Genomic DNA, 60000 nt, shown 5'->3' with positions numbered 1-60000 from the left:
GTGGTGAGTTCGTGGGTCCTCGAGTATCGTGTATGATTTGAATGGTCGCGGGGACAGAAGAACAGTACTTTTACGACTCCCAGCGGTGCAAACAGACCGCGGCCATGTTTTCTCTGTCGGCCGCGATCACGTTCAAAAAATCGATGACGCAATGCATGCGCAGAGGCCTGCGCAGTGCGTTCGCTGACATCCCTAATACCATACTGATAAGAACTTGTGCAGAGGAGGGGGAGGGGGGGGGGGGAGTGGTTTCAGAGCAAAGGTTTTCACAGTAACTGAACATATATTCTCAAACAGAACTAGTTAACCTATTCATAACATGGCATAGTTTTCACAACTCTTACCTCAGCATATGCAAGCTTGGTCCAGGTGACTTCCAGCAAGTATGGTACACAGCCTGCTTTCTCTGCGTACACTGCTTCACCAAGAGGAGTTCTCCCACACTAAACAAAGCCATAGCAGCAACAACCAAACCGACATTTTGATATCACGAGTACCTGTACTCTACTGGAATTGACGACAATTGCCATATCGTGGACTGGATGGATCCTGTGCGGTAAAAAATAAGCATTCTTTTCCCATATCTCTGAAAGCAATACTGTCATCTATAATCAGAACGATTGTGAATAAATATATATTATCGTGCTCCACAGTAATGTTCACTATGTTGTGCTGTGCTTTCTAAAAGAAACCATTCTAAACGTGTTTAGAACAGAGATATACTTGGGAGTCTTGGCCAGTATAATAATTCCTCTGCCTGTATAACTCCCACCCGAAGAACTCTTCCCTCGTGAGGCGTTGTTAACTTGATGGAGTTTTTTGCTTGGACACTCTTATTTCAAAGAACGGGAGAAGTTATATGTACTGCGTTCACGTACAGGTGTGTTCAATGTGTGCCCCACGCATGCGCATGTGACATCATGTGTGGATTGCGTTTTGGCTCCTTCTGGCGTTTCAGACTTTCGCTACTTAATCTGCTCTTACGCTTCTGGCAACTGGTGTCTTTTGCCATTGCTCTGTTCTGTTCGTACTACTCCCCGCTATTACTCTAAGTGCCATTCACACGGCTGTAGCATTGTTGGCTTATAGCTAAGACTGGTCACGTAACAACAGCTACTTTTGCAGCAAATGATTGGTGGGGTTGCTGTTGTATCAGCTTGATATTCTCCCACCAATAGACATACAGCTAGCACAGTGATCCTAAAGAGTGCTGTAAGAGTGACTGACTACAGTAAAGGGAGTCTACGATACAGATTTCTCAACTTACTTTGTTCTTTACAGAGATCGTGTCTGGTTGGAGATCTAGTAGATACTTGATGACTTCCAGATGTCCATTGGCGACAGCACGATGAACAGGAAGGTCGCCGTTCTGTGTACAGGTAAGACACATGACCAGGCATTCCTATGTGTTATCCATCAGAAAAGTACGCATCTTGGATATGATGTACAACTCATTGCCAGGTGAGGCAACCTGATGTAGACTACTCGGAGTCAGTTGACAAAACTGTTTGCCAGCAAGTACTGGAAAACCCCAACGCATGTTTCAACACCAGGCAGGGGATTGGTCCATAGAAAAGAGGTTTTCCCGGATCCAATGGCCTCCCAGGATGCAGGGCAAGGCTACAAGCCTGCATCTCTTGGTAGCATTTGTCCATGTCTCTGCTTTTACGACAGTTGTGATTATATAGTTGTTTACTAGTCAGTACATGCACGGGGGGGGGGGGGGGGGGGGGGCTAGTAAGAAACACTTACCCACTTTACAGTTAACAGGTACAGTCAGTAGCAGTTACTGACAAAGTTACGAACTTTGTACGTCAGCGTATGGAGCGGACCACAATATGGAGAAATTCAGGCGGTAAGAGCTCCGAGACCACTATTTAGAATTGTTTTTTTAAGGCAGCCACAGTTGCTTGCCGATATTGCTTTGTTAGCCAGCAGGCATTTAATCATTTCCAGACCAGTGTGCAGTTAAGATGCCGAGTAAGATTGTAACTGGGTCCACGCGGGTTTCTGATGATCGTGTACATACATGCCTCTGAATGAACAATATTAAAGTCGTCATAAGCAGAATAAGCAAGGCGCACATAACTCGTATCAAAACGAAATAGAACATTATTTTGGAGTTCTAGATTTCCTCAACCCACCGTCCAGAGCGTACAGTTTGCAACATTCCTGCAGCAGTATGGCACACATCACCACACCAGCAGTCCGCTGCATCTGCAGGGCAACGACCTCGCTGAGCGTACGGTCAGAGTCGGTCGAGCCTGCACTAGTGAAAGGGTCTGACCCTTATGACACGCTGCTAAGCTATTGCTCAACACCCCTCGAATGCGGGTTCAGCCCAGCCCAGCTTCTCATGAGCCACCGTCTACTGTCTCAGACAACACTCAGCTTCTCTCAGCGGGATAAATTGCAATTGAGGAACACGTTTTTCGTCCTTTTTGCTTCAACATGACACTGGACAACGGTCGAACCTCCACACCGTGATGGCATAGATTGCCGCACGTGTGGCTAGCAGGTTACTGGGGCCCTAGCTACGCCCTACCCCGGACATGGACAGACAGTAGAGCCGTGAGTATGCCTATGATTGTAAGGACTATACCGTGAAGTCGCGACTCTCGAGTGAAAGCCATGACTACGTGGTCTACACTATACTAGCACTATGACTCGTTGATCGTCGAGATTACAACATGCAGTGAGTACTGCTACATACATGTACATGTACTAGCGTTGCGTGCGCACCAGTGCACTCACAAAACTGCATTGAAACCATCATAGCAGAGAGGGGCGTTTAGTACAGTAAAGGGGTTTCCGGGGCGACATGAACCTGCCCCATGCGTACGCGCCTGCACTCATTTGCCAAAGATGCACACTCTTTGCTCATGGATTCATTCCCATTTCAGTTCCACAGATTTCTTAGATCACTGTGTTCTTTACGGAGACCATGTCAGGCTAGACATCTAGTAGATACTTGACGACTTCCAGACGACCAGTCTGAGCAGCGTTATGAAGAGGAAGGCTACCCTGCTGTGTGCAGGTAAAGACAAGGCCAGACATTCATATGTGTAAAAACCACTGCAGCACATTAGCGTCTGGCAATACATTACAGTGGCTTCTAAACACACACACACACACACACACACACACACACACACACACACACACACACGCACACGCACACGCATGCGCGCACACCACCATTGGACCATTGGACGCCCATCGCCGGAGGCAATGATAGCGATGCTACAGCAGAAGCCATAGCAGCTTGTGCTGGGATTGCACCATTCAACAGCTTGCAAGGCTGAAGAATTGACCGCCACTATTCAGCCTGGTCTACACCACACAGCTATGAAGTGGATTTTTCTGGCCAGTGAATCCCTACTTTTTGGTCTCTTTTTTTTCTTTTTTCTTTTTTCCCGCACACACATCCCACCACATACTCCGGCATGCACTGGCTACACACACACGCACGCACGCACGCACGCACGCACGCACGCACGCGCACACACACACACACACACACACACACACAAACACACACACACACACACACACACACACTCACTCAGTCAAACATCCTGCAATGGAAAAATGGCACGAAAAGAATGTACCTTACTACTACCAAAATAATGCCATTACCTTCTGGCACTGAGAATGGTCTATCACACTACAGAAGGCATAGATAGTCTACGTACATAACTCCTTTAAACTGCAATGTACCGGTACACATGAGCAATATCAAGTAGCATTTCGCGAAGTTCAAACTCTTGCATGTGCACCGCAGCCCAGACAACAGCAAATCTAATCGTGCTGCTGAGGCTGCAGTCAAAGATTCGAAGAAGTTCATGAAAAAGTGCAACGAGGAGAAGTCCGACCCATACTTCGGGTTACTGAATGTCCGCAACACACCCACTGAAGGTCTCAGCACCAGTCCCGTGCAACGGCTTTTTGGTCGCCGAACCAGAACTGTGTTGCCAACCCTGAATGATCGACTCATCCCTGCAGCAGATATGTCAGCCAACATTCAGAAGAAGGAGATCAGAAGACAGAAGGCAGCTGAGCATCTCGACCACCGAAGGAAAGACCTTCCGCCACGCACGTCTGGCACAAAGGTTTTCTTTCAACTGATCAACGGCAAGTCGAGAGAATGGGAGCCTGCAGTAATCACCGACAAGACGTCAAGCCGCGGTTATGAAGTCTACTGCAACGAAAGAGTTCTGAAGCCGAATCGACAGTTTAACCGACACCCACCGCCGACTGCAGCTGATGGCCAAGACCAGGCATGATCCCCACCACTGAGCCCGAAGCTACCTGGACCGTCATCGACTGTCCCCAAAACCACACACTCAAAGATCCCGGTGATGGTGCAACGGTCGCCACAGTCCCAAGGTGCCCGCACTGACAGCCAGACAATGCGATCTGGAAGACTGGTCAGGGACTCTAAGCGACTCATCATGCACTCCTGTTGATCTGTAGTGGCTGTTTATAAGTCGGTTCATTACAATAGCGAAAGTTCCCAGATTGCCTAGAGTGCTCAACACCACAAGGATGGAGCATTACCACAAAAGGCAGAAGAGAACAGAGACAGCCGGCTAGGTCACTGTTGTAATGCTGTGTTTCATGCAAATAGCAAAGCTAAGGCAATCCTCAGACAACTGATAACCTGTACATCATCTGGGTCCAAATTTATACCCAGGCAGGTAGCTAAAACCGGGCGCGCAAAGTGAGTGAAGCGCGAAAAAGCACGAAAAAGCAGGTGGCATAGCGCGCAAAGGTGGCAAAAGCGCGACATTAGTGTGACATTTCAAGTGATACATTAGTTAGAGAGATATGGTGCGGATGGTGTCGGTTATTACTTGGGAGGTGATAAAAGGAGGGAGAGGTGGAGGGGTGACAGTCAAATAACACGTTAGTCATAGTCACGGAGGGCAGGCAGGCAGGCCCTGGCCTGTACCTGGTGGCGGCAGGAAGGTGCCGGCGGCGGCATGCAGGTGACTAAGTGACACCAGTGCAGTAGCGCGAGAGGTAGAACTTATTCTGGTGTCGACATTTTGATACTAATTCTGAGTTTTTGTTGAGGAGCGTGGCTGCGTCAGCGCGGATGATTTTGACCTTCTCCGCTAAGCACAGGCCGCATGTTTTTGAGATGTTGCTGTAGGTCTTTGCTCTGTCGACGATGGACCATCTGATGTCGTACTCTTCTCTTCACAAGGTATGGGCCAAGAAGGACAGAGTAGGCTTATTAGCCATCACCATGGGGAGCTATGATGGCGCGGAAGTGTGCCAACTTGTAGGGGCGTTCCTGCTGAAGCGTCTTGCAGATATGTTCGGCCCCGCCAGCATAGGCCTGTACCGCGACGCTTGCCTCGCAGTATTCAAGAACATGACGGCACACGAGGCAGACTCCATCCGCAAAGCCATCACGAAGCTGTTCAGAGACTCCGGGTTGAGAATCACAATCAGCACAAACCAGAGAACGGTCAACTTCCTTGACGTTACCTTCAACCTCGCAAGTGGTCGCTACGAGCCGTACCGAAAACCGAAGGACGCACCGAGATACATCAACACCGATTCGAACCACCCTCCGAAAAATCATATAGAAATTGCCGGCAATGATCCAAAAGCGAGTGTCGAGCATTTCGTGCGACCAAGAGGCCTTCAGCAATGCTGCACCGGCCTACAGGGAAGCACTATCAGCCACCAGATTCCTGGCCGCACTAACATTCAACAACGGCGGCCAGGCAAAGAAGAGCCGAGAAAGAAAGAGAAATATAATTTGGTACAACCCGCCATTCAACAAATCCGTGTCTATCAGTATCGGCCAGAGGTTCCTGACGCTGGTTCGAAAGCACTTCCAGGCATCGTCACCTCTTTGTAAAATTTTCAACAAAAATACGGTCAAGGTCAGCTACTCGTGTATGCCCAACATGGCCTGCATAATCAAGGGGCACAACCAGAAAGTGACGGCCCCAGCCGACGTGCGAAAACCAGCAGAGGAATGCAACTGCCGAGCTAAACCCTCTTGCCCAGGTGACGAGAGGCGGTTATTCGGGCTTTGCGAGACACCGTTCAAGACACGCTATAGCAACCACCTCACGACTATGAGATACGAAAAGTACCGCAAAAGCACGCAGCTGCGGGACCAGGGTGAAGAGTACGACATCAGATGGTCCATCGTCGACAGAGCAAAGACCTACAGCAACATCTCAAAAACATGCGGCCTGTGCTAAGCGGAGAAGGTCAAAATCATCCGCGCTGACACAGCCACGCTCCTCAACAAAAAATCAGAATTAGTATCAAAATGTCGATACCAGAATAAGTTCTACCTCTCGCGCAACTGCACTGGCGTCACTTAGTCACCTGCATGCCGCCGCCGGCACCTGCCTGCCGCCACCAGGCCCAGGCCGGGGCCTGCCTGCCTACCCACCGTCACTATAACTATTGCGTTACTTGACTGTCACCCCTCCTTTTATCACCTCCCATGTAATAACCGACACCATCCGCATCATATCTCCCTAACTAACGTATCACTTGAAATGTCACACTAATGTCGCGCTTTTGCCACCTTTGCACGCTATGCCACCTGCTTTTTCGTGCTTTTTCGCGCTTCACTCACTTTGGAGGCCCGGTTTTAGCTACCTGCCTGGGTATAAATTTGGACCCAGATGATGTGCAGGGTATCAGTTGTTTGAGGATTGTCTTAGCTTTGCTATGTGCATGAAACGCAGTGTTACAACAATGACCTAGCCGGCTGTCTCTATTCTCTTCTGCCTTGTTGAGTCGTTTCATTATGTATGTGCGTGCTGCATTACATACGCTCAAGCCAGCTCTTATTAGATAGAGCTATTTCATTTGAATCTTATTATGCCGCCATATACATGTATTTGATTGGCCCGGACACTCTCTTATTATAAAGAAAGGGAGATGTCACGTGTACTGCGTTCACGTACACGTGTGTTCAATGTGTGCCCCACGCATGCGCATGTGACATCATGTGTGGATTGCGTTTTGGCTCCTTCTGGAGTTTCAGACTTTCGCTACTCAGTCTGCTATTACGCTTCTGGCAACTGGCGCTTTTTGCCATTGCTCTGTTCTTACTACTCCCGGCTATTACTCTAAGTGCCATTCACGCGACTGTAGCATTGTTGGTTAAAAGACAGGTCAGATAACAACAGCTACTTTTGCAGCAAACGATCGGTGAGGTTGCTGTTGTATCAGCTTGATATTCTCCCACCAATAGACATTCAGCTAGCACAATGATCCTCAAAAGTGCTGTAAGAGTGACTGACTACAGTAAAGGGAGTCTACGATACAGATTTCTCAACTTACGTTGTTCTTTACAGAGATCGTGTCTGGTTGGAGATCTAGTAGATACTTGATGACTTCCAGATGTCCATTGGCGACAGCACGATGAACAGGAAGGTCGCCGTACTGTGTACAGGTAAGACACATGACCAGGCATTCCTATGTGTTATCCATCAGAAAAGTATTATGATGTACAACTCACTGTCAGGTGAGGCAACCTGATATAGACTACTCGGAGTCAGTTGACAAAACTGTTTGCCAGCAAGTACTGGAAAACCCCAACGCATGTTTCAACACCAGGCAGGGGATTGGTCCATAGAAAAGAGGTTTTCCCGGATCTAATGGCCTCCCAGGAAGCAGGGCTGGTCCTTGGCACGTTTGACACTGACATCGACATTGAAGAGGAACCACAACCGGACGCTACGGCACCCGAGGCTATTTGTGGTCAGGTAAATGCTTCTACTGCTCCGCATCAACTATTCAACTTTGACAATGTTAGTCCGTCACACCATTCTTCTTTGCAGTCATTGCTCGATAATAATGCTGACTATGCATGCTCGTTGGATATTGAGAGCATTCCACTTAACTTTTATTTGCTGTTATTTATGTGTTCTCTTGTTGTCTCTGGTTGTCATAATCTTGACGGCCATGTCTGCATGGCCTCTTCAATGGAGGGGGAGGTGTAACATGTATGACATGTTTATTTATGCTGTTTATTCACTGTGTTTTATAATGGTAGTTTAGAGAGATTGGTACATATCCGGAATACACTCTTTTTGGCATTATGCCCACGCGGGTTCTAATCCCGTCATATTCTCTTTTTTTTCTCTTTTTCTTTGGTTGCCTTTTTGCGCCTGCGCGCGAGAGAGAGAGGGTTCTTCGAGAGAGAAGAGAATGTTTTCAGTTTGGGTTGTTCTTGTCCAGGAACTAAAATAATCTAAATGTTATATTGTGAGCCAGTAGTTTTGTGAGTGGTACTTCTTGATTATGTTGTAACCTGCTAACATACCAGCAGTTCACACACGCACGCACGCACGCACGCACGCACGCACGCACGCACGCACGCACGCACGCTCGCACGCACGCACGCACGCACGCACGCACGCACGCACGCACGCACGCACGCACGCACGCAAGCACGCACGCACGCACGCACACACACACACACACACACACACACAAACACACACACACACACACACACACTCACTCAGTCAAACATCCTGCAATGGAAAAATGGCACCAAGAGAATGTACCTTGCTACTACCAAATAATGCCATTACCTTCTGGCACTGAGAATGGTCTATCACACTACAGAAGGCATAGATAGTCTACGTACATAACTCCTTTAAACTGCAATGTACCGGTACACATGAGCAATATCAAGTAGCATTTCGCGAAGTGCGTATTCTTGCATGTGCACCGCAGCCCAGACAGCAGCAAATCTAATCGTGCTGCTGATGCTGCAGTCAAAGATTCGAAGAAGTTCATGAAAAAGTGCAACGAGGAGAAGTCCGACCCATACTTCGGGTTACTGAATGTCCGCAACACACCCACTGAAGGTCTCAGCACCAGTCCCGTGCAACGGCTTTTTGGTCGCCGAACCAGAACTGTGTTGCCAACCCTGAATGATCGACTCATCCCTGCAGCAGATATGTCAGCCAACATTCAGAAGAAGGAGATCAGAAGACAGAAGGCAGCTGAGCATCTCGACCACCGAAGGAAAGACCTTCCGCCACGCACGTCTGGCACAAAGGTTTTCTTTCAACTGATCAACGGCAAGTCGAGAGAATGGGAGCCTGCAGTAATCACCGACAAGACGTCAAGCCGCGGTTATGAAGTCTACTGCAACGAAAGAGTTCTGAAGCCGAATCGACAGTTTAACCGACACCCACCGCCGACTGCAGCTGATGGCCAAGACCAGGCATGATCCCGACCACCGAGCCCGAAGCTACCTGGACCGTCATCGACTGTCCCCAAAACCACACCATCAAAGATCCCGGTGATGGTGCAACGGTCGCCACAGTCCCAAGGTGCCCGCACTGACAGCCAGACAATGCGATCTGGAAGACTGGTCAGGGACTCTAAGCGACTCATCATGCACTCCTGTTGATCTGTAGTGGCTGTTTATAAGTCGGTTCATTACAATAGCGAAAGTTCCCAGATTGCCTAGAGTGCTCAACACCACAAGGATGGAGCATTACCACAAAAGGCAGAAGAGAACAGAGACAGCCGGCTAGGTCACTGTTGTAATGCTGTGTTTCATGCAAATAGCAAAGCTAAGGCAATCCTCAGACAACTGATAACCTGTACATCATCTGGGTCCAAATTTATACCCAGGCAGGTAGCTAAAACCGGGCGCGCAAAGTGAGTGAAGCGCGAAAAAGCACGAAAAAACAGGTGGCATAGCGCGCAAAGGTGGCAAAAGCGCGACATTAGTGTGACATTTCAAGTGATACATTAGTTAGAGAGATATGGTGCGGATGGTGTCGGTTATTACTTGGGAGGTGATAAAAGGAGGGAGAGGTGGAGGGGTGACAGTCAAATAACACGTTAGTCATAGTCACGGAGGGCAGGCAGGCAGGCCCTGGCCTGTACCTGGTGGCGGCAGGAAGGTGCCGGCGGCGGCATGCAGGTGACTAAGTGACACCAGTGCAGTAGCGCGAGAGGTAGAACTTATTCTGGTGTCGACATTTTGATACTAATTCTGAGTTTTTGTTGAGGAGCGTGGCTGCGTCAGCGCGGATGATTTTGACCTTCTCCGCTAAGCACAGGCCGCATGTTTTTGAGATGTTGCTGTAGGTCTTTGCTCTGTCGACGATGGACCATCTGATGTCGTACTCTTCTCTTCACAAGGTATGGGCCAAGAAGGACAGAGTAGGCTTATTAGCCGTCACCATGGGGAGCTATGATGGCGCGGAAGTGTGCCAACTTGTAGGGGCGTTCCTGCTGAAGCGTCTTGCAGATATGTTCGGCCCCGCCAGCATAGGCCTGTACCGCGACGCTTGCCTCGCAGTATTCAAGAACATGACGGCACACGAGGCAGACTCCATCCGCAAAGCCATCACGAAGCTGTTCAGAGACTCCGGGTTGAGAATCACAATCAGCACAAACCAGAGAACGGTCAACTTCCTTGACGTTACCTTCAACCTCGCAAGTGGCCGCTACGAGCCGTACCGAAAACCGAACGACGCACCGAGATACATCAACACCGAGTCGAACCACCCTCCGACAATCATACAGAAATTGCCGGCAATGATCCAAAAGCGAATGTCGAGCATTTCGTGCGACCAAGAGGCCTTCAGCAATGCTGCACTGGCCTACAGGGAAGCACTATCAGCCACCAGATTCCTGGCCGCACTAACATTCAACAACGGTGGCCAGGCAAAGAAGAGCCGAGAAAGAAAGAGAAACATAATTTGGTACAACCCGCCATTCAACAAATCCGTGTCTATCAGTATCGGCCAGAGGTTCCTGACGCTGGTTCGAAAGCACTTCCCGGCATCGTCACCTCTTTGTAAAATTTTCAACAAAAATACGGTCAAGGTCAGCTACTCGTGTATGCCCAAAATGGCCTGCATAATCAAGGGGCACAACCAGAAAGTGACGGCCCCAGCCGACGTGCGAAAACCAGCAGAGGAATGCAACTGCCGAGCTAAACCCTCTTGCCCAGGTGACGAGAGGCGGTTATTCGGGCTTTGCGAGACACCGTTCAAGACACGCTATAGCAACCACCTCACGACTATGAGATACGAAAAGTACCGCAAAAGCACGCAGCTGCGGGACCAGGGTGAAGAGTACGACATCAGATGGTCCATCGTCGACAGAGCAAAGACCTACAGCAACATCTCAAAAACATGCGGCCTGTGCTAAGCGGAGAAGGTCAAAATCATCCGCGCTGACACAGCCACGCTCCTCAACAAAAAATCAGAATTAGTATCAAAATGTCGATACCAGAATAAGTTCTACCTCTCGCGCAACTGCACTGGCGTCACTTAGTCACCTGCATGCCGCCGCCGGCACCTGCCTGCCGCCACCAGGCCCAGGCCGGGGCCTGCCTGCCTACCCACCGTCACTATAACTATTGCGTTACTTGACTGTCACCCCTCCTTTTATCACCTCCCATGTAATAACCGACACCATCCGCATCATATCTCCCTAACTAACGTATCACTTGAAATGTCACACTAATGTCGCGCTTTTGCCACCTTTGCACGCTATGCCACCTGCTTTTTCGTGCTTTTTCGCGCTTCACTCACTTTGGAGGCCCGGTTTTAGCTACCTGCCTGGGTATAAATTTGGACCCAGATGATGTGCAGGGTATCAGTTGTTTGAGGATTGTCTTAGCTTTGCTATGTGCATGAAACGCAGTGTTACAACAATGACCTAGCCGGCTGTCTCTATTCTCTTCTGCCTTGTTGAGTCGTTTCATTATGTATGTGCGTGCTGCATTACATACGCTCAAGCCAGCTCTTATTAGATAGAGCTATTTCATTTGAATCTTATTATGCCGCCATATACATGTATTTGATTGGCCCGGACACTCTCTTATTATAAAGAAAGGGAGATGTCACGTGTACTGCGTTCACGTACACGTGTGTTCAATGTGTGCCCCACGCATGCGCATGTGACATCATGTGTGGATTGCGTTTTGGCTCCTTCTGGAGTTTCAGACTTTCGCTACTCAGTCTGCTATTACGCTTCACGCAACTGGCGCTTTTTGCCATTGCTCTGTTCTTACTACTCCCTGCTATTACTCTAAGTGCCATTCACGCGACTGTAGCATTGTTGGTTATAAGACTGGTCACGTAACAACAGCTACTTTTGCAGCAAACGATCGGTGAGGTTGCTGTTGTATCAGCTTGATATTCTCCCACCAATAGACATACAGCTAGCACAGTGATCCTCAAGAGTGCTGTAAGAGTGACTGACTACAGTAAAGGGAGTCTACGATACAGATTTCTCAACTTACGTTGTTCTTTACAGAGATCGTGTCTGGTTGGAGATCTAGTAGATACTTGATGACTTCCAGATGTCCATTGGCGACAGCACGATGAACAGGAAGGTCGCCATTCTGTGTACAGGTAAGAGACATGACCAGGCATTCCTATGTGTTATCCATCAGAAAAGTACATATCTTGGATATGATGTACAACTCACTGTCAGGTGAGGCAACCTGATATAGACTACTCGGAGTCAGTTGACAAAACTGTTTGCCAGCAAGTACTGGAAAACCCCAACGCATGTTTCAACATGCATGTGCAGGGTATCAGTTATCTGAGGATTGCCGTAGCTTTGCTATGTGCATGAAACGCAGTGTTACAACAATGACCTAGCCGGCTGTCTCTATTCTCTTCTGCCTTTGTGAGTCGTTTCATTATGTATGTGCGTGCTGCATTACATTCGCTCAAGCCAGCTCTTATTAGATAGAGCTATTTCATTTGACTCATAATTATTATGCCGCCATATACATGTATTTGATTGGCCCGGACACTCTCTTATTGTAAAGAAAGGGAGACGTCACGTGTACTGCGTTCACGTACACGTGTGTTCAATGTGTGCCCCACGCATGCGCATGTGACATCATGTGTGGATTGCGATTTGGCTCCTTCTGGTGTTTCAGACTTTCGCTACTCAGTCTGATCTTACGCTTCTGGCAACTGGTGCCTTTTGCCATTGCTCTGTTCTTACTACTCCCTGTTAATTACTCTAAGTGCCATTCACGCGACTGTAGCATTGTTGGTTATAAGACTGGTCAGGTAACAACAGCTACTTTTGCAGCAAACGATCGGTGAGGTTGCTGTTGTATCAGCTTGATATTCTCCCACCAATAGACATACAGCTAGCACAGTGATCCTCAAGAGTGCTGTAAGAGTGACTGACTACAGTAAAGGGAGTCTACGATACAGATTTCTCAACTTACGTGGCACTTTACCGAGATCATGTCTGGTTGGAGATCTAGTAGATACTTGAGGACTTCCAGATGTCTACTCCTGGCAGCACGATGAACAGGAAGTTCACCTCTCTGTGTACAGGTAAGACACATGACCAGGCATTCCTATGTGTTATCCATAAGAAAAGTACGTATCTTGGATATGATGTACAACTCAGTGTCAGGTGAGACAACCTGATGTAGACTACTCGGACTCTGTTGACAAAACTGTTTGCCAGCAAGTACTGGAAAACCCCGACGCATGTTTCAACACCAGGCAGGGGATTGGTCCATAGAAAAGAGGTTTTCCCGGATCTAATGGCCTCCCAGGATGCAGGGCTGGTCCTTAGTCGGTCGGTAAAAGGCTACAAGCCTGCATCTCTTGGTAGCATTTGTCCATGTCTCTGCTTTTACGACAGTTGTGACTATATAGTTGTTTACTAGTCAGTACATGTGTGGGGGGGGGGGGAGCCTAGTCAGTAACAGTTACTCACTTTACAGTTAACAGTTACAGTCAGAAACAGTTACTGACAAAGTTACGAACTTTGTATGCCAGCTTATGGAGCCGACCAGAATATAATATGAGAAATTCAGGCGCTAAGAGCTCCGGGACCACTATTTAGAATTGTTTTTTTTTAAGGCAGCCATAGTTGCTTGTCGATATTGCTTTGTTAGCCAGTAGGCATTTACTCATTTCCAGACCAGTGTGCAGTTTTGATGCCGAGTAAGATTGTAACTGGGTCCACGCGGGTTCCTGATGATCGTGTACGTACATGCCTCTGTATGAGCATTTTTAAAGTCGTCATAAGCAGAATATGCAAGGCGGACATTACACGTATCAAAATGAAATAGAACATTATTTTGGAGTTCTAGATTTCCTCCATCCACCGTCCAGAGCGTACAGTATGCAACTTTCCTGCAGCAGTATGGCACACATCCCTACACCAGCAGTCCGCTGCATCCACAGGGCAACGACCTTGCCGAGCATACGGTCAGAGTCGGTCAAGTCTGTACTAGTGAAAGGGTCTGACCCTTATCACCCTCTGCTAAGCTATCGCTCAACACCCTTCGAATGCGGATTCAGCCCAGCACAGCTTCTCAAGGGGCACCGTCTACTGTCCCAGACTACACTCAGCTCCTCTCAGCGGGAAAAATTGCAATTGCGGAACATGCTTTTCGTCTTTTTTGCTTCAACACGACACTGGACAACGGTCAAAACTCCACACCACAATGGCATAAATTGCCGCATGTGTGGCTGGCAGGTTCCCGGGTCCCTAGCTTCGCCATACCACGGACATGGACAGACAGTAGAGCCATGAGTTTGCCTATGATTGTAAGGACTACACCGTGAAATGCGACTCTCGAGTGAAAGCCATGACTACGTGGTCTACACTATACTAGCACAATGACTCGTTTATCGTCGAGATTACAACATGCAGGGAGTACTGCTACATACATGTACATGTACTAGCGTTGCGTGCTCACCAGTGCACTCACAAAACTGCATTGAAACCATCATTCCAAAGAGGGGCGTTTAGTACATTAGAGGGGTTTACGGGGCAACATGAACCTACCCAATGCGTACACGTCTGCACTCATTTGCCAAAAGTGCACACTCTTTGCTCATGGACTCATGACCATTTCAGTTCCACAGATTTCTTAACTCACTGTGTTCTTTACGGAGACCATGTCCGGCTGGACATCTAGTAGATACTTGACGACTTCCAGACAACCCGCATCAGCAGCGCTATGAACAGGAAGGTCACCAGCCTGTGTGCAGGTAAAGACAAGGTCAGACATTCATATGTGTAAAAACCACTGCAGCCCATTAGCGTCTGGCAGGACATTACAGTGGCTTCTAAACACACACACACACACACACACACACACACACACACACACACGCACACACACACGCACGCGCACACACACACACACACACACACACACACACACACACACACACACACATACACACTCAGTCAAACATCCTGCAATGGAAAAATGGCACCAAGAGAATGTACCTTGCTACTACCAAATAATGCCATTACCTTCTGGCACTGAGAATGGTCTAACACACTACATAAGGCATGGATAGTCTACGTACATAACTCCTTTAAACTGCAATGTACGGGTACACATGAGCAATATCATGTAGCATTTCGAGAAGTGTGAATTCTTGCATGTGCACCGCAGCCCAGACAGCAGCAAATCTAATCGTGCTGCTGAGGCTGCAGTCAAAGATTCGAAGAAGTTCATGAAAAAGTGCAACGAGAAGAAGTCCGACCCATACTTCGGGTTACTGAATGTCCGCAACACACCCACTGAAGGTTTCAGCACCAGTCCCGTGCAACGGCTTTTTGGTCGCCGAACCAGAACTGTGTTGCCAACCCTGAATGATCGACTCATCCCTGCATCAGATATGTCAGCCGACATTCAGAAGAAGGAGATCAGAAGACAGAAGGCAGCTGAGCATCTCGACCACCGAAGGAAAGACCTTCCGCCACGTACGTCTGGCACAAAGGTTTTCTTTCAACTGATCAACGGCAAGTCGAGAGAATGGGAGCCTGCAGTAATCACCGACAAGACGTCAAGCCGCGGTTATGAAGTCTACTGCAACGAAAGAGTTCTGCAGCCGAATCGACAGTTTAACCGACACCCACCGCCGACTGCAGCTGATGAACAAGACCAGGCATGATCCCCACCACCGAGCCCGACGCTACCTGGACCGTCATCGACTGTCCCCAAGACCACACCATCAAAGATCCCGGTGTTGGTGCAACGGTCGCCACAGTCCCAACATGCCCGCACTGACAGCCAGACAATGCGATCTGGAAGACTGTTCAGGGACCCGAAGCGACTCATCATGCACTCCTGATTGATCTGTAGTGGCTGTTTATAAGTCATTTCATAACAATAGCAAGAGTTCCCAGATTGCCTAGAGTGCTCAACACCACAAGGATGGAGCATTACCACAAAAGGCAGAAGAGAACAGAGACAGCCGGCTAGGTCATTGTTGTAACGCTGCGTTTCATGCAAATAGCAAAGCTAAGGCAATCCTAAGACAACTGATAACCTGAACTTCACCTGGGTCCAAATTTATACCCAGGCAGGTAGCTAAAAAACGGCGCGCAAAGTGAGTGAAGCGCGAAAAAGCACGAAAAAGCAGGTGGCATAGCGCGCAAAGGTGGCAAAAGTGCGACATTAGTGTGACATTTCAAGTGATACATTAGTTAGGGAGATATGGTGCGGATGGTGTCGGTTATTACTTGGGAGGTGATAAAAGGAGGGAGAGATGGAGGGGTGACAGTCAAGTAACACGTTAGTTATAGTGACGGCGGGCAGGCAGGCAGGCCCTGGCCTGGGCCTGGTGGCGGCAGGAAGGTGCCGGCGGCGGCATGCAGGTGACTAAGTGACGCCAGTGCCGTAGCGCGAGAGGTAGAACTTATTCTGGTGTCGACATTTTGATACTAATTCTGATTTTTGTTGAGGAGCGTGGCTGCATCAGCGCGGATGATTTTGACCTTCTCCGCTAAGCACAGGCCGCATGTTTTTGAGATGATGCTGTAGGTCTTGGCTCTGTCGACGATGGACCATCTGATGTCGTACTCTTCTCTTCACAAGGTATGGGCCAAGCAGGACAGAGTAGGCTTATTCGACGTCACCATAGGGAGCTATGATGGTGCGGAAGTGTGCCAACTGGTAGGGGCGTTCCTGCTGAAGCGTCTTGCAGATATGTTCGGCCCCGCCAGCATAGGCCTGTACCGCGACGATGGCCTCGCAGTTTTCAAAAACATGACGGACACGAGGCAGACTCCATCCGCAAAGCCATCACGAAGCTGTTCAGAGACTCCGGGTTGAGAATCACGATCAGCACAAACCAGAGAACGGTCAACTTCCTTGACGTTACCTTCAACCTCGCAAGTGGCCGCTACGAGCCGTACCGAAAACCGAACGACGCACCGAGATACATCAACACCGAGTCGAACCACCCTCCGACAATCATATAGAAATTGCCGGCAATGATCCACAAGCGAGTGTCGAGCATTTCGTGCGACCAAGAGGCCTTCAGCAATGCTGCACCGGCCTACAGGGAAGCACTATCAGCCAGCAGATTCCCGGCCGCACTAACATTCAACAACGGTGGCCACGCAAAGAAGAGCCGAGAAAGAAAGAGAAACATAATTTGGTACACCCCGCCATTCAACAAATCCGTGTCTATCAGTATCGGCCAGAGGTTCCTGACGCTGGTTCGAAAGCACTTCCCAGCATCGTCACCTCTTTGCAAAATTTTCAACAAAAATACGGTCAAGGTCAGCTACTCGTGTATGCCCAACATGGCCTGCCTAATCAAGGGGCACAACTAGAAAGTGACGGCCCCGGCCGACATGCGAAAACCAGCAGAGGAATGCAACTGCCGAGCTAAACCCTCTTGCCCTCTGGACGGCCCGTGTTTGCAGGAAAGGGCGGTCTATCAACCGAACGTCACGGCCTGGAGCTCAGGTGACGAGAGGCGGTTATTCGGGCTTTGCGAGATACCGTTCAAGACGCGCTATAGCAACCAGATCACGACTATGAGATACGAAAAGTACCGCAAAAGCACGCAGCTGCAGGACCAGGGTGAAGAGTACGACATAAGATGGTCCATCGTCGACAGAGCAAAGACCTACAGCAACATCTCAAAAACATGCAGCCTGTGCTTAGCAGAAAAGGTCAAAATCATCCGCGCTGACGCAGCCACGTTCCTCAACAAAAATCAGAATTAGTATCAAAATGTCGAAACCAGAATAAGTTCTACCTCTCGCGCTACTGCACTGGCGTCACTTAGCCACCTGCATGCCGCCGCCGGCACCTGCCTGCCTACCCGCCGTCACTATAACTAACGTGTTACTTGACTGTCACCCCTCCTTTTACGGGCCCGGTTTTAGCTACCTGCCTGGGTATTAATTTGGACCCAGATGATGTGCAGGGTATCGGTTTTCTGAGGATTGCCTTAGCTTTGCTATGTGCATGAAACGCAGTGTTACAACAATGACCTAGCCGGCTGTCTCTATTCTCTTCTGCCTTTGTGAGTGGTTTCATTATGTATGTGCGTGCTGCATTACATACGCTCAAGCCAGCTCTTACTAGATAGAGTTATTTCATTTGACTCATATTATGCCGTCATATACATGTATTTGATTGGCCCGGACACTCTCTTATTTTAAAGAAAGGGAGACGTCACGTGTACTGCGTGCACGTACACGTGTGTTCAATGTGTGCCCCACGCATGCGCATGTGACATCATGTGTGGATTGCGATTTGGCTCCTTCTGGAGTTTCAGACTTTCGCTACTCAGTCTGCTCTTACGCTTCTGGCAACTGGTGCCTTTTGCCATTGCTCTGTTCTTACTACTCCCTGCTATTACTCTAAGTGCCATTCACGCGACTGTAGCATTGTTGGTTATAAGACTGGTCAGGTAACAACAGCTACTTTTGCAGCAAACGATCGGTGAGGTTGCTGTTGTATCAGCTTGATATTCTCCCACCAATAGACATACAGCTAGCACAGTGATCCTCAAGAGTGCTGTAAGAGTGACTGACTACAGTAAAGGAAGTCTACAATACAGATTTCTCAACTTACGTTGTTCTTTACAGAGATCGTGTCTGGTTGGAGATCTAGTAGATACTTGATGACTTCCAGATGTCCATTGGCGACAGCACGATGAACAGGAAGGTCGCCGTTCTGTGTACAGGTAAGACACATGACCAGGCATTCCTATGTGTTATCCATCAGAAAAGTATGTATCTTGGATATGATGTACAACTCACTGTCAGGTGAGGCAACCTGATATAGACTACTCGGAGTCAGTTGACAAAACTGTTTGCCAGCAAGTACTGGAAACCCCCAACGCATGTTTCAACACCAGGCACGGGATTGGTCCATAGAAAAGAGGTTTTCCCGGATCTAATGGCCTCCCAGGAAGCAGGGCTGGTCCTTAGTCGGTTGGTAAAAGGCTGAAAGGCTGCATCTCTTGGTAGCATTTGTACATGTCTCCGCTTTTACGACAGTTGTGATGATATAGTTGTTTGCTAGTCAGTACATGCACGGGGGGGGGGGGGGGGGGGGCTAGTAAGAAACAGTTACTGACTTTACAGTTAACAGTCACAGTCAGTAGCAGTTACTGACAAAGTTACGAACTTTGTATGCCAGCATATGGAGCGGACCAGAATATGGAGAAATACAGGCGCTAAGAGCTCCGAGACCACTATTTAGAATTGTTCTTTTTAAGGCAGCCATAGTTGCTTGCCAATATTGCTTTGTTAGCCAGTAGGCATTTACTCATTTCCAGACCAGTGTGCAGTTTTGATGCCGAGTAAGATTGTAACTGGGTCCACGCGGGTTTCTGATGATCGTGTACGTACATGCCTCTGAATGAGCATTTTTAAAGTCGTCATAAGCAGAATATGCAAGGTGGACATTACACGTATTAAAATGAAATAGAACATTATTTTGGAGTTCTAGATTTCCTCAAACCCACTGTCCAGAGCGTACAGTATGCAACTTTCCTGCAGCAGTATGGCACACATCACTACACCAGCAGTCCGCTGCATCCACAGGGCAACGACCTCGCCGAGCGTACCATGTCCGGCTGGACATCTAGTAGATACTTGACGACTTCCAGACAACCAGCATCAGCAGCGCTATGAACAGGAAGGTCACCAGCCTGTGTGCAGGTAAAGACAAGGTCAGACATTCATATGTGTAAAAACCACTGCAGCACATTAGCGTCTGGCAATACATTACAGTGGCTTCTAAACACACACACACACACACGCAAATGCACACGTATGCGCGCGCACACACACACACACACACACACACACACACACACACACTCACACACACTCAGTTAAACATCCTGCAATGGAAAAATGGCGCGAAGAGAATGTACCTTGCTACAACAAAATAATGCCATTACCTTCTGGCACTGAGAATGGTCTATCACACTACAGAAGGCATGGATAGTCTACGTAAATACCTCCTTTAAACTGAAATGTACAGGTACACATGAGCAATATCAAGTAGCATTTCGCGTTTTGGCTCCTTCTGGAGTTTCAGACTTTCGCTACTCAGTCTGCTCTTACGCTTCTGGCAACTGGTGCCTTTTGCCATTGCTCTGTTCTTACTACTCCCTGCTATTACTCTAAGTGCCATTCACGCGACTGTAGCATTGTTGGTTATAAGACTGGTCACGTAACAACAGCTACTTTTGCAGCAAACGATCGGTGAGGTTGCTGTTGTATCAGCTTGATATTCTCCCACCAATAGACATACAGCTAGCACAGTGATCCTCAAGAGTGCTGTAAGAGTGACTGACTACAGTAAAGGGAGTCTACGATACAGATTTCTCAACTTACGTTGTTCTTTACAGAGATCGTGTCTGGTTGGAGATCTAGTAGATACTTGATGACTTCCAGATGTCCATTGGCGACAGCACGATGAACAGGAAGGTCGCCATTCTGTGTACAGGTAAGAGACATGACCAGGCATTCCTATGTGTTATCCATCAGAAAAGTACGTATCTTGGATATGATGTACAACTCACTGTCAGGTGAGGCAACCTGATATAGACTACTCGGAGTCAGTTGACAAAACTGTTTGCCAGCAAGTACTGGAAAACCCCAACGCATGTTTCAACATGCATGTGCAGGGTATCAGTTATCTGAGGATTGCCGTAGCTTTGCTATGTGCATGAAACGCAGTGTTACAACAATGACCTAGCCGGCTTTCTCTATTCTCTTCTGCCTTTGTGAGTCGTTTCATTATGTATGTGCGTGCTGCATTACATACGCTCAAGCCAGCTCTTATTAGATAGAGCTATTTCATTTGACTCATAATTATTATGCCGCCATATACATGTATTTGATTGGCCCGGACACTCTCTTATTGTAAAGAAAGGGAGACGTCACGTGTACTGCGTTCACGTACACGTGTGTTCAATGTGTGCCCCACGCATGCGCATGTGACATCATGTGTGGATTGCGATTTGGCTCCTTCTGGAGTTTCAGACTTTCGCTACTCAGTCTGATCTTACGCTTCTGGCAACTGGTGCCTTTTGCCATTGCTCTGTTCTTACTACTCCCTGTTAATACTCTAAGTGCCATTCACGCGACTGTAGCATTGTTGGTTATAAGACTGGTCACGTAACAACAGCTACTTTTGCAGCAAACGATCGGTGAGGTTGCTGTTGTATCAGCTTGATATTCTCCCACCAATAGACATACAGCTAGCACAGTGATCCTCAAGAGTGCTGTAAGAGTGACTGACTACAGTAAAGGGAGTCTACGATACAGATTTCTCAACTTACGTGGCACTTTACCGAGATCATGTCTGGTTGGAGATCTAGTAGATACTTGAGGACTTCCAGATGTCTACTCCTGGCAGCACGATGAACAGGAAGTTCACCTCTCTGTGTACAGGTAAGACACATGACCAGGCATTCCTATGTGTTATCCATAAGAAAAGTACGTATCTTGGATATGATGTACAACTCAGTGTCAGGTGAGACAACCTGATGTAGACTACTCGGACTCTGTTGACAAAACTGTTTGCCAGCAAGTACTGGAAAACCCCGACGCATGTTTCAACACCAGGCAGGGGATTGGTCCATAGAAAAGAGGTTTTCCCGGATCTAATGGCCTCCCAGGATGCAGGGCTGGTCCTTAGTCGGTTGGTAAAAGGCTACAAGCCTGCATCTCTTGGTAGCATTTGTCCATGTCTCTGCTTTTACGACAGTTGTGACTATATAGTTGTTTACTAGTCAGTACATGTGTGGGGGGGGGGGGGAGCCTAGTCAGTAACAGTTACTCACTTTACAGTTAACAGTTACAGTCAGAAACAGTTACTGACAAAGTTACGAACTTTGTATGCCAGCTTATGGAGCCGACCAGAATATAATATGAGAAATTCAGGCGCTAAGAGCTCCGGGACCACTATTTAGAATTGTTTTTTTTTAAGGCAGCCATAGTTGCTTGTCGATATTGCTTTGTTAGCCAGTAGGCATTTACTCATTTCCAGACCAGTGTGCAGTTTTGATGCCGAGTAAGATTGTAACTCGGTCCACGCGGGTTCCTGATGATCGTGTACGTACATGCCTCTGAATGAGCATTTTTAAAGTCGTCATAAGCAGAATATGCAAGGCGGACATTACACGTATCAAAATGAAATAGAACATTATTTTGGAGTTCTAGATTTCCTCCATCCACCGTCCAGAGCGTACAGTATGCAACTTTCCTGCAGCAGTATGGCACACATCACTACACCAGCAGTCCGCTGCATCCACAGGGCAACGACCTTGCCGAGCATACGGTCAGAGTCGGTCAAGTCTGTACTAGTGAAAGGGTCTGACCCTTATCACCCTCTGCTAAGCTATCGCTCAACACCCTTAGAATGCGGATTCAGCCCAGCACAGCTTCTCAAGGGGCACCGTCTACTGTCCCAGACTACACTCAGCGTGAAAAATTGCAATTGCGGAACATGCTTTTCGTCCTTTTTGCTTCAACAAGACACTGGACAACGGTCAAAACTCCACACCACGATGGCATAGATTGCCGCATGTGTGGTTAGCAGGTTACCGGGTCCCTAGCTTCGCCATACCACGGACATGGACAGACAGTAGAGCCGTGAGTATGCCTAAGGACTATACCGTGAAGTCGCGACTCTCGAGTGAAAGCCATGACTACGTGGTCTACACTATACTAGCACAATGACTCGTTGATCGTCGAGATTACAACCTGCAGTGAGTACTGCTACATACATGTACATGTACTAGCGTTGCGTGCTCACCAGTGCACTCACAAAACTGCATTGAAACCATCATTTCAAAGAGGGGCGTTTAGTACATTAGAGGGGTTTCCGGGGCAACATGAACCTACCCCATGCGTACACGTCTGCACTCATTTGCCAAAAGTGCACACTCTTTGCTCATGGACTCATGACCATTTCAGTTCCACAGATTTCTTAACTCACTGTGTTCTTTACGGAGACCATGTCCGGCTGGACATCTAGTAGATACTTGACGACTTCCAGACGACCAGTCTCAGCAGCGCTATGAACAGGAAGGTCACCAGCCTGTGTGCAGGTTAAGACAAGGTCAGACATTCATATGTGTAAAAACCACTGCAGCACATTAGCGTCTGGCAATACATTACAGTGGCTTCTAAACACACACACACACACATACGCACACACACACACACCCACACACACACACACACACACACACACACACACACACACTCACACACACACACACTCAGTCAAACATCCTGCAATGGAAAAATGGCACCAAGAGAATGTACCTTGCTACTACCAAATAATGCCATTACCTTCTGGCACTGAGAATGGTCTATCACACTACATAAGGCATGGATAGTCTACGTACATAACTCCTTTAAACTGCAATGTACGGGTACACATGAGCAATATCAAGTAGCATTTCGAGAAGTGCGTATTCTTGCATGTGCACCGCAGCCCAGACAGCAGCAAATCTAATCGTGCTGCTGATGCTGCAGTCAAAGATTCGAAGAAGTTCATGAAAAAGTGCGACGAGGAGAAGTCCGACCCATACTTCGGGTTACTTAATGTCCGCAACACACCCACTGAAGGTCTCAGCACCAGTCCCGTGCAACGGCTTTTTGGTCGCCGAACCAGAACTGTGTTGCCAACCCTGAATGATTGACTCATCCCTGCAGCAGATATGTCAGCCGACATTCAGAAGAAGGAGATCAGAAGACAGAAGGCAGCTGAGCATCTCGACCACCGAAGGAAAGACCTTCCGCCACGCACGTCTGGCACAAAGGTTTTTTTTCAACTGATCAACGGCAAGTCGAGAGAATGGGAGCCTGCAGTAATCACCGACAAGACAAGACGTCAAGCCGCGGTTATTAAGTCTACTGCAACGAAAGAGTTCTGCAGCCGAATCGACAGTTTAACCGACACCCACCGCCGACTGCAGCTGATGAACAAGACCAGGCATGATCCCCACCACCGAGCCCGAAGCTACCTGGACCGTCATCGACTATCCCCAAGACCACACCATCAAAGATCCCGGTGTTGGTGCAACGGTCCCCACAGTCCCAAGGTGCCCGCACTGACAGCCAGACAATGCGATCTCGAAGACTGGTCAGGGACCCTAAGCGACTGATCATGCACTACTGATTGATCTGTAGTGGCTGTTTATAAGTCATTTCATTACAATAGCGAGAGTTCCCAGATTGCCTGGAGTGCTCAACACCACAAAGATGGAGCATTACCACAAAAGGCAGAAGAGAACAGAGACGGCCGGCTAGGTCATTGTTGTAATGCTGCGCTTCATGCAAATAGCAAATCTATGGCAATCCTCAGACAACTGATAACCTGTACATCATCTGGGTTCAAATTTATACCCAGGCAGGGCGCACAAAGTGAGTGAAGCGCGAAAAAGCACGAAAAAGCAGGTGGTATAGCGCGCAAAGGTGGCAAAAGCGCGACATTAGTGTGACATTTCAAGTGATACATTAGTTAGAGAGATATGGTGTGGATGGTGTCGGTTATTACTTGGGAGGTGATAAAAGGAGGGAGGGATGGAGGGGTGACAGTCAAGTAACACGTTAGTTATAGTGACGGCGGGTAGGCAGGCAGGAAGGTGCCGGCGGCGGCATGCAAGTGACTAAGTGACGCCAGTGCCGTAGCGCGAGAGGTAGAACTTATTCTGGTGTCGACATTTTGATACTAATTCTGATAATTGTTGAGGAGCGTGGCTTTGTCAGCGCGGATGATTTTGACCTCCTCCGCTAAGCACAGGCAGCATGTTTTTGAGATGTTGCTGAAGGTCTTTGCTCTGTCGACAATGGACCATCTGATGTCGTACTCTTCTCTTCACAAGGTATGGGCCAAGAAGGACAGAGTAGGCTTATTCGACGTCACCATGGGGAGCTATGATGGTGCGGAAGTGTGTCAACTGGTAGGGGCGTTCCTGCTGAAGCGTCTTGCAGATATGTTCGGCCCCGCCATCATAGGCCTGTACCGCGACGATGGCCTCGCAGTTTTCAAGAACATGACGGGACACGAGGCAGACTCCATCCGCAAAGCCATCACGAAGCTGTTCAGAGACTCCGGGTTGAGAATCACGATCAGCACAAACCAGAGAACGGTCAACTTCCTTGACGTTACCTTCAACCTCGCAAGTGGCCGCTACGAGCCGTACCGAAAACCGAACGACGCACCGAGATACATCAACACCGATTCGAACCACCCTCCGAAAAATCATATAGAAATTGCCGGCAATGATCCACAAGCGAGTGTCGAGCATTTCGTGCGACCAAGAGGCCTTCAGCAATGCTGCACCGGCCTACAGGGAAGCACTATCAGCCAGCAGATTCCCGGCCGCACTAACATTCAACAACGGCGGCCAGGCAAAGAAGAGCCGAGAAAGAAAGAGAAACATAATTTGGTACAACCCGCCATTCAACAAATCCGTGTCTATCAGTATCGGCCAGAGGTTCCTGACGCTGGTTCGAAAGCACTTCCCGGCATCGTCACCTCTTTGTAAAATTTTCAACAAAAATACGGTCAAGGTCAGCTACTCGTGTATGCCCAACATGGCCTGCATAATCAAGGGGCACAACCAGAAAGTGACGGCCCCGGCCGACGTGCGAAAACCAGCAGAGGAATGCAACTGCCGAGCTAAACCCTCTTGCCCTCTGGACGGCCGGTGTTTGCAGGAAAGGGCGGTCCATTAACCGAACGTCACACCCCGGAGCTCAGGTGACGAGAGGCGGTTATTCAGGCTTTGCGAGATACCGTTCAAGACGCGCTATAGCAACCACCTCACGACTATGAGATACGAAAAGTACCGCAAAATCACGCAGCTGCAGGACCAGGGTGAAGAGTACGACATAAGATGGTCCATCGTCGACAGAGCAAAGACCTACAGCAACATCTCAAAAACATGCGGCCTGTGCTTAGCAGAGGTCAAAATCATCCGCGCTGACGCAGCCACGTTCCTCAACAAAAATCAGAATTAGTATCAAAATGTCGACTCCAGAATAAGTTCTACCTCTCGCGCTACTGCACTGGCGTCACTTAGTCACCTGCATGCCGCCGCCGGCACCTGCCTGCCGCCACCAGGCCCAGGCCAGGGCCTGCCTGCCTACCCGCCGTCACTATAACTAACGTGTTACTTGACTGTCACCCCTCCTTTTACGGGCCCGGTTTTAGCTACCTGCCTGGGTATAAATTTGGTCCCAGATGATGTGCAGGGTATCAGTTATCTGAGGATTGCCGTAGCTTTGCTATGTGCATGAAACGCAGTGTTACAACAATGACCTAGCCGGCTGTCTCTATTCTCTTCTGCCTTTGTGAGTCGTTTCATTATGTATGTGCGTGCTGCATTACATACGCTCAAGCCAGCTCTTATTAGATAGAGCTATTTCATTTGACTCATAATTATTATGCCGCCATATACATGTATTTGATTGGCCCGGACACTCTCTTATTGTAAAGAAAGGGAGACGTCACGTGTACTGCGTTCACGTACACGTGTGTTCAATGTGTGCCCCACGCATGCGCATGTGACATCATGTGTGGATTGCGATTTGGCTCCTTCTGGAGTTTCAGACTTTCGCTACTCAGTCTGATCTTACGCTTCTGGCAACTGGTGCCTTTTGCCATTGCTCTGTTCTTACTACTCCCTGTTCTATTACTCTAAGTGCCATTCACGCGACTGTAGCATTGTTGGTTATAAGACTGGTCAGGTAACAACAGCTACTTTTGCAGCAAACGATCGGTGAGGTTGCTGTTGTATCAGCTTGATATTCTCCCACCAATAGACATACAGCTAGCACAGTGATCCTCAAGAGTGCTGTAAGAGTGACTGACTACAGTAAAGGGAGTCTACGATACAGATTTCTCAACTTACGTGGCACTTTACCGAGATCATGTCTGGTTGGAGATCTAGTAGATACTTGAGGACTTCCAGATGTCTACTCCTGGCAGCACGATGAACAGGAAGTTCACCTCTCTGTGTACAGGTAAGACACATGACCAGGCATTCCTATGTGTTATCCATAAGAAAAGTACGTATCTTGGATATGATGTACAACTCAGTGTCAGGTGAGACAACCTGATGTAGACTACTCGGACTCTGTTGACAAAACTGTTTGCCAGCAAGTACTGGAAAACCCCGACGCATGTTTCAACACCAGGCAGGGGATTGGTCCATAGAAAAGAGGTTTTCCCGGATCTAATGGCCTCCCAGGATGCAGGGCTGGTCCTTAGTCGGTTGGTAAAAGGCTACAAGCCTGCATCTCTTGGTAGCATTTGTCCATGTCTCTGCTTTTACGACAGTTGTGACTATATAGTTGTTTACTAGTCAGTACATGTGTGGGGGGGGGGGGGGAGCCTAGTCAGTAACAGTTACTCACTTTACAGTTAACAGTTACAGTCAGAAACAGTTACTGACAAAGTTACGAACTTTGTATGCCAGCTTATGGAGCCGACCAGAATATAATATGAGAAATTCAGGCGCTAAGAGCTCCGGGACCACTATTTAGAATTGTTTTTTTTAAGGCAGCCATAGTTGCTTGTCGATATTGCTTTGTTAGCCAGTAGGCATTTACTCATTTCCAGACCAGTGTGCAGTTTTGATGCCGAGTAAGATTGTAACTGGGTCCACGCGGGTTCCTGATGATCGTGTACGTACATGCCTCTGAATGAGCATTTTTAAAGTCGTCATAAGCAGAATATGCAAGGCGGACATTACACGTATCAAAATGAAATAGAACATTATTTTGGAGTTCTAGATTTCCTCCATCCACCGTCCAGAGCGTACAGTATGCAACTTTCCTGCAGCAGTATGGCACACATCCCTACACCAGCAGTCCGCTGCATCCACAGGGCAACGACCTTGCCGAGCATACGGTCAGAGTCGGTCAAGTCTGTACTAGTGAAAGGGTCTGACCCTTATCACCCTCTGCTAAGCTATCGCTCAACACCCTTCGAATGCGGATTCAGCCCAGCACAGCTTCTCAAGGGGCACCGTCTACTGTCCCAGACTACACTCAGCTCCTCTCAGCGGGAAAAATTGCAATTGCGGAACATGCTTTTCGTCTTTTTTGCTTCAACACGACACTGGACAACGGTCAAAACTCCACACCACAATGGCATAAATTGCCGCATGTGTGGCTGGCAGGTTCCCGGGTCCCTAGCTTCGCCATAACACGGACATGGACAGACAGTAGAGCCATGAGTTTGCCTATGATTGTAAGGACTACACCGTGAAATGCGACTCTCGAGTGAAAGCCATGACTACGTGGTCTACACTATACTAGCACAATGACTCGTTTATCGTCGAGATTACAACATGCAGTGAGTACTGCTACATACATGTACATGTACTAGCGTTGCGTGCTCACCAGTGCACTCACAAAACTGCATTGAAACCATCATTCCAAAGAGGGGCGTTTAGTACATTAGAGGGGTTTACGGGGCAACATGAACCTACCCAATGCGTACACGTCTGCACTCATTTGCCAAAAGTGCACACTCTTTGCTCATGGACTCATGACCATTTCAGTTCCACAGATTTCTTAACTCACTGTGTTCCTTACGGAGACCATGTCCGGCTGGACATCTAGTAGATACTTGACGACTTCCAGACAACCAGTCTTAGCAGCGCTATGAACAGGAAGGTCACCAGCCTGTGTGCAGGTAAAGACAAGGTCAGACATTCATGTGTAAAAACCACTGCAGCACATTAGCGTCTGGCAATACATTACAGTGGCTTCTAAACACACACACACACACACACACACGCACACGCACACGCATGCGCGCACACACACACACACACACACACACACACACACACACACACATACACACTCAGTCAAACATCCTGCAATGGAAAAATGGCACCAAGAGAATGTACCTTGCTACTACCAAATAATGCCATTACCTTCTGGCACTGAGAATGGTCTATCACACTACATAAGGCATGGATAGTCTACGTACATAACTCCTTTAAACTGCAATGTACGGGTACACATGAGCAATATCAAGTAGCATTTCGAGAAGTGCGAATTCTTGCATGTGCACCACAGCCCAGACAGCAGCAAGTCTAATTGTGCTGCTGAGGCTGCAGTCAAAGATTTGAAGAAGTTCATGAAAAAGTGCAACAAGGGGAAGTCCGACCCATACTTCGGGTTACTGAATGTCCGCAACACACCCACTGAAGGTCTCAGCACCAGTCCCGTGCAACGGCTTTTTGGTCGCCGAACCAGAACTGTGTTGCCAACCCTGAATGATCGACTCATCCCTGCATCAGATATGTCAGCCGACATTCAGATGAAGGAGATCAGAAGACAGAAGGCAGCTGAGCATCTCGACCACCGAGGGAAAGACCTTGCCACGTACGTCTGGCACAAAGGTTTTCTTTCAACTGATCAACGGCAAGTCGAGAGAATGGGAGCCTGCAGTAATCACCGACAAGACGTCAAGCCGCGGTTATGAAGTCTACTGCAACGAAAGAGTTCTGCAGCCGAATCGACAGTTTAACCGACACCCACCGCCGACTGCAGCTGATGAACAAGACCAGGCATGATCCCCACCACCGAGCCCGACGCTACCTGGACCGTCATCGACTGTCCCCAAGACCACACCATCAAAGATCCCGGTGTTGGTGCAACGGTCGCCACAGTCCCAACATGCCCGCACTGACCGCCAGACAATGCGATCTGGAAGACTGTTCAGGGACCCGAAGCGACTCATCATGCACTCCTGATTGATCTGTAGTGGCTGTTTATAAGTCATTTCATTACAATAGCAAGAGTTCCCAGATTGCCTAGAGTGCTCAACACCACAAGGATGGAGCATTACCACAAAAAGCAGAAGAGAACAGAGACAGCCGGCTAGGTCATTGTTGTAACGCTGCGTTTCATGCAAATAGCAAAGCTAAGGCAATCCTCAGACAACTGATAACCTGAACATCACCTGGGTCCAAATTTATCCCCAGGCAGGTAGCTAAAAAAGGGCGCACAAGGTGAGTGAAGCGCGAAAAAGCATGAAAAAGCAGGTGGCATAGCGCGCAAAGGTGGCAAAAGCGCGACATTAGTGTGACATTTCAAGTGATACATTAGTTAGAGAGATATGGTGCGGATGGTGTCGGTTATTACTTGGGAGGTGATAAAAGGAGGGAGAGATGGAGGGGTGACAGTCAAGTAACACGTTAGTTATAGTGACGGCGGGCAGGCAGGCAGGCCCTGGCCTGGGCCTGGTGGCGGCAGGAAGGTGCCGGCGGCAGCATGCAGGTGACTAAGTGACGCCAGTGCCGTAGCGCGAGAGGGAGAACTTATTCTGGTGTCGACATTTTGCTACTAATTCTGATTTTTGTTGAGGAGCGTGGCTGCGTCAGCGCGGATGATTTTGACCTTCTCCGCTAAGCACAGGCCGCATGTTTTTGAGATGTTGCTGTAGGTCTTGGCTCTGTCGACGATGGACCATCTGATGTCATACTCTTCTCTTCACAAGGTATGGGCCAAGCAGGACAGAGTAGGCTTATTCGACGTCACCATAGGGAGCTATGATGGTGCGGAAGTGTGCCAACTGGTAGGGGCGTTCCTGCTGAAGCGTCTTGCAGATATGTTCGGCCCCGCCAGCATAGGCCTGGACCGCGACGATGGCCTCGCAGTTTTCAAAAACATGACGGGACACGAGGCAGACTCCATCCGCAAAGCCATCACGAAGCTGTTCTGAGACTCCGGGTTGAGAATCACGATCAACACAAACCAGAGAACGGTCAACTTCCTTGACGTTACCTTCAACCTCGCAAGTGGCCGCTACGAGCCGTACCGAAAACCGAACGACGCACCGAGATACATCAACACCGAGTCGAACCACCCTCCGACAATCATACAGAAATTGCCGGCAATGATCCACAAGCGAGTGTCGAGCATTTCGTGCGACCAAGAGGCCTTCAGCAATGCTGCACCGGCCTACAGGGAAGCACTATCAGCCAGCAGATTCCCGGCCGCACTAACATTCAACAACGGTGGCCAGGCAAAGAAGAGCCGAGAAAGAAAGAGAAACATAATTTGGTACAACCCGCCATTCAACAAATCCGTGTCTATCAGTATCGGCCAGAGGTTCCTGACGCTGGTTCGAAAGCACTTCCCGCATCGTCACCTCTTTGTAACATTTTCAACAAAAATACGGTCAAGGTCAGCTACTCGTGTATGCCCAACATGGCCTGCATAATCAAGGGGCACAACCAGAAAGTGACGGCCCCGGCCGACGTGCGAAAACCAGCAGAGAAATGCAACTGCCGAGCTAAACCCTCTTGCCCTCTGGACGGTCGGTGTTTGCAGGAAAGGGCGGTCTATCAACCGAACGTCACGGCCCGGAGCTCAGGTAACGAGAGGCGGTTATTCGGGCTTTGCGAGATACCGTTCAAGACGCGCTATAGCAACCACCTCACGACTATGAGATACGAAAAGTACCGCAAAAGCACGCAGCTGCAGGACCAGGGTGAAGAGTACGACATCAGATGGTCCATCGTCGACAGAGCAAAGACCTACAGCAACATCTCGAAAACATGCGGCCTGTGCTTAGCAGAGAAGGTCAAAATCATCCGCGCTGACGCAGCCACGTTCATTAACAAAAATCAGAATTAGTATCAAAATGTCGAAACCAGAATAAGTTCTACCTCTCGCGCTCCTGCACTGGCGTCACTTAGTCACCTGCTAGTGGACAACGGTCAAAACTCCACACCACGATGGCATAGATTGCCGCATGTGTGGCTAGCAGGTTACCGGGTCCCTAGCTTCCCCTTACCGCGGACATGGACAGACAGTAGAGCCGTGAGTATGCCTATGATTGTAAGGACTACACCGTGAAGTCGCGACTCTCGAGTGAAAGCCATGACTACGTGCTCTACACTAAACTAGAACTACGACTCGTTGATCGTCAAGGTTACAGCCTGCAGTGAGTACTTCTACATACATGTACATGTACTAGCGTTGCACGCTCACCGGTGCACTCACAAAACTGCATTGAAACCATCATAGCAAAGAGAGGCGTTTAGTACATTAGAGGGGTTTCCGGGGCAACATGAACCTACCCCATGTGTACGCGCCTGCACTCATTTGCGAAAGGTGCACACTCTTTGTTTATGGATTCATGACCATTTCAGTTCCAGAGATTTCTTAACTCACTTCGTTCTTTACGGAGATCGTGTCGGGCTGGACATCTAGTAGATACTTGACGACTTCCAGACAACCAGTCCCAGCAGCGCTATGAACAGGAAGGCCACCAGTCTGTGTGAAGGTAAAGACAAGGTCAGACATTCATATGTGCTATCCATCAGCAGTCTGTATGCTACATTGTTACATAATATGATGCACAATCTGCTGTGAGTCACGGGGTTCTCATGTAGGCTACTCTGATTGCTCAATTGGCCTTCAGCAATGCTGCACCGGCCTACAGGGAAGCACTATCAGCCAGCAGATTCCCGGCCGCACTAACATTCAACAACGGCGGCCAGGCAAAGAAGAGCCGAGAAAGAAAGAGAAACATAATTTGGTACAACCCGCCATTCAACAAATCCGTGTCTATCAGTATCGGCCAGAGGTTCCTGACGCTGGTTCGAAAGCACTTCCCGGCATCGTCACCTCTTTGTAAAATTTTCAACAAAAATACGGTCAAGGTCAGCTACTCGTGTATGCCCAACATGGCCTGCATAATCAAGGGGCACAACCAGAAAGTGACGGCCCCGGCCGACGTGCGAAAACCAGCAGAGGAATGCAACTGCCGAGCTAAACCCTCTTGCCCTCTGGACGGCCGGTGTTTGCAGGAAAGGGCGGTCCATTAACCGAACGTCACACCCCGGAGCTCAGGTGACGAGAGGCGGTTATTCAGGCTTTGCGAGATACCGTTCAAGACGCGCTATAGCAACCACCTCACGACTATGAGATACGAAAAGTACCGCAAAATCACGCAGCTGCAGGACCAGGGTGAAGAGTACGACATAAGATGGTCCATCGTCGACAGAGCAAAGACCTACAGCAACATCTCAAAAACATGCGGCCTGTGCTTAGCAGAGGTCAAAATCATCCGCGCTGACGCAGCCACGTTCCTCAACAAAAATCAGAATTAGTATCAAAATGTCGACTCCAGAATAAGTTCTACCTCTCGCGCTACTGCACTGGCGTCACTTAGTCACCTGCATGCCGCCGCCGGCACCTGCCTGCCGCCACCAGGCCCAGGCCAGGGCCTGCCTGCCTACCCGCCGTCACTATAACTAACGTGTTACTTGACTGTCACCCCTCCTTTTACGGGCCCGGTTTTAGCTACCTGCCTGGGTATAAATTTGGTCCCAGATGATGTGCAGGGTATCAGTTATCTGAGGATTGCCGTAGCTTTGCTATGTGCATGAAACGCAGTGTTACAACAATGACCTAGCCGGCTGTCTCTATTCTCTTCTGCCTTTGTGAGTCGTTTCATTATGTATGTGCGTGCTGCATTACATACGCTCAAGCCAGCTCTTATTAGATAGAGCTATTTCATTTGACTCATAATTATTATGCCGCCATATACATGTATTTGATTGGCCCGGACACTCTCTTATTGTAAAGAAAGGGAGACGTCACGTGTACTGCGTTCACGTACACGTGTGTTCAATGTGTGCCCCACGCATGCGCATGTGACATCATGTGTGGATTGCGATTTGGCTCCTTCTGGAGTTTCAGACTTTCGCTACTCAGTCTGATCTTACGCTTCTGGCAACTGGTGCCTTTTGCCATTGCTCTGTTCTTACTACTCCCTGTTCTATTACTCTAAGTGCCATTCACGCGACTGTAGCATTGTTGGTTATAAGACTGGTCAGGTAACAACAGCTACTTTTGCAGCAAACGATCGGTGAGGTTGCTGTTGTATCAGCTTGATATTCTCCCACCAATAGACATACAGCTAGCACAGTGATCCTCAAGAGTGCTGTAAGAGTGACTGACTACAGTAAAGGGAGTCTACGATACAGATTTCTCAACTTACGTGGCACTTTACCGAGATCATGTCTGGTTGGAGATCTAGTAGATACTTGAGGACTTCCAGATGTCTACTCCTGGCAGCACGATGAACAGGAAGTTCACCTCTCTGTGTACAGGTAAGACACATGACCAGGCATTCCTATGTGTTATCCATAAGAAAAGTACGTATCTTGGATATGATGTACAACTCAGTGTCAGGTGAGACAACCTGATGTAGACTACTCGGACTCTGTTGACAAAACTGTTTGCCAGCAAGTACTGGAAAACCCCGACGCATGTTTCAACACCAGGCAGGGGATTGGTCCATAGAAAAGAGGTTTTCCCGGATCTAATGGCCTCCCAGGATGCAGGGCTGGTCCTTAGTCGGTTGGTAAAAGGCTACAAGCCTGCATCTCTTGGTAGCATTTGTCCATGTCTCTGCTTTTACGACAGTTGTGACTATATAGTTGTTTACTAGTCAGTACATGTGTGGGGGGGGGGGGGGAGCCTAGTCAGTAACAGTTACTCACTTTACAGTTAACAGTTACAGTCAGAAACAGTTACTGACAAAGTTACGAACTTTGTATGCCAGCTTATGGAGCCGACCAGAATATAATATGAGAAATTCAGGCGCTAAGAGCTCCGGGACCACTATTTAGAATTGTTTTTTTTAAGGCAGCCATAGTTGCTTGTCGATATTGCTTTGTTAGCCAGTAGGCATTTACTCATTTCCAGACCAGTGTGCAGTTTTGATGCCGAGTAAGATTGTAACTGGGTCCACGCGGGTTCCTGATGATCGTGTACGTACATGCCTCTGAATGAGCATTTTTAAAGTCGTCATAAGCAGAATATGCAAGGCGGACATTACACGTATCAAAATGAAATAGAACATTATTTTGGAGTTCTAGATTTCCTCCATCCACCGTCCAGAGCGTACAGTATGCAACTTTCCTGCAGCAGTATGGCACACATCCCTACACCAGCAGTCCGCTGCATCCACAGGGCAACGACCTTGCCGAGCATACGGTCAGAGTCGGTCAAGTCTGTACTAGTGAAAGGGTCTGACCCTTATCACCCTCTGCTAAGCTATCGCTCAACACCCTTCGAATGCGGATTCAGCCCAGCACAGCTTCTCAAGGGGCACCGTCTACTGTCCCAGACTACACTCAGCTCCTCTCAGCGGGAAAAATTGCAATTGCGGAACATGCTTTTCGTCTTTTTTGCTTCAACACGACACTGGACAACGGTCAAAACTCCACACCACAATGGCATAAATTGCCGCATGTGTGGCTGGCAGGTTCCCGGGTCCCTAGCTTCGCCATACCACGGACATGGACAGACAGTAGAGCCATGAGTTTGCCTATGATTGTAAGGACTACACCGTGAAATGCGACTCTCGAGTGAAAGCCATGACTACGTGGTCTACACTATACTAGCACAATGACTCGTTTATCGTCGAGATTACAACATGCAGTGAGTACTGCTACATACATGTACATGTACTAGCGTTGCGTGCTCACCAGTGCACTCACAAAACTGCATTGAAACCATCATTCCAAAGAGGGGCGTTTAGTACATTAGAGGGGTTTACGGGGCAACATGAACCTACCCAATGCGTACACGTCTGCACTCATTTGCCAAAAGTGCACACTCTTTGCTCATGGACTCATGACCATTTCAGTTCCACAGATTTCTTAACTCACTGTGTTCCTTACGGAGACCATGTCCGGCTGGACATCTAGTAGATACTTGACGACTTCCAGACAACCAGTCTTAGCAGCGCTATGAACAGGAAGGTCACCAGCCTGTGTGCAGGTAAAGACAAGGTCAGACATTCATATGTCAGGGGCGTACGCCGCTCCCCTCCAGGAGTGGTTCCCATGCCCACTGATCAGCCAACATTCCACACAAAATTGCTTTTAAAAAGTGGTGTTATTACAGATGTATACTGAGCGCACGATATTAAAGGCAATAATGTTAATAAATGCCCAAAAATAAAAGGAAAGCTAGAAGTATTTACAAGTATGACAAAATACAAGGACCCTTGGCTACTTGCAAGTTAGTTCGCAGGAGTCGCTAGCTGAAATCGTAAGTAGTTGGTCTTTCATTTGGGGAAGTATATTTGCAGCCAATGGAAAAGCAAGGGTGTGAATACTTTACTCACTGTCATCATTGCTGAAGTCACTGTCATCACTCTCTGACGATTCAACAGCAGGGGCACCGTCTACTGTCCCAGACTACACTCAGCGTGAAAAATTGCAATTGCGGAACATGCTTTTCGTCCTTTTTGCTTCAACAAGACACTGGACAACGGTCAAAACTCCACACCACGATGGCATAGATTGCCGCATGTGTGGTTAGCAGGTTACCGGGTCCCTAGCTTCGCCATACCACGGACATGGACAGACAGTAGAGCCGTGAGTATGCCTGTGATTGTAAGGACTATACCGTGAAGTCGCGACTCTCGAGTGAAAGCCATGACTACGTGGTCTACACTATACTAGCACAATGACTCGTTGATCGTCGAGATTACAACCTGCAGTGAGTACTGCTACATACATGTACATGTACTAGCGTTGCGTGCTCACCAGTGCACTCACAAAACTGCATTGAAACCATCATTTCAAAGAGGGGCGTTTAGTACATTAGAGGGGTTTCCGGGGCAACATGAACCTACCCCATGCGTACACGTCTGCACTCATTTGCCAAAAGTGCACACTCTTTGCTCATGGACTCATGACCATTTCAGTTCCACAGATTTCTTAACTCACTGTGTTCTTTACGGAGACCATGTCCGGCTGGACATCTAGTAGATACTTGACGACTTCCAGACGACCAGTCTCAGCAGCGCTATGAACAGGAAGGTCACCAGCCTGTGTGCAGGTTAAGACAAGGTCAGACATTCATATGTGTAAAAACCACTGCAGCACATTAGCGTCTGGCAATACATTACAGTGGCTTCTAAACACACACACACACACATACGCACACACACACACACCCACACACACACACACACACACACACACACACACACTCACACACACACACACTCAGTCAAACATCCTGCAATGGAAAAATGGCACCAAGAGAATGTACCTTGCTACTACCAAATAATGCCATTACCTTCTGGCACTGAGAATGGTCTATCACACTACATAAGGCATGGATAGTCTACGTACATAACTCCTTTAAACTGCAATGTACGGGTACACATGAGCAATATCAAGTAGCATTTCGAGAAGTGCGTATTCTTGCATGTGCACCGCAGCCCAGACAGCAGCAAATCTAATCGTGCTGCTGATGCTGCAGTCAAAGATTCGAAGAAGTTCATGAAAAAGTGCGACGAGGAGAAGTCCGACCCATACTTCGGGTTACTTAATGTCCGCAACACACCCACTGAAGGTCTCAGCACCAGTCCCGTGCAACGGCTTTTTGGTCGCCGAACCAGAACTGTGTTGCCAACCCTGAATGATTGACTCATCCCTGCAGCAGATATGTCAGCCGACATTCAGAAGAAGGAGATCAGAAGACAGAAGGCAGCTGAGCATCTCGACCACCGAAGGAAAGACCTTCCGCCACGCACGTCTGGCACAAAGGTTTTTTTTCAACTGATCAACGGCAAGTCGAGAGAATGGGAGCCTGCAGTAATCACCGACAAGACAAGACGTCAAGCCGCGGTTATTAAGTCTACTGCAACGAAAGAGTTCTGCAGCCGAATCGACAGTTTAACCGACACCCACCGCCGACTGCAGCTGATGAACAAGACCAGGCATGATCCCCACCACCGAGCCCGAAGCTACCTGGACCGTCATCGACTATCCCCAAGACCACACCATCAAAGATCCCGGTGTTGGTGCAACGGTCCCCACAGTCCCAAGGTGCCCGCACTGACAGCCAGACAATGCGATCTCGAAGACTGGTCAGGGACCCTAAGCGACTGATCATGCACTACTGATTGATCTGTAGTGGCTGTTTATAAGTCATTTCATTACAATAGCGAGAGTTCCCAGATTGCCTGGAGTGCTCAACACCACAAAGATGGAGCATTACCACAAAAGGCAGAAGAGAACAGAGACGGCCGGCTAGGTCATTGTTGTAATGCTGCGCTTCATGCAAATAGCAAATCTATGGCAATCCTCAGACAACTGATAACCTGTACATCATCTGGGTTCAAATTTATACCCAGGCAGGGCGCACAAAGTGAGTGAAGCGCGAAAAAGCACGAAAAAGCAGGTGGTATAGCGCGCAAAGGTGGCAAAAGCGCGACATTAGTGTGACATTTCAAGTGATACATTAGTTAGAGAGATATGGTGTGGATGGTGTCGGTTATTACTTGGGAGGTGATAAAAGGAGGGAGGGATGGAGGGGTGACAGTCAAGTAACACGTTAGTTATAGTGACGGCGGGTAGGCAGGCAGGAAGGTGCCGGCGGCGGCATGCAAGTGACTAAGTGACGCCAGTGCCGTAGCGCGAGAGGTAGAACTTATTCTGGTGTCGACATTTTGATACTAATTCTGATAATTGTTGAGGAGCGTGGCTTTGTCAGCGCGGATGATTTTGACCTCCTCCGCTAAGCACAGGCAGCATGTTTTTGAGATGTTGCTGAAGGTCTTTGCTCTGTCGACAATGGACCATCTGATGTCGTACTCTTCTCTTCACAAGGTATGGGCCAAGAAGGACAGAGTAGGCTTATTCGACGTCACCATGGGGAGCTATGATGGTGCGGAAGTGTGTCAACTGGTAGGGGCGTTCCTGCTGAAGCGTCTTGCAGATATGTTCGGCCCCGCCATCATAGGCCTGTACCGCGACGATGGCCTCGCAGTTTTCAAGAACATGACGGGACACGAGGCAGACTCCATCCGCAAAGCCATCACGAAGCTGTTCTGAGACTCCGGGTTGAGAATCACGATCAGCACAAACCAGAGAACGGTCAACTTCCTTGACGTTACCTTCAACCTCGCAAGTGGCCGCTACGAGCCGTACCGAAAACCGAACGACGCACCGAGATACATCAACACCGATTCGAACCACCCTCCGAAAAATCATATAGAAATTGCCGGCAATGATCCACAAGCGAGTGTCGAGCATTTCGTGCGACCAAGAGGCCTTCAGCAATGCTGCACCGGCCTACAGGGAAGCACTATCAGCCAGCAGATTCCCGGCCGCACTAACATTCAACAACGGCGGCCAGGCAAAGAAGAGCCGAGAAAGAAAGAGAAACATAATTTGGTACAACCCGCCATTCAACAAATCCGTGTCTATCAGTATCGGCCAGAGGTTCCTGACGCTGGTTCGAAAGCACTTCCCGGCATCGTCACCTCTTTGTAAAATTTTCAACAAAAATACGGTCAAGGTCAGCTACTCGTGTATGCCCAACATGGCCTGCATAATCAAGGGGCACAACCAGAAAGTGACGGCCCCGGCCGACGTGCGAAAACCAGCAGAGGAATGCAACTGCCGAGCTAAACCCTCTTGCCCTCTGGACGGCCGGTGTTTGCAGGAAAGGGCGGTCCATTAACCGAACGTCACACCCCGGAGCTCAGGTGACGAGAGGCGGTTATTCAGGCTTTGCGAGATACCGTTCAAGACGCGCTATAGCAACCACCTCACGACTATGAGATACGAAAAGTACCGCAAAATCACGCAGCTGCAGGACCAGGGTGAAGAGTACGACATAAGATGGTCCATCGTCGACAGAGCAAAGACCTACAGCAACATCTCAAAAACATGCGGCCTGTGCTTAGCAGAGGTCAAAATCATCCGCGCTGACGCAGCCACGTTCCTCAACAAAAATCAGAATTAGTATCAAAATGTCGACTCCAGAATAAGTTCTACCTCTCGCGCTACTGCACTGGCGTCACTTAGTCACCTGCATGCCGCCGCCGGCACCTGCCTGCCGCCACCAGGCCCAGGCCAGGGCCTGCCTGCCTACCCGCCGTCACTATAACTAACGTGTTACTTGACTGTCACCCCTCCTTTTACGGGCCCGGTTTTAGCTACCTGCCTGGGTATAAATTTGGTCCCAGATGATGTGCAGGGTATCAGTTATCTGAGGATTGCCGTAGCTTTGCTATGTGCATGAAACGCAGTGTTACAACAATGACCTAGCCGGCTGTCTCTATTCTCTTCTGCCTTTGTGAGTCGTTTCATTATGTATGTGCGTGCTGCATTACATACGCTCAAGCCAGCTCTTATTAGATAGAGCTATTTCATTTGACTCATAATTATTATGCCGCCATATACATGTATTTGATTGGCCCGGACACTCTCTTATTGTAAAGAAAGGGAGACGTCACGTGTACTGCGTTCACGTACACGTGTGTTCAATGTGTGCCCCACGCATGCGCATGTGACATCATGTGTGGATTGCGATTTGGCTCCTTCTGGAGTTTCAGACTTTCGCTACTCAGTCTGATCTTACGCTTCTGGCAACTGGTGCCTTTTGCCATTGCTCTGTTCTTACTACTCCCTGCTATTACTCTAAGTGCCATTCACGCGACTGTAGCATTGTTGGTTATAAGACTGGTCAGGTAACAACAGCTACTTTTGCAGCAAACGATCGGTGAGGTTGCTGTTGTATCAGCTTGATATTCTCCCACCAATAGACATACAGCTAGCACAGTGATCCTCAAGAGTGCTGTAAGAGTGACTGACTACAGTAAAGGGAGTCTACGATACAGATTTCTCAACTTACGTGGCACTTTACCGAGATCATGTCTGGTTGGAGATCTAGTAGATACTTGAGGACTTCCAGATGTCTACTCCTGGCAGCACGATGAACAGGAAGTTCACCTCTCTGTGTACAGGTAAGACACATGACCAGGCATTCCTATGTGTTATCCATAAGAAAAGTACGTATCTTGGATATGATGTACAACTCAGTGTCAGGTGAGACAACCTGATGTAGACTACTCGGACTCTGTTGACAAAACTGTTTGCCAGCAAGTACTGGAAAACCCCGACGCATGTTTCAACACCAGGCAGGGGATTGGTCCATAGAAAAGAGGTTTTCCCGGATCTAATGGCCTCCCAGGATGCAGGGCTGGTCCTTAGTCGGTTGGTAAAAGGCTACAAGCCTGCATCTCTTGGTAGCATTTGTCCATGTCTCTGCTTTTACGACAGTTGTGACTATATAGTTGTTTACTAGTCAGTACATGTGTGGGGGGGGGGGGGGGAGCCTAGTCAGTAACAGTTACTCACTTTACAGTTAACAGTTACAGTCAGAAACAGTTACTGACAAAGTTACGAACTTTGTATGCCAGCTTATGGAGCCGACCAGAATATAATATGAGAAATTCAGGCGCTAAGAGCTCCGGGACCACTATTTAGAATTGTTTTTTTTAAGGCAGCCATAGTTGCTTGTCGATATTGCTTTGTTAGCCAGTAGGCATTTACTCATTTCCAGACCAGTGTGCAGTTTTGATGCCGAGTAAGATTGTAACTGGGTCCACGCGGGTTCCTGATGATCGTGTACGTACATGCCTCTGAATGAGCATTTTTAAAGTCGTCATAAGCAGAATATGCAAGGCGGACATTACACGTATCAAAATGAAATAGAACATTATTTTGGAGTTCTAGATTTCCTCCATCCACCGTCCAGAGCGTACAGTATGCAACTTTCCTGCAGCAGTATGGCACACATCCCTACACCAGCAGTCCGCTGCATCCACAGGGCAACGACCTTGCCGAGCATACGGTCAGAGTCGGTCAAGTCTGTACTAGTGAAAGGGTCTGACCCTTATCACCCTCTGCTAAGCTATCGCTCAACACCCTTCGAATGCGGATTCAGCCCAGCACAGCTTCTCAAGGGGCACCGTCTACTGTCCCAGACTACACTCAGCTCCTCTCAGCGGGAAAAATTGCAATTGCGGAACATGCTTTTCGTCTTTTTTGCTTCAACACGACACTGGACAACGGTCAAAACTCCACACCACAATGGCATAAATTGCCGCATGTGTGGCTGGCAGGTTCCCGGGTCCCTAGCTTCGCCATACCACGGACATGGACAGACAGTAGAGCCATGAGTTTGCCTATGATTGTAAGGACTACACCGTGAAATGCGACTCTCGAGTGAAAGCCATGACTACGTGGTCTACACTATACTAGCACAATGACTCGTTTATCGTCGAGATTACAACATGCAGTGAGTACTGCTACATACATGTACATGTACTAGCGTTGCGTGCTCACCAGTGCACTCACAAAACTGCATTGAAACCATCATTCCAAAGAGGGGCGTTTAGTACATTAGAGGGGTTTACGGGGCAACATGAACCTACCCAATGCGTACACGTCTGCACTCATTTGCCAAAAGTGCACACTCTTTGCTCATGGACTCATGACCATTTCAGTTCCACAGATTTCTTAACTCACTGTGTTCCTTACGGAGACCATGTCCGGCTGGACATCTAGTAGATACTTGACGACTTCCAGACAACCAGTCTTAGCAGCGCTATGAACAGGAAGGTCACCAGCCTGTGTGCAGGTAAAGACAAGGTCAGACATTCATATGTCAGGGGCGTACGCCGCTCCCCTCCAGGAGTGGTTCCCATGCCCACTGATCAGCCAACATTCCACACAAAATTGCTTTTAAAAAGTGGTGTTATTACAGATGTATACTGAGCGCACGATATTAAAGGCAATAATGTTAATAAATGCCCAAAAATAAAAGGAAAGCTAGAAGTATTTACAAGTATGACAAAATACAAGGACCCTTGGCTACTTGCAAGTTAGTTCGCAGGAGTCGCTAGCTGAAATCGTAAGTAGTTGGTCTTTCATTTGGGGAAGTATATTTGCAGCCAATGGAAAAGCAAGGGTGTGAATACTTTACTCACTGTCATCATTGCTGAAGTCACTGTCATCACTCTCTGACGATTCAACAGCAGGGGCACCGTCTACTGTCCCAGACTACACTCAGCGTGAAAAATTGCAATTGCGGAACATGCTTTTCGTCCTTTTTGCTTCAACAAGACACTGGACAACGGTCAAAACTCCACACCACGATGGCATAGATTGCCGCATGTGTGGTTAGCAGGTTACCGGGTCCCTAGCTTCGCCATACCACGGACATGGACAGACAGTAGAGCCGTGAGTATGCCTGTGATTGTAAGGACTATACCGTGAAGTCGCGACTCTCGAGTGAAAGCCATGACTACGTGGTCTACACTATACTAGCACAATGACTCGTTGATCGTCGAGATTACAACCTGCAGTGAGTACTGCTACATACATGTACATGTACTAGCGTTGCGTGCTCACCAGTGCACTCACAAAACTGCATTGAAACCATCATTTCAAAGAGGGGCGTTTAGTACATTAGAGGGGTTTCCGGGGCAACATGAACCTACCCCATGCGTACACGTCTGCACTCATTTGCCAAAAGTGCACACTCTTTGCTCATGGACTCATGACCATTTCAGTTCCACAGATTTCTTAACTCACTGTGTTCTTTACGGAGACCATGTCCGGCTGGACATCTAGTAGATACTTGACGACTTCCAGACGACCAGTCTCAGCAGCGCTATGAACAGGAAGGTCACCAGCCTGTGTGCAGGTTAAGACAAGGTCAGACATTCATATGTGTAAAAACCACTGCAGCACATTAGCGTCTGGCAATACATTACAGTGGCTTCTAAACACACACACACACACATACGCACACACACACACACCCACACACACACACACACACACACACACACACACTCACACACACACACACTCAGTCAAACATCCTGCAATGGAAAAATGGCACCAAGAGAATGTACCTTGCTACTACCAAATAATGCCATTACCTTCTGGCACTGAGAATGGTCTATCACACTACATAAGGCATGGATAGTCTACGTACATAACTCCTTTAAACTGCAATGTACGGGTACACATGAGCAATATCAAGTAGCATTTCGAGAAGTGCGTATTCTTGCATGTGCACCGCAGCCCAGACAGCAGCAAATCTAATCGTGCTGCTGATGCTGCAGTCAAAGATTCGAAGAAGTTCATGAAAAAGTGCGACGAGGAGAAGTCCGACCCATACTTCGGGTTACTTAATGTCCGCAACACACCCACTGAAGGTCTCAGCACCAGTCCCGTGCAACGGCTTTTTGGTCGCCGAACCAGAACTGTGTTGCCAACCCTGAATGATTGACTCATCCCTGCAGCAGATATGTCAGCCGACATTCAGAAGAAGGAGATCAGAAGACAGAAGGCAGCTGAGCATCTCGACCACCGAAGGAAAGACCTTCCGCCACGCACGTCTGGCACAAAGGTTTTTTTTCAACTGATCAACGGCAAGTCGAGAGAATGGGAGCCTGCAGTAATCACCGACAAGACAAGACGTCAAGCCGCGGTTATTAAGTCTACTGCAACGAAAGAGTTCTGCAGCCGAATCGACAGTTTAACCGACACCCACCGCCGACTGCAGCTGATGAACAAGACCAGGCATGATCCCCACCACCGAGCCCGAAGCTACCTGGACCGTCATCGACTATCCCCAAGACCACACCATCAAAGATCCCGGTGTTGGTGCAACGGTCCCCACAGTCCCAAGGTGCCCGCACTGACAGCCAGACAATGCGATCTCGAAGACTGGTCAGGGACCCTAAGCGACTGATCATGCACTACTGATTGATCTGTAGTGGCTGTTTATAAGTCATTTCATTACAATAGCGAGAGTTCCCAGATTGCCTGGAGTGCTCAACACCACAAAGATGGAGCATTACCACAAAAGGCAGAAGAGAACAGAGACGGCCGGCTAGGTCATTGTTGTAATGCTGCGCTTCATGCAAATAGCAAATCTATGGCAATCCTCAGACAACTGATAACCTGTACATCATCTGGGTTCAAATTTATACCCAGGCAGGGCGCACAAAGTGAGTGAAGCGCGAAAAAGCACGAAAAAGCAGGTGGTATAGCGCGCAAAGGTGGCAAAAGCGCGACATTAGTGTGACATTTCAAGTGATACATTAGTTAGAGAGATATGGTGTGGATGGTGTCGGTTATTACTTGGGAGGTGATAAAAGGAGGGAGGGATGGAGGGGTGACAGTCAAGTAACACGTTAGTTATAGTGACGGCGGGTAGGCAGGCAGGAAGGTGCCGGCGGCGGCATGCAAGTGACTAAGTGACGCCAGTGCCGTAGCGCGAGAGGTAGAACTTATTCTGGTGTCGACATTTTGATACTAATTCTGATAATTGTTGAGGAGCGTGGCTTTGTCAGCGCGGATGATTTTGACCTCCTCCGCTAAGCACAGGCAGCATGTTTTTGAGATGTTGCTGAAGGTCTTTGCTCTGTCGACAATGGACCATCTGATGTCGTACTCTTCTCTTCACAAGGTATGGGCCAAGAAGGACAGAGTAGGCTTATTCGACGTCACCATGGGGAGCTATGATGGTGCGGAAGTGTGTCAACTGGTAGGGGCGTTCCTGCTGAAGCGTCTTGCAGATATGTTCGGCCCCGCCATCATAGGCCTGTACCGCGACGATGGCCTCGCAGTTTTCAAGAACATGACGGGACACGAGGCAGACTCCATCCGCAAAGCCATCACGAAGCTGTTCAGAGACTCCGGGTTGAGAATCACGATCAGCACAAACCAGAGAACGGTCAACTTCCTTGACGTTACCTTCAACCTCGCAAGTGGCCGCTACGAGCCGTACCGAAAACCGAACGACGCACCGAGATACATCAACACCGATTCGAACCACCCTCCGAAAAATCATATAGAAATTGCCGGCAATGATCCACAAGCGAGTGTCGAGCATTTCGTGCGACCAAGAGGCCTTCAGCAATGCTGCACCGGCCTACAGGGAAGCACTATCAGCCAGCAGATTCCCGGCCGCACTAACATTCAACAACGGCGGCCAGGCAAAGAAGAGCCGAGAAAGAAAGAGAAACATAATTTGGTACAACCCGCCATTCAACAAATCCGTGTCTATCAGTATCGGCCAGAGGTTCCTGACGCTGGTTCGAAAGCACTTCCCGGCATCGTCACCTCTTTGTAAAATTTTCAACAAAAATACGGTCAAGGTCAGCTACTCGTGTATGCCCAACATGGCCTGCATAATCAAGGGGCACAACCAGAAAGTGACGGCCCCGGCCGACGTGCGAAAACCAGCAGAGGAATGCAACTGCCGAGCTAAACCCTCTTGCCCTCTGGACGGCCGGTGTTTGCAGGAAAGGGCGGTCCATTAACCGAACGTCACACCCCGGAGCTCAGGTGACGAGAGGCGGTTATTCAGGCTTTGCGAGATACCGTTCAAGACGCGCTATAGCAACCACCTCACGACTATGAGATACGAAAAGTACCGCAAAATCACGCAGCTGCAGGACCAGGGTGAAGAGTACGACATAAGATGGTCCATCGTCGACAGAGCAAAGACCTACAGCAACATCTCAAAAACATGCGGCCTGTGCTTAGCAGAGGTCAAAATCATCCGCGCTGACGCAGCCACGTTCCTCAACAAAAATCAGAATTAGTATCAAAATGTCGACTCCAGAATAAGTTCTACCTCTCGCGCTACTGCACTGGCGTCACTTAGTCACCTGCATGCCGCCGCCGGCACCTGCCTGCCGCCACCAGGCCCAGGCCAGGGCCTGCCTGCCTACCCGCCGTCACTATAACTAACGTGTTACTTGACTGTCACCCCTCCTTTTACGGGCCCGGTTTTAGCTACCTGCCTGGGTATAAATTTGGTCCCAGATGATGTGCAGGGTATCAGTTATCTGAGGATTGCCGTAGCTTTGCTATGTGCATGAAACGCAGTGTTACAACAATGACCTAGCCGGCTGTCTCTATTCTCTTCTGCCTTTGTGAGTCGTTTCATTATGTATGTGCGTGCTGCATTACATACGCTCAAGCCAGCTCTTATTAGATAGAGCTATTTCATTTGACTCATAATTATTATGCCGCCATATACATGTATTTGATTGGCCCGGACACTCTCTTATTGTAAAGAAAGGGAGACGTCACGTGTACTGCGTTCACGTACACGTGTGTTCAATGTGTGCCCCACGCATGCGCATGTGACATCATGTGTGGATTGCGATTTGGCTCCTTCTGGAGTTTCAGACTTTCGCTACTCAGTCTGATCTTACGCTTCTGGCAACTGGTGCCTTTTGCCATTGCTCTGTTCTTACTACTCCCTGCTATTACTCTAAGTGCCATTCACGCGACTGTAGCATTGTTGGTTATAAGACTGGTCAGGTAACAACAGCTACTTTTGCAGCAAACGATCGGTGAGGTTGCTGTTGTATCAGCTTGATATTCTCCCACCAATAGACATACAGCTAGCACAGTGATCCTCAAGAGTGCTGTAAGAGTGACTGACTACAGTAAAGGGAGTCTACGATACAGATTTCTCAACTTACGTGGCACTTTACCGAGATCATGTCTGGTTGGAGATCTAGTAGATACTTGAGGACTTCCAGATGTCTACTCCTGGCAGCACAATGAACAGGAAGTTCACCTCTCTGTGTACAGGTAAGACACATGACCAGGCATTCCTATGTGTTATCCATAAGAAAAGTACGTATCTTGGATATGATGTACAACTCAGTGTCAGGTGAGACAACCTGATGTAGACTACTCGGACTCTGTTGACAAAACTGTTTGCCAGCAAGTACTGGAAAACCCCGACGCATGTTTCAACACCAGGCAGGGGATTGGTCCATAGAAAAGAGGTTTTCCCGGATCTAATGGCCTCCCAGGATGCAGGGCTGGTCCTTAGTCGGTTGGTAAAAGGCTACAAGCCTGCATCTCTTGGTAGCATTTGTCCATGTCTCTGCTTTTACGACAGTTGTGACTATATAGTTGTTTACTAGTCAGTACATGTGTGGGGGGGGGGGGGGGGGGGAGCCTAGTCAGTAACAGTTACTCACTTTACAGTTAACAGTTACAGTCAGAAACAGTTACTGACAAAGTTACGAACTTTGTATGCCAGCTTATGGAGCCGACCAGAATATAATATGAGAAATTCAGGCGCTAAGAGCTCCGGGACCACTATTTAGAATTGTTTTTTTTCAGGCAGCCATAGTTGCTTGTCGATATTGCTTTGTTAGCCAGTAGGCATTTACTCATTTCCAGACCAGTGTGCAGTTTTGATGCCGAGTAAGATTGTAACTGGGTCCACGCGGGTTCCTGATGATCGTGTACGTACATGCCTCTGAATGAGCATTTTTAAAGTCGTCATAAGCAGAATATGCAAGGCGGACATTACACGTATCAAAATGAAATAGAACATTATTTTGGAGTTCTAGATTTCCTCCATCCACCGTCCAGAGCGTACAGTATGCAACTTTCCTGCAGCAGTATGGCACACATCCCTACACCAGCAGTCCGCTGCATCCACAGGGCAACGACCTTGCCGAGCATACGGTCAGAGTCGGTCAAGTCTGTACTAGTGAAAGGGTCTGACCCTTATCACCCTCTGCTAAGCTATCGCTCAACACCCTTCGAATGCGGATTCAGCCCAGCACAGCTTCTCAAGGGGCACCGTCTACTGTCCCAGACTACACTCAGCTCCTCTCAGCGGGAAAAATTGCAATTGCGGAACATGCTTTTCGTCTTTTTTGCTTCAACACGACACTGGACAACGGTCAAAACTCCACACCACAATGGCATAAATTGCCGCATGTGTGGCTGGCAGGTTCCCGGGTCCCTAGCTTCGCCATACCACGGACATGGACAGACAGTAGAGCCATGAGTTTGCCTATGATTGTAAGGACTACACCGTGAAATGCGACTCTCGAGTGAAAGCCATGACTACGTGGTCTACACTATACTAGCACAATGACTCGTTTATCGTCGAGATTACAACATGCAGTGAGTACTGCTACATACATGTACATGTACTAGCGTTGCGTGCTCACCAGTGCACTCACAAAACTGCATTGAAACCATCATTCCAAAGAGGGGCGTTTAGTACATTAGAGGGGTTTACGGGGCAACATGAACCTACCCAATGCGTACACGTCTGCACTCATTTGCCAAAAGTGCACACTCTTTGCTCATGGACTCATGACCATTTCAGTTCCACAGATTTCTTAACTCACTGTGTTCCTTACGGAGACCATGTCCGGCTGGACATCTAGTAGATACTTGACGACTTCCAGACAACCAGTCTTAGCAGCGCTATGAACAGGAAGGTCACCAGCCTGTGTGCAGGTAAAGACAAGGTCAGACATTCATGTGTAAAAACCACTGCAGCACATTAGCGTCTGGCAATACATTACAGTGGCTTCTAAACACACACACACACACACACACACGCACACGCACACGCATGCGCGCACACACACACACACACACACACACACACACACACATACACACTCAGTCAAACATCCTGCAATGGAAAAATGGCACCAAGAGAATGTACCTTGCTACTACCAAATAATGCCATTACCTTCTGGCACTGAGAATGGTCTATCACACTACATAAGGCATGGATAGTCTACGTACATAACTCCTTTAAACTGCAATGTACGGGTACACATGAGCAATATCAAGTAGCATTTCGAGAAGTGCGAATTCTTGCATGTGCACCACAGCCCAGACAGCAGCAAGTCTAATTGTGCTGCTGAGGCTGCAGTCAAAGATTTGAAGAAGTTCATGAAAAAGTGCAACAAGGGGAAGTCCGACCCATACTTCGGGTTACTGAATGTCCGCAACACACCCACTGAAGGTCTCAGCACCAGTCCCGTGCAACGGCTTTTTGGTCGCCGAACCAGAACTGTGTTGCCAACCCTGAATGATCGACTCATCCCTGCATCAGATATGTCAGCCGACATTCAGATGAAGGAGATCAGAAGACAGAAGGCAGCTGAGCATCTCGACCACCGAGGGAAAGACCTTGCCACGTACGTCTGGCACAAAGGTTTTCTTTCAACTGATCAACGGCAAGTCGAGAGAATGGGAGCCTGCAGTAATCACCGACAAGACGTCAAGCCGCGGTTATGAAGTCTACTGCAACGAAAGAGTTCTGCAGCCGAATCGACAGTTTAACCGACACCCACCGCCGACTGCAGCTGATGAACAAGACCAGGCATGATCCCCACCACCGAGCCCGACGCTACCTGGACCGTCATCGACTGTCCCCAAGACCACACCATCAAAGATCCCGGTGTTGGTGCAACGGTCGCCACAGTCCCAACATGCCCGCACTGACCGCCAGACAATGCGATCTGGAAGACTGTTCAGGGACCCGAAGCGACTCATCATGCACTCCTGATTGATCTGTAGTGGCTGTTTATAAGTCATTTCATTACAATAGCAAGAGTTCCCAGATTGCCTAGAGTGCTCAACACCACAAGGATGGAGCATTACCACAAAAAGCAGAAGAGAACAGAGACAGCCGGCTAGGTCATTGTTGTAACGCTGCGTTTCATGCAAATAGCAAAGCTAAGGCAATCCTCAGACAACTGATAACCTGAACATCACCTGGGTCCAAATTTATCCCCAGGCAGGTAGCTAAAAAAGGGCGCACAAGGTGAGTGAAGCGCGAAAAAGCATGAAAAAGCAGGTGGCATAGCGCGCAAAGGTGGCAAAAGCGCGACATTAGTGTGACATTTCAAGTGATACATTAGTTAGAGAGATATGGTGCGGATGGTGTCGGTTATTACTTGGGAGGTGATAAAAGGAGGGAGAGATGGAGGGGTGACAGTCAAGTAACACGTTAGTTATAGTGACGGCGGGCAGGCAGGCAGGCCCTGGCCTGGGCCTGGTGGCGGCAGGAAGGTGCCGGCGGCAGCATGCAGGTGACTAAGTGACGCCAGTGCCGTAGCGCGAGAGGGAGAACTTATTCTGGTGTCGACATTTTGCTACTAATTCTGATTTTTGTTGAGGAGCGTGGCTGCGTCAGCGCGGATGATTTTGACCTTCTCCGCTAAGCACAGGCCGCATGTTTTTGAGATGTTGCTGTAGGTCTTGGCTCTGTCGACGATGGACCATCTGATGTCATACTCTTCTCTTCACAAGGTATGGGCCAAGCAGGACAGAGTAGGCTTATTCGACGTCACCATAGGGAGCTATGATGGTGCGGAAGTGTGCCAACTGGTAGGGGCGTTCCTGCTGAAGCGTCTTGCAGATATGTTCGGCCCCGCCAGCATAGGCCTGGACCGCGACGATGGCCTCGCAGTTTTCAAAAACATGACGGGACACGAGGCAGACTCCATCCGCAAAGCCATCACGAAGCTGTTCTGAGACTCCGGGTTGAGAATCACGATCAACACAAACCAGAGAACGGTCAACTTCCTTGACGTTACCTTCAACCTCGCAAGTGGCCGCTACGAGCCGTACCGAAAACCGAACGACGCACCGAGATACATCAACACCGAGTCGAACCACCCTCCGACAATCATACAGAAATTGCCGGCAATGATCCACAAGCGAGTGTCGAGCATTTCGTGCGACCAAGAGGCCTTCAGCAATGCTGCACCGGCCTACAGGGAAGCACTATCAGCCAGCAGATTCCCGGCCGCACTAACATTCAACAACGGTGGCCAGGCAAAGAAGAGCCGAGAAAGAAAGAGAAACATAATTTGGTACAACCCGCCATTCAACAAATCCGTGTCTATCAGTATCGGCCAGAGGTTCCTGACGCTGGTTCGAAAGCACTTCCCGCATCGTCACCTCTTTGTAACATTTTCAACAAAAATACGGTCAAGGTCAGCTACTCGTGTATGCCCAACATGGCCTGCATAATCAAGGGGCACAACCAGAAAGTGACGGCCCCGGCCGACGTGCGAAAACCAGCAGAGAAATGCAACTGCCGAGCTAAACCCTCTTGCCCTCTGGACGGTCGGTGTTTGCAGGAAAGGGCGGTCTATCAACCGAACGTCACGGCCCGGAGCTCAGGTAACGAGAGGCGGTTATTCGGGCTTTGCGAGATACCGTTCAAGACGCGCTATAGCAACCACCTCACGACTATGAGATACGAAAAGTACCGCAAAAGCACGCAGCTGCAGGACCAGGGTGAAGAGTACGACATCAGATGGTCCATCGTCGACAGAGCAAAGACCTACAGCAACATCTCGAAAACATGCGGCCTGTGCTTAGCAGAGAAGGTCAAAATCATCCGCGCTGACGCAGCCACGTTCATTAACAAAAATCAGAATTAGTATCAAAATGTCGAAACCAGAATAAGTTCTACCTCTCGCGCTCCTGCACTGGCGTCACTTAGTCACCTGCTAGTGGACAACGGTCAAAACTCCACACCACGATGGCATAGATTGCCGCATGTGTGGCTAGCAGGTTACCGGGTCCCTAGCTTCCCCTTACCGCGGACATGGACAGACAGTAGAGCCGTGAGTATGCCTATGATTGTAAGGACTACACCGTGAAGTCGCGACTCTCGAGTGAAAGCCATGACTACGTGCTCTACACTAAACTAGAACTACGACTCGTTGATCGTCAAGGTTACAGCCTGCAGTGAGTACTTCTACATACATGTACATGTACTAGCGTTGCACGCTCACCGGTGCACTCACAAAACTGCATTGAAACCATCATAGCAAAGAGAGGCGTTTAGTACATTAGAGGGGTTTCCGGGGCAACATGAACCTACCCCATGTGTACGCGCCTGCACTCATTTGCGAAAGGTGCACACTCTTTGTTTATGGATTCATGACCATTTCAGTTCCAGAGATTTCTTAACTCACTTCGTTCTTTACGGAGATCGTGTCGGGCTGGACATCTAGTAGATACTTGACGACTTCCAGACAACCAGTCCCAGCAGCGCTATGAACAGGAAGGCCACCAGTCTGTGTGAAGGTAAAGACAAGGTCAGACATTCATATGTGCTATCCATCAGCAGTCTGTATGCTACATTGTTACATAATATGATGCACAATCTGCTGTGAGTCACGGGGTTCTCATGTAGGCTACTCTGATTGCTCAATTGGTAGTGGTCCTCTTAGCTAGGTGTGTAAAAACCAATGCAGCACATTAGGGTCTGGCAATACATGACATTGGCTTCTCAACACACACACACACACACATACACACACACACACAAACGGACGCACACACACACGAGCGCACCCACACGCCCACGCACACACACACACACACACACACACACACACACACACACACACACACACACACACACACATGCAGTCACACATCCTGCAATGGAAAATTGCAATGAAGGGAATGTACCTTGCTACCAACAAATAATGCCAGTACCTTCTGGCATTGAAAATGGTCTATTACACTACAGAAGGCATGGATAGTCTACGTACAGAACTCCTTTAAGCTGCAATGTACCGGTACACATCATCTATCACACTACATGTTTGCATTGTTATCAGACCAGGTAAGATGGAAATTGACTGGACTAGGAAACATGTGACAACGCCAAATTGCTACTCCAAAATCTACTACTCATTATACATTAGGGTTGAATGCAGCAAAAAGTTACACTCGACCGACATCAGTCAATCATCTAGTTATACTCTCCAGTCTCCACCCATAATCTCAGAATGATTCTCATGCTTCTTGCATGACAATGGTCTTCAAGGATGATAAGTTTTACCCATCTTCCTGACAACATGGCTCGCATTTTCTCCAGCCTACCAGAGTACTTTACTCCCCATCACCAACTATCCACACACTGTCTTCTATTCTACAAGTAATCTCAGCATCGGTTCTAAAATGAGCCCGTTCATGTCGCGGACATCGTGTTATAATCCATGGGTGTCGATACTTGCGATAATAATAATAATAAAGGGTTTGCTCCCCACACCGGAGCTCGCGCTATTCCGCCGACTTTACTTGACACTTGACTGACTCACGACCGCCATCCAGAGCACACGAGAAGTCCATCGAACCTTCGACTCGGCAAACCTGCCAGAAAGCACCACTCCCTGCTCAATACACAGTGTTTCGGGGTCTGTCTCACCGTCCAGGAGCGACACTGACTCACGCTGCTATCTGGTGTTCACGAGGTGTTTGTCGCGCTGGAAACGGAGTGTCTCTGTAAGTTTGTATCCCTGGTGATGTTTGTGCCTGGAGAGCACTATATAAGTGGTGCTCTTCAGGCACAATCTTCCTCAGCCTACTCAAGCTCAACTGATGAGGGGTGAATTCCCCGAAACACTGTGTATTGAGCAGAGAGTGGTGCTTTCTTGCAGGTTTGCCGAGTCGAAGGTTCGATGGACTTCTCGTGTGCTCTGGATGGCGGTCGTGAGTCAGTCAAGTGTCAAGTAAAGTCGGCGGAATAGCGCGAGCTCCAGTGTGGGGAGCAAACCCTTTCTTACAAGTCATCGCCGAAGTCGCAACCACTACTTCGTAATAATAATAATGTAAGAAAAGGGTTTGCTCCCCACACCGGAGCTCGCGCTATTCCGCCGACTTTCCTTGACACTTGACTGACTCACGACTGCCATCCAGAGCACACGAAAAGTCCATCGAACCTTCGACTCGGCAAACCTCAGTCAAGTCAGTCAAGTGTCAAGTAAAGTCGGCGGAATAGCGCGAGCTCCGGTGTGGGGAGCAAACCCTTTTCTTACAAATCATCGCCGAAGTCGCAACCACTACTTCGTAATAATAATAATGGTTATGAGTTTCCTATCTGAGACAGAAACCAATGTGGTTCACCAGCATAAACACGGTTGCAGTGCAGGCAAAGTTTGGCATCTTTGACTACTAATCAGACATGAGCCACTATTTAGTAATTCTTCAATCTACAGGCAGAGTGGTGTGCAACTTACCGAATCAGTCCTGTCCACCTTGGCTTTACACTTGACAAGGTGCATGGCAATATGGATGCAACCCTGACTACATGCTACATGTAGTGGAGTGTACTTCCGCCTTCCAAACTAGTAAGAACAACATAGATAGTGATAGCATGTGTACGCCCACACAAACCACACATGTACGGATCCCCAACCAAATGCACACACGCACACACACACACACAAATACACACACACACACAAATACACACACATAAACAACACACACACACACACGCGCGCGCACACCCACATACACACACGCACATGCTTGTACTTGTTGCTCACTGCCAAAACTGGTCACGCGAGTCTCCCCGGGAGAGGGAGAGAGACTCAAAAGGAATCTTGGAAAGATGACTCAATTGGCTATTGCACCGCACAACGGCTGACACCCCTTGAAATCCCCAAAACTCTGGGTGGACTTGAAAATGATCCCACTTATGGGCTCACCACACCTCAGTAAGTTGGTGAGGATAAGGTGCAGAAAGAGGATTGACGGCATCAGGGTATCCGTCCTGGGATCCAACTGCAGTTACCCCTGCCCCCAGTGAAGGTAATACTTGCTACTAGTGTGGGTGGCTAAATCAGAGTGGATCTGAGCTTCACTAGCAGCATTGATTACACGAGAGTTAATCTAGGTGGCAGGTACAACATTACACCTTCAAGCAGCCGAGCCCATTGGTAACAGACCCAACACAATCAGACATAAGTGTACCCATCAACCGAATTAGCTGGCACACACACACACACACACACACACACACACACACACACACAAACACACACACACACAAACACACACACTACTATGTACAACTGCCACAAAATGGCCATGTCGCTCCCAGAAGCGGGAGACAACAGCGAGGAAGGAAAAGAAACAAGGAGACTAATTGAGGTGAAAGGGGACCGTTCTACACACAGCTAGTGTTTCTGTCTTCGGTGGCGGGTAACACACACACACACACACACACACACACACACACACTTGTACTCGTACTTGCTGCTCACTGCCAAAACTGGTCACGTGGGTCTCACTGGGAGAGGGGAGAGAGACTCAAAAGGAATCTTGGAAAGATGACTCAATTGGCTATTGAACCGCCCAACGGCTGACACCCCCTGAAATCCCCAAAACTCTGGGTGGACTTGAAAATGATCCCACTTATGGGCTCACCACACCTCAGTAAGTGGGTGAGGAAAAGGTGCCGAAAACGGATTGACGGCATCAGGGTATCCGTCCCGGGATCCAACTGCAGTTACCCCTGCCCCCAGTGAAGGTAATACTTGCTACTAGTGTGGGTGGCTAAATCAGAGTGGATCTGATACAAGCTTCACTAGCACCATGATTACACAAGAGTTAATCTAGCCAGAAGTAGTCCATGGCTAACAGGTATGTATACTTCAAATAGAAAGTATATGAACCCTGAAACCAACAAAGGTGGTAGGTACAACAATACACCTTCAAGCAGCCGAGCCCGTTGGCAACAGACCCAACACTATCCGGCATAAGTGTACCCACCAACCGAACTAGCTGACACACACACACACAAGAATACACACACGCACACACACACACACACACACACACACACACACACACACACACACACACACACACATACATCCAAACACACATGCACATCCACATGCACCCCCCCCCCCCCCCAAACACACACACACCACAACCCCACCCCCACACACACGCATGAATTGCTCAACCCAAACAGGTTAACACACCGTTTTGACCACAGGAGTCAGTATTTTCCACGGCAATTTGGATCAGGTGATCGTGAAAGTACTTCACAGTAATGCACCACAGTACTGCCGGGCGCAGAAAAACGGAGCGCCGAAAAACAACCAGGCTAGGATTTTTCCAAACACAGCATACCAATGCATACCCGTTAACTAAACAGTGCATATACTGTAGTGATAATAAGAGCGGTCTAGGCTAGGAGGCTGCCCCCCCCCCCCCCCCCCCACTCAGTTCTTCGACGACCGACAGTACTGTAGCTAAGTTTCTAATTTGCGCGGAGTCATATGTTTACTTCCTAAATGTTGTGTTTTACTCATATCTGACATAAAATCAGGGGATGAATTGAAACGTTCATATAAAACAAAAACTATTATAATTATGTGCCCCTAACCCCTTACCCCCACCACCAACCTTCAAGAAGGACACAATCACATGTACAGATTGCATACTCGGAGGGAGTGTGTGTACAGAAAGCATATTGTATGCATCCACCTCGACATTCACATTTAAAGCCAGTCAGTGCAAGTTACAGAGCAATGTGCTTGGTAGGAGGGAGGGTTTGATACCGGAACGGCTTGACAACAAAATTTGTATAGACCCAAACCGATCATCAGCGTGGATTGTTCACTCGAAATATGTTTTTGGAACGAAACTGACATGTTGAAGTTTGCTCTGAGGCCAGAGTCAATCGAACTGAGCCACTCCTTTGCGTTGGCCCATTTCCTGCAAGTTGCCCAGTTTTTCGCTTCAAATCAGAGGTGGCTCCAAACCGGACAGGTTTTAGAGTGCACAGCAAATTCACTCTGAGTTCTGAAATTGGGTAATTGCCGTCGCTCCACGATGGCCAGTACAGAGTAACGATAAGCCTTGTGTGTCCTTCTAATAGTTTTCATTGGTATAAGGTGCTTTATTGGCGAGAGCCGAGCCGCTGTTTACCTGCGACAAGAAGTTGATTTTTCGAAAGTCGTAAAACTCAAGTCACAGTGCGAAGCAACACGTCAAAAACTCGCCTGCTTGGGTATGGCGCTTCTGGTTATAGTAGAGCCATGAAATTTTGGCTCGAAGTATAACACATCGTAGTCTTACTGTGACATATGTTTCCTAATCAAACTCCAAGAGAGAAATTGAATATTGAGTCCGTTCTGGTTTGCAACCTATATCCTTTTTGAAACCGTCGCCTCTACCTGGGACATTGTCACGAATGCATACCCAAACAATCTTACACACAAACCTACCCTGAGATACAATTGGTTGATCACTGTTTCTCCGCAACAGTCTGCAAGCATGCAGGCACACTCCAGCTGGCCATATTCGCAGGCCTGGAATAGCAGACAACCCTGGTATGCAGGAATGGTATGAACACAAAGTCAAGCAACATACACACACAGACACACACACACACACACACACACACACACACACACACACACACACACACAAACACACACACACACACAGCGTGTGTAAGTGTGTGTGGCCATGATGCAATCACGTCGAACAGAGTGTCACATGCCGTGTCTGCTAATCTCACTGCAACCGTCAACTCTGTCGATAGAACGACCTGAGTCGTCATATCCGCTTCTGCTCCTGGCAATGACTCAGGCTCCTTTCCGAGTGGTGTGGCCATTGCGGCAACTAAGCTGTAGTAGTAGTAGTAGTAGTGTGTGTACAGTAAACCTGGTTTAAGCGACCACCCACGGTGCAAGAAAAACGGCCGTTAAAGCCAGGTGGTCTTTAGAACCCTGTCCCACAGTGTCTGTGTAGACCTGTCGGTGCATGGAAAAACGATCATTAAGAGCAGGTGGTCGCTAAACCCAGAGGTCGCTTACACCAGTTTTTCCTGTGAAAGTATGTATGTGTGTGTGTGTGTGTGTGTGTGTGTGTGTGTGTGTGTGTGTTGTGTGTGTGTGTGTCCCACATGGTGCAGTGGTATGTGCAGTCGATTTCTAATCGAGAGGTTGCGAATTCCCGAAGATTATGGTCACACACGTCTTTCTTCTATTTCTCACTCTCCTAGCTCTTCTTTAATTCTCCTGGGTGGTTACCAACAGCCAGTGCATGCCGGAGTATGTGGTGTGGTGTATACGTAAAAAAATGAAGAAAGAATGTAAAAGAAATCTACGTGAAGATACAAATTTTAATATACCGGTAGCTATGAATAGGACGAAGGCCGCAGAGATCACACAACCATGTTACTTGTTTGACATGACTGTGTATTTTATAACAAAAAAATTAATATTTATCACTCCCCTCCCGTGACCGCGGACTCCTGCATATACACTCACACAATAACCACACAACTGTTTGGGGATAGCGCGCTTATTGTATTATGCCAAACTTGACACGCTGAGTCCAGCTTGACTCAGCTGAGTCCTTAACTGCTATTTACTGCCCTAACATGAAGCCGCGCCTGGAAGAAGGGAAAGAGCGAAAAAGAAAAAAATTCCGGCCTTCTGCAAGCAATAGCAAGTAATGAGTGCCGGCTGTGTAAAGTCGCACAACCATAAAGTTGACCGGATGATGGTGAGTATCCGGCACACATCTTGCTCTGCTGCTCCACCTGCGCATACCTGATACGGTGGTGCGCTTACGAGCTGCCAGGGACCCAGATGCCTCCCTGATGCGCCACGGGGTGCAGTAGAAGCACCTGTATCACTTCGGTGATTCAAATGCGAATGCAGCCTTGCTGGTCGCCCGCCGGCCTGCCGCCTACGCGACCAGCCTGAGACTGGCCCTGCCGCATTTGGCGTTTCTAAACGATGCGATCCGGTAGACAGCTCAATGGGCTGCCAAATACGTGGCTGGCTTGAGGACAGTTCGATACTGCACGGCAGGGCACCCAGCTCAGGTCACGCGCGGTAGCGGTGTGAGCTCGGCGCGGTGAGGGTTGGTGATAACTACAGTTTCCTCCTTCCTCCTCCGGAATCTTTCATTATTGAAACCCAGAATCGATTTTCTCGTTCCTATCATCAGTGGGAATAATACGGAGCTAAAGGATACAACCAAAGAAACTGAAGTTAAATACTGGTTTAGAAATACATAAAATCATGATACAAGTGCAGTGAAACCACCAGAGGAAACTGCTCTGCTCTTTTTTGCGTTTCCTATAGTGGTTTCATTGCACTTGCATCATTATATTATTTCTAACACCTTTCTATTTCAGTATTTAACTTCAATTTCTTTGGTTGTATTCTTTAGTTCCGTATTTTTTCCCGTTGATGATAGGAACGAGAGAATC

At 48.5% G+C, this 60000-nt stretch overlaps 2 protein-coding genes and 1 long non-coding RNA gene across 4 annotated transcripts; all 3 read right to left on the bottom strand.

The window, feature by feature from the left end:
* Positions 1-12080: 12080 nt before the first annotated feature.
* LOC135830472 (alpha-latrotoxin-Lt1a-like) lies at positions 12081-32674 on the bottom strand. Of its 2 annotated transcripts, XM_065342720.1 has the most exons (10): positions 32470-32674; positions 28858-28959; positions 27180-27281; positions 23249-23350; positions 21588-21689; positions 20638-20739; positions 18860-18961; positions 14906-15007; positions 13229-13330; positions 12081-12379 (listed from the first exon to the last, which is right to left on the bottom strand). In XM_065342720.1, the coding sequence occupies exons 1-10, from the start codon at positions 32599-32601 to the stop codon at positions 12269-12271; spliced, it is 1059 nt and encodes a 352-aa protein (XP_065198792.1). In that variant the 5' UTR covers positions 32602-32674; the 3' UTR covers positions 12081-12268. The 2 variants fall into 2 exon arrangements, with proteins under 2 accessions (XP_065198792.1, XP_065198793.1); XM_065342721.1 differs by lacking the exon at positions 13229-13330.
* A 1356-nt stretch (positions 32675-34030) lies between these two features.
* LOC135830471 (uncharacterized) lies at positions 34031-47706 on the bottom strand. Its single transcript, XM_065342719.1, has 5 exons — positions 47645-47706; positions 43722-43823; positions 40975-41076; positions 37050-37151; positions 34031-34405 (listed from the first exon to the last, which is right to left on the bottom strand). Exons 1-5 carry the CDS (start codon positions 47663-47665, stop codon positions 34295-34297), a joined length of 438 nt encoding a protein of 145 aa, XP_065198791.1. The 5' UTR covers positions 47666-47706; the 3' UTR covers positions 34031-34294.
* A 1621-nt stretch (positions 47707-49327) lies between these two features.
* LOC135830470 (uncharacterized) lies at positions 49328-58112 on the bottom strand. Its single transcript, XR_010556042.1, has 4 exons — positions 57998-58112; positions 54989-55096; positions 52934-53035; positions 49328-49429 (listed from the first exon to the last, which is right to left on the bottom strand). It is a non-coding gene; the product is annotated as an uncharacterized LOC135830470 (long non-coding RNA).
* Positions 58113-60000: the final 1888 nt, after the last annotated feature.

Source organism: Sycon ciliatum, unplaced genomic scaffold (assembly GCF_964019385.1).
Source record: "Sycon ciliatum unplaced genomic scaffold, ocSycCili1.1 SCAFFOLD_750, whole genome shotgun sequence".
NCBI classification, from domain to species: domain Eukaryota; kingdom Metazoa; phylum Porifera; class Calcarea; order Leucosolenida; family Sycettidae; genus Sycon; species Sycon ciliatum.
The sequence above is the reverse complement of the archived record's forward strand: the minus strand, read 5'-3'. Positions and strand labels throughout refer to the sequence as shown.

Excerpts from the sequence above, each read along its gene's own strand:
- LOC135830471 (XM_065342719.1), bottom strand. The coding sequence starts at position 47,665 with ATGATCTCGGTAAAGTGCCAC. Across the intron at positions 43,824-47,644 it reads TGATCTCGGTAAAGTGCCAC|GCTGGTGACCTTCCTGTTCA; the intron begins GTAAGTTGAGAA and ends ACCTGCACACAG. Across the intron at positions 34,406-37,049 it reads TGGTCTCCGTAAAGAACACA|AGAGGTGAACTTCCTGTTCA; the intron begins GTGAGTTAAGAA and ends ACCTGTACACAG.
- LOC135830472 (XM_065342720.1), bottom strand. The coding sequence starts at position 32,601 with ATGTCTGACCTTGTCTTTACCTTCACACAGACTGGTGGCCTTCCTGTT. Across the intron at positions 18,962-20,637 it reads CGATCTCTGTAAAGAACAAC|AACGGCGACCTTCCTGTTCA; the intron begins GTAAGTTGAGAA and ends ACCTGTACACAG. Across the intron at positions 15,008-18,859 it reads CGATCTCTGTAAAGAACAAC|GCTGGTGACCTTCCTGTTCA; the intron begins GTAAGTTGAGAA and ends ACCTGCACACAG.